Here is a 56,656-nt window from a genome sequence, read left to right on the forward strand (position 1 = left end):
TGAACCCAATTTCGGCTCAGGTTGGGTTGGTGTTTCCTTGGGTTGGGTTGGCTTGGGTTAACGTAGAGAAAAACCAACTGATTTGGGTGTGGGCTGGTTAGGGTTGAGGTTTTGGACGACCTGACCTTAACCCGCCTCGTCCTCTAATTTTATCACCATTTTTCAAGTCTTCGGGTTATGTTTTTTAATTTTTTTACCAATTTGGAAAATACATGTTAGACGGGTTGGTTTTAGAGGTGGGTTGGGTTAGGGTTGACGAGCCAGAGGCACAAGTTGGGTCGGGTTAGGGTTGATGTAAAGCTAACTTAGGTTGAGCTAGCCTCAATGTAACCCAACCTAATGTAACCCAACCTGGCCCCAGTTGCACCCCTTTACCTCATGATGGTATATTTGACTGATCCGTTAGGATCACACACCCACCAACCAAAGAGTAGATCTCTTCGTATATTCCATAAGCAAAAGTCTACCAAATATAATGGATGGTGTGTTGGGCATTAATATTTGGGCTGTGGCCCACCAATAACTGGGCTAAATGGACGGGGAAAGTTCAGGAAACCATATAAAACACTGGGTCTGAGTTCTACCAACAAAAAAACACGACATTCGCATCGTTATAAACTTATAATAATAATAATAATAGAATCCCCCACTCTTCTTGGAGCCTCTCTCCTAGTCAGTAGCGTCAAAAGGGTGAAAGCTCTGTATCAACCAAAAGTCACGTGGTCTGTACAATAAAAAGAAAAAAATTAAATGATTCAGAATTTACGGAAGTTTTCTGAATTTTTTGCTGAATGGCACGGAAAATTAGAAGGCGCTGGAAAAATGGAAAAGAAGACAAAGAAAAAAGGAAAAAAAAAAGAAGAAAGAATCAACAATGGAAAAAAAATGAAGGTGCTGAAAAAATTAAAAAGAAGAGATAGAAGAAAGGAAAAATAAAGAATCGACGTCCGAAAAAATGGAAAACATTGAAAAATGAATAAGAACTCGGGATCATTTTGGCCCAACTCGAGGCCATCTAGGTTTGACTCGGGATCATCTCGGTCTGACTATGGGTCATCGCTCATCTCGGATTGACTCGAGATCATCGTTCATCTTGGTCTGACTCGGAGTCATCCAATCTAGCTTGGGGTCATCACTCATCTCAAACTGACTCGGGATCATCAAGATCTGACACGGCGCTATCCTGATCTGACACGGTGACGTAACACACATCTCTATTGAAGATAAGGGTTACAAAAAAACCTAACAACCAAATACGTCGAGGTAGAGGATTTTAAATTGAGATAAAATCTTCTACGAGTCATAATGCAACACATTACTGTTGCATGTTAATCAAGTATCAAAGAGTAAGGACACATTGTGTCTCTGTTTTGTTAGTTGAGTATAAGTATGCCGTGGTTGTTTACGACTATAGTGTTGATAATGCAGTCCAATTTGCATAGGATAATAATCTAGTTATTTCAACCGTTAGATCATATCATTGGTTGGTAATGATACATGTTTCGGATAAAAACTTACATTTCTATATAAGGCTACGTGCAGGGCATGTTTGCACGACTATGAATATTTGTTTTCTGAAATAGAATTTTTCATACTTCTTGAAGAGAGTGCTATTTTGCACTTCGTACTACATCGATTCGTAGATTTCCCTTCGTGGATTCGAAGGCTTATTTGATCGGTATTGAGAGTAATCAATCCTGACTAGTTCTTCGCGCTTCCGGCTACGCCACATGGGGTCATCTCGGCCCGTCTCAAAATCTTCGCTCATCTTGGTCAAATTCGGGGTAATTCCAAGAACGACCTTGAGTCAGACTAAAATAACCCAAGTCAGAGCGAATTGAGCCTGAGTCTACCAAGATGACCCCGAGAAAGACCAAGATAACCCTAAGTCAGATCAAAATGACCCAAAGTTCCCTTCTTATCCATTTTTTCGGCATCAATTCTTCTATTTTCCCTCCTTCCTCTTTTTTTCCATTTTTTCGAGCATTTTCTATTTTTTGGCATTGATTTTTCTTTTTTCCTTCTTCTTCTTTTTTTCCATTTTTTCAGTATCTTTTATTTTTTTTTCCCGACAGCCTTCTATTTTTTCCCGTGTCGATTCTTCTTTTTCATTGTTCTTCGTCCTCTTTTTGTCCTCTTCCTCTTATTTTTCTTCGTCTTTCTCCTCTTCCGAGTTGCAAGATGGTTGTCGACGGTGGTGGATATGAAAAACCATAAAAAGAAGAAGGCATTTTTCTATGCTTTATATGCACTGAAGGTAAAAAGGTGTTTTAGACTGTACGGCGCAATAAGTGAGCGTAATCAAAACTCAGTTGCCATGGACAAACAATTTTAGAATTTTTATGCAATCTGTGAGATTTTTTTCCCTACAAAAATGGTCTTCCCACTCTGACTTGGTATCGACACCCATTTATTGTCATTTTTGTGCCTTTACCTTTTCTGTCGCTTTGCGACCGACTTAGTCTTAATAGCCCTACTTTGGACGTGCAATTTAATTTAATATAAGGTGCAATTTGTGTGTAAATTCACAATTTATTCTTTATTAAGGGCATGTTTTGCAAGCCATGAAAAAATTTCCCATAGAATATTTGTGGGTCCTATTGTAAAAGGAGAACTTTGAAGGAGCGGGGGTGGGGGCACCGGCGCAGAGGGCATAAGAAAACCTCGAAGGCCAATAAATAGCAGGGACACTTTAACATTAAACGCTAAGGGGTGCGAATTCATTCAATAGGGGGAGCGAATTTATCAACATCCGGAAGAAAAAAAAATACAGTACAAATTAGGCTTTCCCCCTGTTTTATAGGAGCTTTTCATGCTCCTCACTACCTTAGTCTCAAGTCTCTCACCCTTGCCTATCTTTCCCAATTTGCTCCATGGAATAATTTTTTTTGTTGTCAGACATGCTATAAATGTTATCCATATCCTTATCCGAAGTATATCCAAAGTGTAGTCTACTCAAAAAGAGTTTTTACAGGGTGCCCGTCTGTCAAGTCCCTTGTGGGTGGTACCACCCTTGATATTTGATCCATCAGCAACCTATCAAGGGCAGTACTTTTGACGGACCACCCATACGGGACTTCATGGTCGGGCACCATATAATTTCTCTTCTAAAAAAACCTTTCTCTTGGCTTTGGATTCTAAGAAAAACATTTCTAATGGAAAGTTTTTATTGAGAATTTATTTTCTTTCTCACAATTTAGAGGGAAATGATATGATTGCTGTTTCTTTAGTGGGGTATTATCATATATTGAAGGCACAACTGAGTAAAAATTGAGTGCAGTCGGTTTAACTTATCTGTTTTCATATGTAAACATAATGTTGGAAATTTTAGAAATAGTACTGCTATGGAGACGGAGTGTGGAACCGAGTAGGTAAAGAAGAACACGTGACTAATAGAGACAATCGAATTCTTTGTCAGTCTCTTCACGGGCTCCGTATCACTCTATTATTAAATTGAGGCCATCCCCATTTGCATATTTGCTTCCTTTCATTTCACACACACCATGTGCCGATGCTTGGCCTCCTTTCGGCCTTCTCTTATCACAACTTTGCATTTTTTATTCTTTATTCTTTTTCTCTCTTTTTAGTTTTTATGGAGGAAAAAATCTTGAGTGATTCTTTCCTCTTATGATTTGTGGGCCCACTTCTTCTATTTCCGTACAGTTTCATTTTCTATGCGCTTGCAAACGTTTTCATCGTTCGTTGTGGTGGGGCCTAAGAATTATTCGGCCTTCCCACCAAGTGGGCCCCATCTTAATTATCTAATCAGGAGGCCCCAAATGGGCGGTTCAGACATAAATGGCAGATTATGAACACAATTGACAGGACAGCCCATTAATTCGGCCATGAATTAGTTTGGAATGCAGGTTGGATGGACGGTCTACAACTCTCTATCGCTTTGGGCCCCACCAAATGAGCGGTATAGATTGTAGAACATGTTGGAATATGCCTTCTCTTTAGATTTTACTTAGTTCTTTCTCATTTCTTTTGTAGGAAATTTTAGCCCCACTTGGAAATTTTGGCCCCACTTGTTCCTGAGCGCGCCCCAGTTGTAGAAATTCAAAGCAAGTGGGCCCACTTTCTGTCACCGTTGGATCGTGACCAGATTCGTTCGATGACCGGGATCGGAATATCGATCATTTTCCGTGTATTCGAAGGAATCATGCTGTTGTGCTTTATGTGAGTCACGTTGTCACTTTAGTCCTTTCTATACGAGTATGAATTCATAGATGGGCCGTGTCCACCTGCTCAAATGGACTGTAACGCGGTCTACCCATCCAGTGGGCTCATCATGTTTGCTAAGGCCTCGGTGGTTTGGATTTTGAGATTTGATTCTGAGTCCAAAACTGATTATTGGAGTCAAAATTAAACACAATTTTGAGTCCAATAATCAGCTTTGGACTTAAAATTAGACACAGTTTTTTAGTCCAATAATCAGTTATGGACCCAAAATTAAACTGCAATCTGGAGTCTTTATCAGCTTTGGACTAAAAACTAAGTGTAATTTCGTGTCGAATCATCAGCTTTGGACTCAGAATTAAACGCAATTTTGAGTCCAATAATCAGTTTTGGACTCAAAATCAAATCACAAAATAAAAAATGAACATGGCCTAATTAGTGGCAAATGTCGCATCAGTTTAAAGCTCCTAACCATCTGATTAGTAGTTAAGAAGAAATCTAGGCAAACGGCTCACGTTCGAGCATGTTGATCTTCATGTCGCGTGTCCATATTGGATCCACCAGATCAATTGTCTGGTAATGGTCCACTTGTGCATTTACAAGGAGGTGACACTTGCCGCAATTCTAATTTTGGTTGTAAACTTTGAATCCTATATATAAATATGATTTGGAAATGATAAATGTGCCATTTTATTTACTAATTACTTATTAGGAAACTCAATTTGGCCATTTGGGTGGTCAGACCCATTTCTTAAAAAACCCTACCCAGAGCAAGCTAAGAAGCTCATTTATAAGCCAAGTGTGTGTGCGTGAGGTCCACTGCTTGGTAGAAAGTACAGTACTGGGGCCCACTTCTCAGGATGATCCAAACCATTCATTTGATGGGCCGCCACATAAATAGACCGTACGCTGTAAATCTTCTCCGCATGGCAATCCTAACCCTCCGGTTTGAAAAGGAACTACACCTAATATAAACCTGTATAGATCAAAGGGTTAGGATCATTCTATAGAGATGAGCCTATTTACGTTGTGGCCCATGAAATGAATGGTTTGGATCATCTTAAGAAGGGGGTTGGGATGATTTTAAGAAGGTAGAAAAAATACTGTACTTCTAAGCATACTCATCGTTTAAAATCTCTATAAAACAAAGTTCTTTATTGATGATACTTCTACTAGTTGCTTGATGGGAGCTCTTGCATATTGTGTAGGTATTGCCCCACGGTCCCCTCTTCCCGTACTCTTTCTCAGAGTAAATTGAGAAATGTTTTTCATGCCGATAAGGAGGTTTTCATCAACGTAGTTGAGGGGAGAGAAGGCCTGAGGTCTGAGGACACTAGTGTGTTTGGAAAGGCTATAACATGTGTTTGGAAAAGCTTGAGGATGAACTGACTGCAATGGCCAACGGCATGTTGGTATATTTTTTTCAAAAAGTACTAGAAAGAAAAAAATAATAATATAATAATTAACTTTGACTAAAACAAAATACATATAAGACAAAAATGTAAAAGGAAAGAATGCAAATGGTAAAAAAGGACATGTGGGTTTTTAGTCCAACTTTGCTTAGGACAAAAAATTGGGAATAGGATATAAAACAAACGTTCTGATCAAGTGCAAACAAACGTTCCCAGTTTCCTTTTCAAATCTAAGGTTCAAAATCTCTTACAGATACAGATAAAAGAAAAACGACATCTGATTAGAACGTTAGACCTTTGAACGAGAAAAGCTTTCAACAATGTGGAGTGTGGAGGAAGATTATCCACAGAACTTCCTTCAAGAAAGACCAAGTAGGAGTAAGGAAACAATTGTCCTATTTCCTTACCACCCACGTACTGATCCAAGTGGAATTTGAACGAAACTTGGCTCAGGTATGGGTCTGATAGCAAGGGGTGTGGAAATAGCATGGAATTGATATTTCCACACCCCCACACTCTTTACTCTTATAGGGTCTGAGGAACTTTCCTCATACCCCGACCCGAGCCAAGTTTTGTTCGTGGAATTTGGCCTACGAGATTCTAAGCTCCCCTCCATTGAGAAGCAAAAAAACCCAAGATACCCAATAGTGCCTCTTGTGGACCCCACCCACCTGAGCTTAGCCCTCATTCCTATAGGCCAACACTCACAAAAAAGCCAGAGAATATGCCCACCGACCATATTGATAACTACCCAATTAAGTCCCTGTCTGTTTCGGATTTTGAGAACCGATTGTGTGTCCAAAACTGATTGTTTGACTAAAAAAGGTATAAACCCATAAGAGGAATTTGAGTCCATTAATCAGTTTTGGACTCACAACCGTTTCTCAGAATCCAAAACAAACAGGGCCTTTACTTTGTTCTTGTTATATATACAATCTTTGCTCTTTGATTATCGCATTAGGTATCGAGTCGGGTTTTCTTCTGATTATCGCATTAGGTATCGAGTCGGGTTTTCTTAGCGCCTTCTCTAGCTCCTCAGAGGAGAGAAACCAATAATTGTCACTCCGATGTAAGCGTCTTTTAAGAAGGGTGGCAGCGATGTCGGTGGCGATGAATTATCAGATGTTAGTAAACGTTCGGTTAAGTGCCCTTCGATTTTTAATAGGCGGTGGAGAGGTCAAAGAGGGCGAAAAAGAGGAAGATGTCAAGGAAGAAGAAGAGGAGCTTGTGGACGTTGGCGGGCAAGAGCTGTTTACAAAGGCCGAGGATTTCATCAGAAACTTTTATATGCAGTTGAAGATACAGAGGGATGAGTGGTAGACGAAGATCCGTGGGCTCTATCAGAGAGCCTTTTGAGTCTTGAGGGGATGATTTGGTTTGATACATGTAGTGATTTCAATATCATTCGATTGATCAAGATTTGGGGATGATGAGATGTGTGCCTCATGTGCTCTGATGTTTTAGCAAGTGAAGAGATTTATGGTGGGCCCTACATCTATCTCATCACCATCTCATCTTTGATCGGATGCGATGGGATTTACACAACGATCATTCTCTTGTTCGTATATTATTGGCGAATTGTGTTCTAATCTAAGTTCAAGTTCCACTGTTAAAGAGAGTGGCTTGCAATTCTATCCACGCTTCTCCTTGGATATATTTATGTAGAAAGATTAATTTGTTGAGTTAATGAAGAAAAGATTTATTCATGTCTGTTCTTTTTATTTTCTTTCTCTAATGAAGTAAGTTTATTTGAAAAATGGAAAAATATTACACGAGCTCAAGGCTGAGGGCCTTTGGAATCAGCAGATTATTTTGTACCTATTAAAGCAAATCCGCTGCATGATGAATATCGAGCTTTTCTAAGGAAAATGATAAATGCGCCCCTTTTCATCACTTGGGACACCCAGCAGCAGTGTATCAATGACTGTAGAGGGGCTGATGTACTTCCCTTCAGAAGGATTCAACGGATTTGATTGCCACCTACACTGCAGTTGGGTGTCCCATGTGATGAAAAGGGGCGCATTTATCATTTCTCTTTTCTAATTAACAGGAATTAAATGAGGTCAAGGTAGATATGAATAGTGTTAATTTACCAACTTCTCCAAAAGTTTAAGTTGTTTGAGAAAGGCGTTATTTATCGTTTATACTTTAACACTCCCCCGCACGTGTAGCCCACTTGTCCAACACGTGGCACATGCGGTCCCACTTTGGACTGACCATCGCATGTGGGTTTTTGCTATCCGGGAGGTTTGAACTTGAGACGTTTGGCTCTGATACCATGTTAATTTACCAACTTCTCCAAAAGTTTAAGCTGTTGGAGAAAGGCGTTATTTATCTTTTATACTTTAACAAATAGTGTTAGACAGGGGACCACCCCTTTTCTTCCCCGAGCCAACCCAACTAGTGTATTTATGACTACTCCTTTTACGCTACAAGTCGGTGGCCGGGGGAAGAAATGGGGGCGGATATATCATTTCCCTTGTTTATTCGTGTCGTTGAACCAAACCACATTCCCGAGCTATCATTGTTTTTGGCAGCTGTTGTATGCACTTGTTAACCAGGTCTTGTTCATTTTTTTTATGGGCGTCTTTGTTTTTGTGTCTGTCTTTTGTTTTCTGGTTTTTCTATTCCTTTGTCCCATGAATGAGTGCATATATTATGGGAATTCTTAAAAGGGATTGGCTTATGTGCTCCTTTTGCAATGCCGGAATACATTATCATTGTTTGCTTATAAAATAATGGAGTTTGAGCTGGTTGGTGAAGCTTTTCATCCTGCTACTTCTTTTAAGGTTGAACTTGATGAAACATACCCTTTGATCACCTTGCAAATATTCTCATTGAAGGAAAAATGTTGATGAATGAACCTTAAACCAATTTTTTGAGCATGTATTGGGCAAAAATGTGGAGATGATTACTTCCTTGTGTACATCTCTTAGGTTCGGTACGGTGAGAATTTTCATGTTTTGGATATCTTTACATTATGCTTGTAGACCTTGTTGGCATTGAAAAGATTACAAGAAAAATTCTGCAATTGCAGCATCTTTAGCAAAGTAACAACCACTTTTACCATGCCCATTGTCAAACTTGAATGCTCCTCATAACCTTTGATGGAAGCTAGTAGGCCCTTTGCAACCATATATCACAATAAATTAAGGCAAAACCTAATTTTCTTTTGAATGAAGACAGACCCTAATTGTCCTTCTATTTCCAACCTTGTAACCTAATGCAGATATTTTAGGAAAATCTTAAAACTTATTCACAGTAGACAAAATCTATCTCTTATTCTTGTTTTGGCAAAATATATTCAAGAGATAAATCAGAGTATCTGTTTCAGTGCTGCACATGGAACATTATCCCAAATTTACTGGTTTATCTGTGCTAGCCTCTACCAAACAAATAGGGACATAGAAAGGAACCTGTATGAATTGATATTTGCTAAATGGGATTTTCTAGTGCCCATCGCAAAAGGCATTTCGCGGTTGTGTCTCCATTAACGAGGTGGCTGGTCTGACATGCGACAGACTAGCCGCGAAATGCCTTTTGCGATGGGCACTCGCAATTCTCTTGCTAGAGTATATATTATCATCCATGCATTGAAGATGGACCATGTACCCCTTCAAACTATTGTGAATACATGCCAATGTTACCAAGAAAACAGCTCTTCGAATAAGAGGCTTATTACTTGACCTGTTGACCATCTTAGTGAAAAGAAATGGCAAATATTGATGGCTTCCCTGCCCATGATTTTTTTTTTTTCATGTTAAATTAGTGTCTCCAAGTGGAGATGAGAGTGAAGCGGCTAAAAATATGATACAAAATCAGTAAACTAGTGCCTCCAAGTGACGAGAAGTAGCTGAAAATCAAGAAACAAAAAACTCAAATAGCCCCCTCTCAGGCTCATCTCAATCGCGCCCACTCAATTCTCTCTCCTCCTCCTACTGCCCTACCCCTTTTCTCTCACCACTTGGAGACATCGATTTGTCATGAATAAAAAATCCTGGCTACCAGACATGGCCTAAGAGAAGTCCCAAGTTCTGTTGGTTTTCGGATTGATAACAGCTCCAACTGGCCGTAGCAAGCACATAATAACTTGGTACTACCGATTTGTCCCCAGACCACCTCCATAACCCTTTCAAAATCCCTACTTGGCCGTGCTAGATCATGCTTACAAATGTGAAGCTCTCTTGGTCTAGAGTGTAGAGATCAGCCCACTATACAACCATGTCTCTTATCTATTCTGGGGCAGACATAGTGGAGATTTGAGGCTCCCTTGGTTAAGTTGTAGATGCTACTCGAGAAAGCAACATTTCGACTCCATACCAGAGGAGTTTTGGCTCTTGCTGGTACTTCCATTTTCACACCAACTATCACCATACGAGTAGATTAGGGACTCCAAATTTGGCAAGCAAAAGCACTAGAGGGCGACAGAAAAATACGATGATCGAACAATATTCACTATCTAATCAGTAATGGCCTGTAAACAGAGAGTTAAGAACAAGCAACATACACAACAAGGGCAAAAAATTGTACAAATCGAGCGGTTGGGGTCATTCAAAACCTCAATTTGGGATGGACGGCTCATCAGCATGCGGCCCACCTAATCAAAGCCACTTATCACTGCTGTGCCTCTTGTAGGTAAAGACAGCTCTTGGGCATGAGGAAAATGCATACTACTGAAAAGCTACCACACAGTAAGTACCATTAAAACTATATACATGTGATCAGACAGTAAACCGTTTCCAGTTGTTTACACTCATACTCCCAAGTTTTGTAATTCAGGAACCAAAAGAAAGGCTGCATTACCATATTTAATGCAATGTAGGCACTTGAGCATGATGACAGCAGCCCATTGATTTGCAACTTTCACTCTTGGTTGTTCATCGCCGTTAAGAGTCAAACTTGCCATCCGGCGTGTTAACTTGAACTGAACAAATGAATCTTTTTTCATGCTTTGGCCCCCATTCTTTTTCCTTTCTGCAAGTGTGACAGCAAAAATAAAAGGATCTCTGCATGTTTATGTAAAATAAACCGACAAAACTAGAGCACAAATACAGGCAACCAACATGTTTGATAAATCAAGTGAGCGAAAACAAAATAGAGAAATACAAGGGAAGATATGGAGAGACTGGAATGCAAAAAAAATGTTGAGAAAATGCAATTTGCTTTCAGCGTACACTAATATTAAACTGAGTAGTGAAGAGAGTAGGAAAACTACTTGTAGTTGTAACAAGAAAATGTAATCCAGCCATTAAAAAAATGTGATCCTGGAGACAATAAGATACGCGGTGGATCTGTAAAAAGGGGAACAAGGAAAAATCATTGGGGCAGTTTGATGACACATAGAGGAAAAATTGCAACTGGCCCACCTATTGTTGGGAAAGTTGCCTTGTTTCCCAAATCCCACCACCACTTTGCTATTTTAGCTAGAATTATGTGGTGTGGTGGAAAGGCAAAAGGAGAGAATTACCTAATATTATTAGGAAACAGGAAGGTGTGGAAATGAGAGATAAGTGTGAGGTTGCAGCTAGAGTTAGTCATGAGAGAGAAGGAAAGAGAGGAGAGAGAAATGGATAAAGCGAGAGAGAAGTGTCGGAGTGTAGGACTTTAAGTAAAGAAGATGAAGTGTTGGCAGAAAAAACTTTTTTTGATGAAATCAAATCTCTTATTCTGTAGTTGGAGAAATCTTCGTGTTAAGGGTGTTTTTTAAATATTTTTTGTAGGATGTTCGGATAGATGGATAAGGAGTTTTTCGGGAGTGTTGATCTTTGGTCTTATAATATTTGACACGTGGTTAATATTGGTGCTTTCAAGATTAATGGGACTTCGCTGGTAAAAAGGACTGATGATATAGAGAGCTGTTATTGGAGGCTCTAACGTAAAGTCTGCCAATGGCATGTTGAAGGAAGCAAGGAAATTATACTGTAGTTGAATTTGCTTTGTTAGGTTCTACCTTCCCCTTGTTCCGGGTATGCCCGTTCCAGTTTATTGATTTTTGTAATGCTTGACGGGACTCCTGGTCCCCAATGCGTTTCTAATATCAATGAAAAATGTCATCTTAAAAAAAAAGGTTTTTCTTCTTGGGTTACTCCTTGTGTACAGTCTTGGTTAGAGCGCAAGGAAAGGGTTGCGGGTTTGTGGGTTTGGGTTAATCTATTGTAATCTTTGTATATTGTTTTTCTAACTGTGGAAGCTCGTGTTCTCGCCCGTGGATGTAGGCATCTTGGCCAAACCATATAAAATCTCAGTATTCATCTTGTGGCCTGTATTCTTGTTACACTTTCCGTTTATATTTGTGCATGATAGGATCAGATTTGCCCGGTAGATTTTCTCAACACCAATAAGTTATACTTGAAACACTGCCGACAAAGGTGCTGATGAAGCATGGGGGAGTAGCAGCAATCAAGTTCACAGTTTCGGTTGATGACCTGCAGTGATACTCTGTTATGTGAAGGATTGAGGACCTAACTTTAATACCATGTACGGAACGTACATCGAAAAAATAAATCACAGGGCATTGTCCTTGGAGTGGTTAAGCATCTTCTGTGTACAGTTTGATAAAGGACAGCTTACAAAATAGCCATTAATGAATTGTTAAAGTCAAACAAAGAAGCACCATTCATGAACAAGATGCAAGCAATTGTTGGAAAATTTCAAATTGTATACATTCTCATCGAACATAATAAGCATCTAGCAAAGCAGTAAGACCATGGGCATTAGCAGATACTGTCATGGAAATCGGGGATTTGGTTGCCTTGATAGCCCCAAAATTTCAGCACATGCGTCTGTCCGCCAATGAAGATGCCGACAAATTGGCTAGTTTAGTTTTTTAGAGCTTGTTTAATATAAATACTTTATGTTGGGTTTGTAAGAAAAAAAACACTTCATTCATTTGCAATTTGATATTGAGAGCTTCTTGGAGAACTCATGGTGTGAAGCTTTGAGATAAATAGATTACCTTTTATTAGTCGCCATTTATCGTTTCTACCAATCTTCTCTCATCTTTTTTGGGTTTTTTTACATAAACTACGCTCTCGATAAATACAAATCTCCATTAACATCACCAAAAACTTCTCTTGCATTATTTTTCATATATCTTCTACCCAAAACTCCTAAAACACCCATTAAAAAAAATTTAACCTTAGAAACATTATTCAAACCCATCCATACCTTGTGCTCCTTCATTTTGTCCCAACACTAATTTTACAACCTCTCAAGATCCTTCGACAACTTTCTGCCATATGTCTGCACAACTCCAAACCTATCTTAACCCCATAGAAATATTTTACAAATCTAATCACCTATTTTACGACTGAAGCCCTTAATTTTCACCCACCCATTTCAACCATATTCCCTACCACAACAGTCTACACAATCCCGGCATAAATCTGACACTTCTCATATTGTGTCTACATACCTCGAAACCTGCCAAAAACTATCTTTGAGGTCCAGAATCTTCCTCATAGGCATATTGTATTGTTTTGAGACCTTGTGAGATTTTGCACATTCAAATTTAGTATGAGAGCAAAATATTAAGTCAACCTTCGATCTTCCTGCATCAGAAACCTTGGGGTGGCTTTGAAGAGAGGAATTCTAGATTTTTAAGATTGAAGGGAGAGAAAGATACATGGAAAAGGGGTGAATAAGTATTATGTTTGAAAAATGAGGGATCAAGAGAAGAGATGAAGTGAAGAGAAGGAGATGGCAGTCTTAACTAGACCTGATCCACTAAGATTGCAAACCTGATCCACTAAGAATGCAAAGAAAGACTTCATTGGTCCACTATAAATTATAAAGCAATTCCTAAGCGATAATCTGGCATCAGCATAATATGGGGCAAAAAGAATGAAGGTAAAAAACAAAAGTAAATAAAGGTAAAATAAAAATAAAAAAGGAGGAGAAACTACATATAACCTAGCCAAATACTCTCACTAAAGACCATAACTGACCTGTATAATGGCTTAGGCCACTGGTTCTTCTTGGCACATTCTTTTCCTTTCGGCAACTCAACCATCTCCATGTTTCTTCCAGGTGTTAAAAGTCTCTCCTGCATGCATCCTGACATTTCTAAAACCTGAATTTCTTACTTAAAATCCAAGAAACGGTGTCAGGACAGCACACAGCAGCTTGATCATAAACTTTCTTCTACACTGTTTTCAAGCTAAAACCTGGATTCTAAAATCAGCGTATCCAAACGGCCCCTTAGAGTAATGCCCTACCTACCAGCCAAAGAACAACCAGATTGTAGTTGCAATCAATAATGACAGCAGCAGCAATAGATTCCACAATATCCGCAAGAACTTTTGGCGCCTTAATCTCTCTGCTATAGAAAATATCCTCAGCTTCTCTCTCGATTGCAATCATGAATTCTTTAACCTAAAACCATTTAAAAGGGGGAGAAATAATCAAGGATAAGTATCACAAAATTCTCAAAACCAAAGAAGAGATTTCAGAGACCTCTCTATCAAGTGAAGGAACATCACGCCCGAGCTAGGCTGTCAGTGGTGGCATTAGCAGAATGGAGGGCGGAGAGATTAGAGACTTCAAGGTCAGGGTCAGAGTGAAATAAGTATTCGGCGAGCACGAATATGAGGGCTGCCTTGCCGAGAAACTGGAGGCGTTGATAAGAGTCAACATTGGGCAGAGAAGAGTGACTGAGAGTTTGTTGGACAAATTAGATGTTGTCCACTAGGGTTTGATATATGGCTTGATTGAATCCGGAAATTAGAAATGTAAATAAATCAGTACTTAGTTTTTGTAGAAAACGTTTCTGTAAAACAGATCGAGAAGAAGAAGGCTGAGTCGTGCCACTGGTCACTCTCCTTAAGAATCGTATCCGCCCCCTACCGGTGCAAACCGGGATCCGCGAACCGATGCTCCAAAATAAAACAGCCAAAGTTGGCTCCAGTCCACGTGCACTCGCTGACTGGTCCACTCAGAATCACCGTAGAACTGTGCTCAGATCAGAACGGAAGAAAGGAAGAAGACAAGCAGAAACTTTGATGTTTTCTGTAAAAACTATATACTCCAATGGTGTTGTTCTCTTCTTTTTATAGATGAGAATATGACTGTTGGAGGATAATTAATCACCATTAAAAGACAAAAACGTTTCTCTCCAATAGTCATATTTGTGACTGTTGAGATTTGAAACGGTTTTGCAATTAAGGGGTGTATCTTTATAAAAAACATGGGGTAAAAAGAAAAACCGTTTTTGGGCAATAAAAATAACCTTTTTTATTTAATACCCAAACCCAAACCCAAACCCGGACCACGGCCCGGCCCGGCGAGGCGAGGTGCGCACGCGCGCGTGTGTGATTTACATATGGGCTTGTGCTCTTCTAAAAGCCCAAGACCCAACAAATTCTAAAGCCCCTTGAAGGCTCAAGCCTTTCTCCAACTCTCCATCTTATATGGATGAGAAGAATTTTCTTCCAAAGCGATGTGGGACTATTAATTTGCCTTTGGTTTTGAAAACACACCACAAGCACATTCACCAAGATCTTGGGTTCAAGTCCCCACACATGCAAAAGTCTTTTGCTTTAAAAAAAGAGAGGGAAACATAATTTGAATCTTCCCTCCAAATTTTTTAAACAAAAAGAATAAGCATCTTTGACTTTTCAAATCTTTTATTATTATTTTTGTTCAAAAATTCTAACAATCCCCCACAAGATTCAAAATACAGTTGAAAATTGAAAACGGAAGTATCTGAGCACATTAGAAAATAGAGTGGATTCATACCGGTGTCTTTTAGACTTCAACCGATATTTAGGATAAACAGATTACGTTACCGAGTACGGGTAGAGTTAGACTCCTTCAACCTTTCCTCGTGGGTGTAACTGACTAACCTGTTATCCACACTCTACATTTGATTCCTTGGTGATTCATTCACAGTTTTGGAACATTTTGACCTTGTTCCCCTCTTGGTTCTCATGAATGTTCTAGAGAATTACTCGTTAAATTCTCATAGGAAGCGGCCTTACCTCCACATTCACTTAGGTCAGTCATCAAGTATGCACTGCAAGTAACATACCACCCAATACAGGTTATGATCTGATTAAGAGTCTATAACTCATCCTCTCTCATTTGCAGTGAACACTATCTTTCATCATTTTGCATCTAGGAGTAGGGGGTGATAGTGTTAACAAACCATCCAGTGACTTGTTAGTACCCATTGAACCAAATTCCAGGGATCTCCTTTCACATTGGTTGGGTGTCCATCACTAATGGTTCATGCCACGAGCTTTAACCCCATTCCTTGCGATGTCTCATAAACCACCTTGTTTATTTGTGGCTTTGTCAGAGAATCTGCCAGATTCCTCTCCGACCTTACAAAGTCGAGTGCTATTGTTCCCTCACTCAAGTATTGCTTTACCAAATTATGCCTCAGGCGTATATGCCTTCTTTTGCCATTATAGGTCTTACTTTTGGCCTTGGCTAAAGCAGCTTGACTATCACAGTGTAAAGACACTGAGGGAACCGGCCTTGGCCATAAAGGCACATCTGCCATAAAATTCCTGAGCCATTCGGCTTCAGCTCCTGCTAGTGCTAAGGCTATAAATTCCGCTTCCATAGTGGAACTTGTACTACAAGTTTGTTTAACCGATTTCCAAGAATTGCACCACCACCAAGGGTGAATACATATCCACTGGTAGACACTGAATCTCTTGAATCAAATTAAGGCTTGATGGATCCAGCTGCTAAAGGGTTTTGGATCATTTGGCGAGACTTATAATTGACCTTTCTGTCTTTTGAAAACGAGTGTGCCTTTATTTTCTGCCATTTTTCCAATATATAATGGTACTGATATTGGCACTACCATGTTTTAGTAATTGATCAAACAAAACCTTGTCTTTTCTATCATTTAAACAGCTGCAAAAGGTTATTACAGTTCCCATTTCCCAAGAAGCTCTCAAAGCCAATTAAAAAAACAAGCTGAGTTAGTGCAGTTATTTAAAACAGCAACCATTTTTGTAATAACGATATAAGATGGGAATCTCATTCTTAAGAAATTGAAGTGGGCTCATTCCATAGCATGATCCAAACCATTCATTTGTTGGGCTTTTATAACTAATATTTTATGGCTTACATATACATAAAAGTTAAGAGCTTAAATTTATTAGTTCAGTTCTTCTTCTCTACAATGTAAATTTCCAATAATTTTGAAGTTCTAACGAGATTCACAGACAATATGAAACCCCATACTTAATTCAAAAAATGTAAGAAATTTTAAATTCTTCTGGATTTCTTAAATTTTGAAAAAGGGTATAGAAATTCCCGAATTCTAGATGAAATTTTCAATTATTCTATGGAGTTTGCAACTTTGACTTCAAGAAATAGAAGAATCTCCCATTTTCCCTTTTTTTCCCTCTATTCTTTACTGTTCTCCCTCCCATCCTTTCCTTGTTCTCTCTGTATCTCTGTCATGGCACTCCCTCCGCAATCTGACTCTAATATTCCATGGAAAAAAACTTTCATGGCTCCTAAACATGGCCTTTACTGAAAATAACTCACCAACAAGTAAAGCATCTCTTCGCAAAAACCTTTACAAATAAATGACGCTGCAGCCGAGTATGATAAGTGTTGCATGTTTTCATTTCAGCCACGAGGAACTGTGAAGAAAAATTACAATTACCAAGTAATGGTGGAGCTGCACTAAACATTATGATGAAAAAAGGAAAAGAAAAATATAATGCTAAAATAAAATAATAAAGATAATGATAACTGTGCCTGTAACAAAGCTATAAGCGCACGTACGCCCACACTCGGACGGGATGAAATTAGATAATCAGAAATTATTTTTAAACAAACTAGGCTCTACATATGATCAAGCCCGCCGGCCTGAAGTGCCGCTACCCGATTTCCACGGGCCACATTATGTATGAGCTGTTCAAGCCTCCGCTTGGTTGTTACGTCCTCCTGCAAGTACATGTAACCAATGTCAAATACACAAAAAAGCTCGAGCTTTCAAGACTAGAAAAATCATGGAAAAATACATAAAAGTCAGGCATAAAAAAATATATATTATCTAGAAGATTTCATACAACCACCACAATTTAGCAACAGAGCAGAAGTTATGTTCGCCGCATCCTTCGGCCTTTCATTCATGGCAGACTCACAGATAGTTATTCAATGGGTTCAATCAAGTTGCCAAGAGAAAAAGGGAATGTGCTCGATCAAATTGTCAGAAGAAAAAGGAAATCTACATAATAGAACACCCACGCAACAAATCCACCAGTGAGGGCATGATTGAGAACGACATTGACTGTACAAAGTACAAAGCAATGTTTCAAAACTCGGAATCAGGCAAGAACTCAGTCAAGGTAACATGGAGTCAAATAGGGCCAGTCAATGATAGATGTCGTGAATTTGTCACCTACACAGGACATTGTTAAAGGAGCATTGATAAACTTGGTAACGCAAATCTCGGACTGGGACAAGATGTCAAGAACTTAGTCGAGATATTAAGGTAGCTGACTTGGGCAAGTCGGTGATTGACTTAGGGAGTTGTTAAACAGTGGTACTAACATAAACAAAAGTACAATCAACATTAAAAGGAACTCTAAGCCATGACACATTCCAATTAGTGAAAGGTTGAGATTATAGCAGTTCTTATTCTCAGCTGCCAGTGGACAACTAAACAAACTAATGCGAGGAATCTGATTTCGTGCTAAATCTCAAATGAAGCTGTAAGCGGTCTTTTCCATTTTCTCATTTTCTTAATAACCTTTACCCCGACCATAAATAATCCCTAGGGAATGAAACAAATTGTAGAAACTTGCAAAATATAATAAAAACATATCCCCCTTCAGTCATCACTTTAGGTCTGTTTAGCAGCATGCTTTTTAAAAAAAAATTATGTTTAGCAGCATGCTTTGAATCAAGTTGTGTGACTGGGGACGTAAAGAAAGATTTTCTGTTCGACAAATAAAACAATATGGTCACAAAAGAGCTTCAAGAAGAATTCATGCACAATTTACTCTTTTGGAAGCAGATCCCAAGTTTCTTTTTCTGAGCAACTAATCAGGGTTAAATTGATTAATACAAATGAATCTGTATTAACCTTGAAGAAATAGCATAATGTTGTGGTGCAAAGGAGAACAGCTTGAAAGAACTAATGCTAAAAGATACCAAAAAATATATTTTACTAAGGGAACTCACACGAAGGCAAGTACTGAATGTTGCATCTCTTAACATGTCAGGAAGGCAACTCTTCAAAGCTTCACAAGCCCTGCAATTTTGGAGACCAAAGATCATTGACATCTTATAAGACGGGGCCTATAACAATGAGGACAAGAAATGATGGAACAACTCGAGCCACAAACAATTGCATTAACTATTCATACATTACAAAAGACATGTTTGTATACTAACCGTTCATTATCAGTGAGTCTCAGATAACAACGAATAATAAGTTTTAAAAGTCGTGCAGAGGGTTGTTCAGCAAGTGATGCGACCATAGTCCCAAGAACACGACTTACGGCAAAAAAACGTTCTGCCTCAGCACAAATGTATCGCAGCCCAACATCATCCAAGAGAATTTTTTGAACAATAAAGGTGGCTACCTATATATTCAAGTAGGCCAAAGAATCCATGAGAGGCAATTCAAAGAACATTCATAAATTCAAGGTAAAAACTTCTTCAATGTCACAGTAACTAGCATTTGATGAAAGTACAGTGACAAACAAAGAATAATATGATGCCATCTAGAACTACAGTTGAAATAACAGGAATCAATAGTTAGGGAGAAAAGAACTTTCTTCACTAATTCTTAAAAGAAGAAAATTGAAACAAAATATATAAAAATTGGCATGTACCTACAGCTCAACCAACTAAAGAGACATAAAGCCCATCTAAGAGAATCTCCTTGTCATCGACCACTAGATTCACCAGATAATCGGTGGCATTTTCTTCATGTATATGTAGCACTGAACATTACTCCAAGATCTTTTCAATTAAAACTCGTAGGTGTCGACAGAATGCTGAACCCCATGCAAAGCATCTTAAGGTGTGCACCAAACAAGAGAGGCATGATAGCTTTGTGGATTTATGTTTTAGAAGTAAAATGGAAATCCCCATCCAAGTGAGAGATGAAAAAAGCACCTCCTGGAGATTCAGCAGGAAACAGAGCCAATTTACAGCAGTGTTCCTAGCATGTTGAAATTTTGGTTGTGTTTGAGAGAGTAACGCGTAACATAAGTGCCACCTTCACAGGAAAGACAATATGATAGCACTAAGTACAATGGCAGAAACTGAAACATTAAAATCTTTCATCTTGCAAGAACATTTAGGTTCTTTGACCATATCTTTTGGAAATGAGGATGTAATATGCATTTAAAAAGATAGTGGAATAAAGGTCCTTTGGGCCTTTGTGGGGCCTATTGCGATGGCGGATGCCACAGAAGCGGAGGTGCGTGCAGTATATCAAGGTTTAGAGCTTGTCGTAAAAAGCCGTCACGGTAATGTAGTGGTAGAAGGTGATTCAACAAATGTCATTCGATGGCTCAAAGGACCTCATAAACCCCCCTGGAGATTTGATAGGTTGTTTGATGAAATGTTTGATAGGGTGAGGTCCATGGAGGTCGTGTTTCATCATGTTTGGCGCTCTGCCAATCAGGTGGAGGATGGTTTAGCTAGAGAAGGAATATTCAAGGAATCTTTAGCTCTCTTCGATTCTCTTCCACCGTGATCATCTCTATTTGTAGCTTATTGAGTGATGTTGTATTCTCTTTCTCATTTTGTATTTTGACCATCTCGGTCTTCTCTGTTAATAAAATTGGCTACCATTTAAAAAAAAAGAATAGTGGAATAGTATTAGAAGATCAGATCAGTTCCAGAGGCCTGGATGTATACACCATGAAACCTGAAATATAAAACATATAAATTGCAGTGAATAATATTAATTTGGTTTGGATGTCTATCTTGTAGGGTAGCAAAGCAACCTATTGGAAAAAATCATCACAGTCCGCTTCTACATCAACAAATCAGTGAAAGTAATTTTTCACTAATCAGACTAAAACATGGTAGTGAAAGCATTGAGAATGAGAAGGACTAGCACACTTAAGGCTATGTAATATTCCTAAAATTCTACGGCAAGGCTATCCAAGATATCTGAGATAAGAAAGATTTAGAAAGGCATACTCATCCTCTCACTAGGGATGCAACTTGGGTCAGGTTCAACCCAATTTTGGCTCGAGTTGGGTTGAAATTTCCTCGGGTTGGGTTGGGTTGGGAAAAGCCAGCCTAATTTTATTTCAAGTTGGGATAGGGTTGAGGTCTTGGCAACCCGACCCAACCTCCGTCCTCTAATATTTATCTTGAATTTCATTGGGTTATTGTATTTTTCTGTCTGGCCCAAGGTGAACCCAAATCAACCCAACTCAACCCGATCTGATTTCGGGTTAGATGGGCTCGGTTAGCGTTGAGAATTTAGAGGCGGGTTGGGTTAGGGTTGACCATCCTCAACCCGAGGCTCAGGTTGGGTTGGGTTAAGGTTGAGGGAATGCTATCTTGGGTTGGGTTAAGGTTGGCCTCAACCTGATCCAACCCTACCCGAGTTGCACCCCTACCTCTCACTAAAAGAAATCCACTGAAAATCTATTGATTGCTAGCAATGGAAAGTTATTGAGGTTTTAACTTCATACCTAAAATTTGATTCGAGCTTCACTCATATACATCGCGAAGGAGACCTGTGAGCTAATTCTCTTTCTAATTTTGGTGTGTTATGTATATAATTTTTTTTTTTGGCACGAGATGCTCGAGTTGTCATTTGTGTTAGTATTTTTTTTCATTGAGCTTTTGTATTGCAGGTTGTAGGCCTTCCTTTTGTATATTTTTCCACTGATGCAACATTTGTTCAAAAGAATGAAAAATATAGGCAAACAAGGCTGGTCAGTATGAATCTAGCTGGCAATCAAGATGCAAACACTCAGTAAATGATGAATACAACAGTGGGGGCATAAAGGAGGATTTTAGGTTATCGAGACTGGCAAATATCATCAATGATATCATGGATTTGGCATGGGCTACATGTATCTTCTAGTTAGCTTTTGAAAGAAAGCAAAAAATGCGGCAGATATGCTTGTCATTTGCATGGTTTTAACCGAAATTTGGGATTTCGGTCAAGACCGAAACCAAAATCAACTGAAACCGAAATTTAGGCCAGTATCCCAAATTTCAGCCAAAATTTAAGGAAAATGCAATTTTTAAAATATTTTACAAGATTTCGGCCGAAATTACCTAAATTTCAGTCTCGGCTATGTCCGAAACTGAAACCGAAACCGAAATTTAAAACCTTTGTCATTTGCCAAAGAAATCCCTAAGCCTCCATTAATGGGTTACCTATGCCTCCAGTGTAGTGCCTTTTATTTTATTTATTTATTAATAAAATTGTTATAACATAAAATAAAAAGAAAGAGAGTCCAAATTAAAATTAGTGAAATAGCTCCATAACAAATGAATGACTGGGTATTTCTCCCATCATGCACAATCGAATCCGTCAATCGGCTTCCATCTTGTGATGATAATCTATAGATTTCATTTTATGAAGATAGTAACTGAAGGAAAATGGAAATATCAGCTCTTGCATAGAGCGAATCTCTGGATTTTGTTAATACCACTAAAACATAGAGTGCTAATGGCATAGATTCCATCAGAACAATGCGAAGCATATGGTACAGAAATCTCATATACACAAAGAGATCCAGAAAGTCTGGTCACTCACCGTTTTTGACGGTTCACTACCCATCTCCATGGTACGCAGGCACAAAGGAATTATTTCTGTCGACAGAAGAAAACTAATAACTTCTGTATTATCAACCTGCAAAAAATGGCGCTAAATATATTTTCCTGAATTTGGAAATAAAAGGAAGACACGTGATATCATTTTTTTAATGGTAAGAGGCACAATATCATTAACAATAGCAAAGAACTCATTTCAGAGCATGTTCCCCATGACGTTTGGCATTATCCCCACACTTTTTGAAAAGTGTACATGAGAGAGATTTCAGGAAAGTGGCCAGCATAAGACTTACTAAAAATACATTAGCATCTCTGAGAAGTTTAAAGACATCAGCAATGGAAAGTACTTGTAAGGTTTTTGGAAAATTTTAGTGGTTTCTTCCTTCGCTTCAAAGAATCTTAATAAAGAATTCAAAATCTCTAGAAGGCTGGTTCCGAGTTCAGTCAAAGCTTATGAAATCATGGAAATTTAAATTTTCCAAAACAATAAATTAAATGAGAGATGAAATATACAAATGAGCCAAAACAAGGGACAATCAATAACCAAGCTTTGGCATGATATGGGACGCTTTGCAGAGGCACAAAAGATAAAAATAATGAACAGAAACGGAATAATGACCGAACATAGTTAACTGGTGCAAAGCCAGGCATGTTTGTTGTAGAAGACGAGCTTCTAGAAGTTACAGGCATGTTTTGAAATATTCGACAATACGAGGCATACTATTATGTATCTCCTGATACGCCTCATTCAGGGAGGGTCAAGTAAGGTGCATTGTCCAAGATATTGTAGATTATCAGGAAATATGCCTGATATGCATAATACTTGATATTCCAAGTGTCGTGGCAATACATTACTAGAGGCTACATGTATCTCATTTGTGCATTTTTAGAGGTGAAATGGGGTTTCTAAAACCCTCATTGACGAAGGTTGGGAAGGCATATTGATGACGTCTGCAAGCGCGCGCGCGCGCACACACCAAAAAAAAAAAAAACCCTTTCAACCACGTCCATCTCTAGAGATAAACAATGGGATCACCAACCCAGAGGGGCTGGTTCTCGATCTCCGCACTGGATTAATAATGAGGCAATGGTCATTTGGAGAAGAGGAAGGCAAATACACGAGGGGGGTTGGCGCAAAAGAAGCTTCTCTCCTCCCCTTGGATGAGCTATGCACAGGAGACGAGCACCTAACACCATCTGTGCAAACCCACACAAACGCATTCCTATTCGAGAAGAGGCCGCATCCCGAAAGGTCGATCCAAAGAGGCCAAACAAGCCCACCCAAAACAACGAATGCCCAAAGCACGCAAGTCTAATGGGCAAAGACCCATCTGGCCCCAATACCGAAAAAAGAGAAAAAGGAAAAGGATGGTGGAATAGGGCCATCTAATGGACGGTTTGGATCATCCTATGGTGCGGGCCATACCGTACTTTTAAAGAAGTGAGGAGTGCCCTCATCAAAATGCAGTAGTGCTGATAACATTTCCCTTTATTTCTTTTGCTATTTTCCCTATTTTAAATACAGTGTGTGTTTTATGAATGTGCATTTATAACGATTGACAAAAGTAACTGATATGCAATTATTTAGTTGTTTTTACTTTTTATCACTATATTGATACAAAAATTTGGGCTAGTATTGTCTTTATTTTATATTTTGAATAGTGCATATGTTTTAATACATACCCTACATCACAAAATGCTGCCATGACCATGTTGATACAAAGACATTGCATAGGCACACAGATAAGATTGATGGAAACAGATCCTGTCTATGATGAAACTACTATGGAGAGGAAATGTAAGCTGGGGGCATTTCTCGCTTTAAAGAATATTAGGCAAGTAAAAGGAGGGAGATTCTGCCTTTTGAGAAGGTCATCAAATAAGCAAAAGTGCAGATGAGAAAGCATCTTGATGTTCGGAATAGTACTTCCAACAGAAAAGTGGCAGCATAAGCAGTAATTGATAGATAGTATGAATTCGAGATTTTGAGTATAATGATGATGATGGAGAAGATGTTAACAAGGTGCATTAAAACGAGTTTGGAATCGAAGGTAATCCATAAGCTACCATCAAGAAAAGGAACGATCACAGTAGTGTCAACCTTGAGGTTGCAGGTTCAATCCCAGCTTACCTTCCAAAAAAAGGAATATGACAGCCCTTATGCATGAGGATTGAGAAGTGAGAATTTGGGGTCAAGGTGGGTCCTATGGACATTTTTATGCAAAAAAATTAGACAATTGGACACATAATGTGAAATGGAAGCGAAAAAGGCAAAATCCTTTTATATTAAAGCATATCCCCCACAACAATTGATCACCATATTATCAGCCAGTGATAGATGCTATAGTAGAGGTGGACCTAGGACTAGGACTGCGTTAAAGGGCCAAGTGCTTTTGGTCTCTCGGATCCGCTCGGATGATAAAGCGAAAGAATGTCAGGATTACACTGTACCTACAATAATAGAGGTTGCACTATAATGTGTTACGGTTGAGCTAGTCCAAAATTAATGACAGCTGATAAATGTTTTGGTGTACTACAATCGAAGCACATGTCCTAAATGTGTCCAATAAAACTAATGATGCTTACTTACCCCTTCAATCTCATGAATAAAATCGTGGATGACATTAGGGAGGCTCGCGTAATTAGGTAATAAGAGGTAAGCTTCAAGGATGTTGGTAAGGAGTTAACAGAGACTACAAACACTTTTTTGGATTCCATGTGCTATACAATGTTCTCGATTTGATATTGAAGACCATTGGGAAGTTGAGCTCAACAAAAGTATAATAAAGTAAGACTAATCATAGTCTTCAGTTACAGTTACAACAACCATCGGTATCAAGGGGATGTCATGAAAAGTTGACAGATGGCAGAGAGCTTTGCAGACCGACATAACATTAGAAATACTGAAAATGCGTACATGGGATGTATTATGCAACAAGTAAGCTCAAGTTGTCACAACTGCTAAAATATTAAGAAAGTATTTAGTCTCTAATGAGACAGTATATGTCATTTACATAATCTAAGTGCAAAACAGTTCTATCAAATCAAATCACATTAGCCTTTTCTCTTATGAATTTTTTTTCACATTACCATCAAGTAAAAACACAACATGATATAATAAATTTTGCAAGTGCCAAGTACCATAACAAGTGCACCTATAACTCCTAAGCTGGTAAGCCTCAATCAAATGGCTGTGTCTTGCTTGTGGTGTTTAGAAACGGGTACACATATAAAGGGATATGAGCTGAAAGAAGACAAAATGCCAAGTATTATGTGAGCGCTAACTTTACACTGCTAAATTTCAACCATAGTAATGTGCATATGCATGTCAATGGAAGAATTAAATACCTCAAAGGAATATTTCCTTAAAGGGATCTGCTAAAGTTCATCGCAAAAGGCTTTTCGCGGCTGGTCTGTCGCACTTCAGACCAGCCACCTCGTGAATGGAGACACCAGCTTTTGTCTTCATTCACGACGTGGCTGGTCTGATTTGCGACTAACCAGCCGCGAAAAGCCTTCTGCAATGGACGCTAGCAATTCCCTTCCTTAAATGTTTATCATGATAAAATAAGAGTACAAATTAAAGTGTTCATCAACTAATGAAATTTCCACAATCATACATAAGGATATGTCTCTGAGACATAACCAATCCTCGGAATCAAAGGAGAAATGCTTCAAATTAATCATTCAAGCAAATCTCAAAACATGTATAGAATGGAAAAATCATGTCTTGTCAAACATATGCATAGACTTATAAGATCCTAAAAGCAGAAATTGACAAGTTGGAGCAATATCAAAAACTTCCAGACTCAACTCCGGCCAAGGAAAGAAAACCTACCAAAAACCATATGAAGTTACAATTGTTGGGAGCACGGGTGATGATTTGAAATTCAGAATGGAATGGTAAATTGTAATAGGGGTCCAATCGTATCATAAATCTTAAGATTCACACACACACACACACACACACACACACACACACACACACACACACACACACACATATTTACAAATAAATGTATGTATATGCACACACATATACATATATCAAAAAAATATAAAATAAAACCATATACAAATTAGAGAATAGTCATTATATATATATATATATATATATATATATATATATATATATATATATATATATATATATATAGAGAGAGAGAGAGAGAGAGAGAGAGAGAAAACATTTCCTACACACTTGTGTAGGTAAGTTACCTACACACTAGCTTAAAATATAGTGGGGGCCCACATTGTTTGGGTGATCCAAACCATTCATTTGAATGGTCCTCACAGAGATAGGGTGTCCACAAAAAATCAGATCCATAGGATCATCCCAACCCTACGATTTGTGGAGGTAAAATGGACGTGTATAAACCTTCACAAATTAGTCCATTTTTTGCCTCCATAGTTTGAATGGTTGGGATGATCCTATGGATCTGATTTTTTGAGGACACCCTATCTATGTGAGGACCATTCAAATGAATGGTTTGGATCACCCAAACAATGTGGGCCCCCACTGTATTTTAAGCTAGTGTGTAGGTAACTTACCTACACAAGTGTGTAGGAAATGTTTTCTCATATATATATATATATATATATATCAAAAAGGGAGATGATATTTTCACTCCCCCTGCATTACGCATGCGCCCCCCTTATAACCTGATTTGACGTGAACAGTAGGCAACTTTAACACTTTTTTACGTCAAATCACATAATAATGGGGGCGCATGCGTAATGCAGGGGGAGTGAAATATCATCGCCCTATCAAAAATATGAAATAACTATAAACAAATTAGAGAATAGAAAAATAGCCAATTATTCATTTCCATTCAATCCATTAATTTAAATATAACCTACCATGATTAGTTATTCAATTTCATGATATGGATTGTTTGCTAAAAAAAATATTTTATTTGTTTCTAATCACCTATTTCCGATCTAAACCGATACATATTAGACAATAATCTAGAAACTACCATGATTAGTTATTCAATTTCATGATATGAATTGTTTGCTAACAAACTTCTCACACACAAATCATCTATTTCTCATCTAAACACATGCATATTAAACAAAAAATTGATAAGTTGTCGGTGTTGTGCTCATTATAGTTATCTCCCTCCTCAATGTAAGTAATGCCCTTAAGTACATGCATTGTGCTTTGAATAGTTCAAACTCCTTCCCCTTCTGTGTCTTCTTCCTTCTCACGAGAGTGTTTTCGAAGGCTTCTTCTTCAATTGAAAATTTATACAAATTAGGATTCAATCATGGGATTCAAATGGAATTCATAAGATTTGATTTGAATCATAAGATTTGAATTGTAAATCGTAAGATTTTCAAAACTATCATAGGTATATATATTTAGTGTTGTTTAACTAGTAATGTATCGATTGCTCAAAGTTGACATATACCTACACTATGGCCAGATAAATTTTCATCCTCTTTTTATAATATCGTATGGCATACTATGAAAAGGCCTTGCACTTTGATTGCATAATAAATAATGTGATTTTCTCCAAAAAGTCCCTTGCTTGCACATTATACTTTAATTAGTCATTAAGAATTTTGGTTTTATCAGAAAGTTTATTTTTTTATAAAATAATTTCAACAAAGTGCTACATTCTAATAGTCTATAAGCTCTCATCTATGATTATGAAACACCCTGTGACCATATCCTCTCCATCAATTACACCAGCATGCCAACCCTCCTCTCCAAACATGGTGGAAACCTAGGGTTCGCAGGTAATTTTTCTGCGAACTTGGGAGCACAAAATAGGTTTGAGATCATTAAAGTAGCATCATGCATTCCCAAGAAAGAAATAAACAACAAGTAATGTTGAAAAACTGATGTATTCCCTCACCAATCGAGCTCCTTGCTTAAGGCCGAGTAGTCTATGGTAGAGTGACCCTAAAATCAGATGGCATGTATTTATCTTTCATCTTTTCTTTGATTTCAGTCCAACTCTCAATCTTGGCATTTACTCTTTTAGTTCTTCTGTTTTGAACTTGTTTCCACCAAACATTAATTAAGGTGCCATTGTTGTTACTATTAAGGGAACACAGTCTTAATTAGGTACCTTTATTGTTAGTAGGAAAACACTTTCAAGACTGTCAATGAAGACCACTTATGCTTATGTAGTTGTTCCTGAATATATGATAATAAAAATCTTTATCCTTTTGTTTATGGTTAAAGGTATGCATGCAAATGGGAAAAAAAATGAATAAGTTGTTACATGTGATGATACAGAAAAGAGATATAAATGAAGAATAGATTCAAATGCATATTTCTACAAAATAATAAAAGGGGATCAGATATTCTGATCCCTTAGTTTTCATATTGATACCTCTCTCTGTATTTTACACGCCAGCTTGGTGAGAATAGTAACATCCAATGAAAAAATTCAAAATAAAGAGGGGTGCCAATATCAAAACATGGGATGTAAATATCAGTATCCATGACAAAATGCTCCATAAATTAAGCATAAATCCATCAAATTGCAATTGAACCTTCAAGAATAAACTTCCTAGTACATATTACTGATCAAGATATTATTCCTTTATGAGACGGTCCAAGTGGGATGCCCTCATATATTAAATAAGGAAAAAAGGGTTTTTTTTTTTTTTTTTTTGAATGGTTAAATAAGGAAAAAAGGGTTGTGCAGAATTACCACCGAGGAAAAGGGTCCTCGAATCAGGGTGCGAAGCTACACACTGTACAAAAAATATATCAAAAGGGAATCATATCAGTTATGCTGATAAAACCGAGTCAGATCAATAAAAAAGATCTGGAACATCCACAAATGCACCCATACAACTCCTGGGAGCACATCCAACCACCAACAATGAAAAAAAGAGAAGAAGAATGCCATAGATCATGTCTTTATAAATAGATCGCATAAAAACGAGTAGAAGTCAAGATGAGAATAATATATATATATATATATATATATATATATATATATATATATATAGAGAGAGAGAGAGAGAGAGAGATAAATATAGATATGTGTGCGCGTATTTTCCCCAATGAACAAACTCAACAAGAAGCACCAAGTTCGATGTGGCAAGGAACAACAGGGTGGCTGGAAGAAAGGTGAAGGGACGCTGATTAAATAAACAGCTGAAGGTATAGGAAGTAAAAAGAATCCAGCTTTCGGACTATTAAATAACAAAAGGCAACAAATCCACAGAATTTTTTGCAAATAGGAGACTAGAATGAAATATCAACAAGCTTTTCTAACACGTAATGAACATAGTTGGTCACAGTTGTGGAGTAACAAAAAAAATGACAATATTATATTTTGGGTATTTGGGAGCAATAGGTCCCTATAGAAGACATCTTGTCATGGCTTCATACAAAACATGCAGCAGAGAGCATGGAAAGGTTGCTGGAAAATTCAAATCTATGTTGAGTTGCAAGAAACAGCTACGCCAACCAAGTATCACATATAAAAGTAATTTTAAGAAAAAATTATAAAAATACTATGCCTCATCTACTTTTAACATACTGGAGCAAAGTTAACTTTTTGAAGGCGCATTTAAGAAGAACAAATTCTTTTCCTTTCAAACCGACTCTTCTCCCTTCTTCATGAATAGTGGCCTACTGGCATAGCATGTATAAAAAAGGAAACACCCAAAGAGCGGACCTAGGACCCAGAAGAAGGTAAAAAACAAACAAGAAAGAAAGAAAAAGAGATACGATCCCCAAGAGCTGGGGGCGTCATCCGATAAAAACAAGAGCCGTGCAAAGAGCCCTCTCTCTTGCGAGTCGCCTGCTCACTTTTTGGCCGACCACCAAACATGATGAAAAGACACCTCTTGCATTGCTACACACTCCATCACCTCATCAATCAGATCCAGGAATCTCCATGGCACTCTGTCCAGATGGCACAACCACTTAATAACATTCTTGGAGTCTCTCCGATGATCAGCAACTTGAACTCCACATCAGTATAGACTCTAATCCCAGCACGAAAAGGCGTCAACTTCATCTAGCTAGAGCTAGTAATCCTTGTTGGACTTGATAAAGCCACTCCAGCAACCCCCATGTGATTCCGAATCAACCCCCCACTCCCGCTGGCCCAAGCTTCCCTAAGCTTGAACCATCAAAGTTCATCTTAAGGGATCCCAGTGGAAGGGGGCACCATGTAGTCAATGGCCACTCAGCCAAATCAGACAGATCTCTATAGCAGTCCAGGATCTCCCAAGATTGGACAATTGGCACTCCCTCAAAGCCCTTCTTCAACTGTGATTAAGTGGGCATCAAACCATAGGAGCGGGTTAATAGAGAATGCTCATCTCGTAGATGAAATTAATAATTTAAATAGAGATCTCTTCAGTTCAGATTATAGGAGAAGATAAGGATATTGCCGATATATCAGCAAGGGATGGTGTAAATAGATCTTCCTCATAGGTGGAGTAATTTCTGTCGGGCTGCAATCTCTTATTTGTCATTATAAATTTCTGTTGTGATCACAAAAAGAAAGAAGAAAAAGAGAAATAGCATTTACTACATACCATGAGTATGATAATCATTTTGTCATTTACTACATATCATGAGTATGATAATCATTTTGATCTGTTACGCTTAGCATACTAGCAATAGGTTCAACCTGATTATTTCCGTCAGACGGATAAACATTCACTATAAGGGTAAAATTAACAATTCCAAAGACAAAATAAATAGAGATATCTTCAAACTGAACCAATATTATGTGACAAATAATTTACCCGAAGAAGAGTAAGTGCATTGCCAACTCGGTTTGATGCACCTGGAGTAAGCATTGGTGGTGAAAGAACAGGGTAAATTGAAACTATCTCCTACAAGTGGTCACAGGATTGCTCATTAGTTGTTAAAAATATAAACCAATAGTAAAAATACAAGTTGTACATGCTCCTAGTGAATATATTGCAAACAAAACCATTGTTTATTTGCTAGTCCAGTTCATACAGAATAAGTAACACATACAAAGAGCTGAAACACGGAAATACTTCTCATGAAAAACTAGGGGATTGATTGGGTATAAGAAATGGAATATTTATGCGGAGTTTCTGACAGAACCTCAGAAAAGAACAATTTTGACCCAACTATGTAAATAATCATGTAGTTGGAAATAAGCATTTCAAATTGCAAAATATAATTCTTTACCGATGCATTTATCTTATCAAGCCACGTTAAAAAGAAGCAAAAAAGTATAGAAACAAAGTACAATGTATTTTCGTTCTTCAACAGAATCATTTTCAAAGTGATGGTTCTGCTTCAAAATATTTAAGCATTTGGTGAAAAAATTTAACATTCTTGGAGCTGCATGGAAAGAGGTAAGAGTTCTCCTAAAAAACTATCAAGTTAATTCATGCACAATGAGAATGATGTTGGACAGGGAAGAAAAAAAGAAACAATGCAAATTATGAATGACAAGACAGGAGCTATTTCAAAAAAAAAAAATGAATGACAAGACAGGTGTATATAGATAAATGACAAACAAATAACATCACAAGTTAAAAAAGATATGCGCAATTTAAAAACAAGAACTCTGAGGTGCATGTTATAGATAAAACCTAAACACTTTGAATGCAATGTTTTAAAGGACTGGTAGAAAATATACTAAAAATTAGAGAGAGAGAAAAGTTTGAAAGAGGAGTTTCAACAAAAAGCCATTCAAATAGAAAAAGTAATTAGTTTCTTTTAACAAAAAATTATAAGTGGCACACCTTGTGAACATCATCCATAATAGTGCCAAAAGAACGCCACAGCATTGGTGCTAGATCTTGAAATATCTCCCTTTTCTGCAAGAAACTGAAGGTGAGTTCCCAATTCTACCATACAAATCTAAAATGACAACATATTGTAGCATCATGTTAGGTACCTTACCGATACGCCAAAAGCTCCAGAGCTGATGGAACGTGTTAGGCAAGGCCCTTTAAACCTGTCCCATACCAGGTTGGGTCCCACGAAAGGTTACCCCTTCTGCGGCGGCCCACTCTGTGGCAACTTCACTCTGGCGGCTTTCACTCTGGCTTTTCACCAGGTAGCCCTCTCCAGGTAGTCCTCTCCACAAGTCGCCCCTTCCGTGACTCGAACACGGGACGTGATGGCTGCTATAATACCAAATGTTAGGTACCTTACCAGTACGCCAAAAGCTCCAGAGCTGATGGAAGCTGATGGAATGCGTTAGGCAAGGCCCTTTAAACCTGTCCCATACCATGTTGGTCCCACCCAGTCCCATACTAGGCGGGCCCCCATTCAGGACCGTAACACATCAATATTAAAATGAAAAACAAAGGTATGGGACACATCAATATTATGTTGGGTCCCACCCAGTCCCATACTAGGCGGCCCCCAACCTAGATTTGTTGAAGATGGACCGAATAAGTTCAAATCCAGATCATCTAATAGTCGATAAATACTAAGGAATCAAACAACAAGAAAAATAAATAAAAAATCATACACTGAATGAAAGAAGAGAAAGGTGCAAAAAAATTGACCTTGGAGAGATCGAGCACGGCATTTTCTCTCATATCGGGATTACTGAGATCAAGAACAAGCTGCTCTGCGGAGGCAAGATTTGCCATCGTTCGAGCGCATACAGTGATCTCCGCTACTCTTCTTCTGCAGTAACGATAATAATAAGAGACTTTTTATAGAATGATGCTCGGCGGTGTGCCAAGGAACCACCCGTAAGCTCTCAACCCATGGTGAAAAAATAATCTACGCTTTTAGACCTAAGTTTGAATGTGCAATATAATTGGAATTTTATTTTATTTTATTTTTTGTGTTACAATAGTGTGTCAAGTTCAGTACAAGTTGCACCTATAATCATCTTATTAGGACCAATGGTCCGTGCCCACCCATTTTAATGTGGGCCTATCTATAGATAGAAGGACCAGTCTTCTCTCCAGCTTAATAGGGAAAAATCTTTTCGTTACATGTCTATCTTATAACAAATGAATGATTTAGATGAAATCTTCCCTAGGATCACCCTACGCCTCTGATCTCAGAAGTTTTTACACCGTCCTATTCTAGAATGGTTTAGCTAGGAACATAAGTAAGAATATGACCTTGGATATGATAGAACAAAAGAAAATGATCCGTGTAGACGAACCCAAATAGTGTCAAGATTAGACTTAGTTAATTTGAACTGGGTGGATCCTTTCACCTTCTTTATGAAAATTTTCTAAGTCTCTGTACACTCGCGTTCCTACAAGACCAAATCCCAGGAAAACACCCCCTTTTTTTCCGAGAAAGCTAAAATTTGCATGTTTACTTGTCTTACTTGTCTTCACCGGATTTTGAAGGAGCCAAGGTGGAAAATGTCACATCTGACACAGAAATTGGGAAAAACGATGTGGAAATGAGTCTTTTCTCACAAGTGTGAGATTCCTTTTCCTTTTATTTGGTGGGATTTGCTTTCCCAGCAAAACTGGTGAAAAAAAGGCGGGCAAGTAGTTTCTTGGGAAACCTTTTCCTGCACAGTTCCTACGCGAGTGAATTGGCGTGTGAAACATTTTCCTACATAGTTTTCCTGAATTTCTTTTCCTAATGCCACGTTAGATTCTCGGAAAAACAAGTGAACAGACCTTTATTTTAGCCAACCCCAACTAGCTTGGGACTAGGGGTGTAAACGAGCCGAGCCGAGCCGAGCTTGGCCAAGCTCGGCTCGGCTCGTTAAGTTCAAAAGCTTGGCTCGGGCTCGAACCAGGCTCAGGCTCGGCTCGGCTCGCGAGCCGCTCGTGAGCTTTAACGAGCCGGTTATAAAGTTTCGCCTCTGTGACTAGCAAAAGCAAATTTCAAAAAAAATAATGATTACAAATAAAAAGTAAAATAAGCTGATTTTATAAAGTTTTGCAAAAAAACTAATGATTACAGGCAAAAAGTAAACAGCTGGTTTTATAAAGTTTGAAATGGAAAATTACGAATAAAATGTACTAAGTTATGACAATTAATAAAAAATTACCAAAAAAATTTCAAAGTTATGACAATTACGGTTTTCGATTTTTCACAGCAGTTATTTTTGCGTTGACATTACATACTAACATCATACCATCATTACGTATTTCAGTATTTATTTTTTCCCAGGAGCTTTAACGAGCCTGGCCTAACTCGGGCTCGGCCTCGTTAAGGATTCGAGCCGAGCTCGAGCGAGCTTCCGAGCCCGAGCCAAAATTGACACCCCTACTTGGGACAAAGGCTTTATTTGAGCTGTGGAGATCACCCAATAGAGTGGGCCCCACTCTCTTCTTTTTTTTGCCGTACGTGTCACCCGAATTGCCGTACATGTCACCCTAATAAATAAAATCAGTGACATAAGATTGCCACGTAACTAGATAAAAAACGAGAGAGAGAGAGAGAGAGCAGAACGTATGGCCGCTCCGGCCATGGAAGGCGTAGCGGTGACCGCTCTTCGGTCGGTTCTGTACAGAGTCCATCGGGCTGCAGAGAGGTCCGGCAGGAATTGGGATGGAATCAGGGTTGTGGGCGTGAGCAAGACGAAGCCCATTTCCCTCATCCAACAAGTTTATGACGCTGGACACCGCTGTTTCGGAGAGAATTACGTCCAAGAGTTCATCGATAAAGCCCCTCAGGTACAAATTATTTCCCTTCTCCTCCCTCTCTTTTACCCATTATTCAAATATGTATGTGTAAAATCCCCAATCTCTTTCATTCAGCTTCCTGGAGATATTGAATGGCATTTCGTTGGGCACTTGCAGACCAACAAAGCCAAAACCCTTCTTGGTATGTTCTCATCATGATCAATTTTTTCTTGTTATTTTATGAACTGGGTACTGGATTGATTGACGCATAGCCTAGAAATCTAATGGATCATCAGGTCCCCAGGAGCAATCAAAGGAATTTTTTTAGGAAAGGAATAGTAAGAGAACCTACTTCTAATATATTGAACAAAATCAGATACATTTTTTCTACTGGATCTTGAATTTCTTGACAAAATACTTTTGTCATTCCTCTCAGTTTGCGCGTGTGTGTGTGTGTGTGTGTGTGTGTGTGTGTGAAACTTAAGGACTATTGGGATTCTTGAAGTCAATTGTGTTTTGTATAGTAGACATATGGAGTTCCTTTCTATTAGTAGTTTTAGAATCTAATTCTGTTGGAAAATTCTTCAATGCGGAGAGCAGAGGCTGTTAGAGTGACCTCAACAATCCATTTTTTTTATCGGTAAGTCCCTGTTCGTTTCAGATTATGACAACCGATGGTGAGCCCCCAATCCGATTATTGGACTCAAATTACATTAATATTCAGTCCAATAATCAGTTTGGGGCCTCACCATCGGTTATCATAATCTCAAATGAACAGGGCCTAAGCTGGGGTTAGGTAGAACCCCAAAAAATTTATTACATTCAATAGCGCAAAACACCACCCCAATACACCATAACTAAAGAAAGAGAGGAAACAAAGGGTCTCAAACAATCCAAATTCTTCGAACTAACCCTAGGAACAATAACTAGGGGAAAGGAGGAAAACAATGGGTTCCCAAAGATCCAATTTATGATGTGGATGTATCTCAATACTCAATGGGTGAGAGTTGAGTTACATAATGGGCTAGCTTGATGGGTGCATATTGGGATCTTTGTGAGCGTCTTCGGTAGGGAGTGCCTTTGTATTTCTTCTTTGGAACCTTCTCTCGTGGCTCACTTTCGGAGTCGTTGCGGTCAGTTAACAATCCATGAATTTAGGTATTATGATGACTTGCACGTTGTGATCTTCTTAAGATACCATGGGGTTCGGGTCTTGCTAGACTGACATTATTCATACACATTTACGAGTCATCTACCTGATATTTGGTGAATGCGGGCATAGAAAATCATAGTCGACTCGGCATGACCCGCTCGAGTACTCGGTTGACGCGGTCATAACTCAGGGGAGTCGAAGGAGTTTTATTGACTTTACCGGGCAAAAAACAGACTCAGACAATACCATTAAAAAAATCGGACTCAAACAAACAAGAACGCAGCCAAGGTAAATGGGATTCGACTCGGGGGAGTCCATGATGATGCGGGGAGTTTTGAAACTATGCACCCCATTTGTGTAGTAGTAGTTGGGAGTTTTACTATTAATTCACCTAGTTAACTCTGGTTTTAACTTCACCAAGATAATCCTATACTTATTTCTTTAAAGTCAATAAAGAACCCTCCATGTCAATCATTGATTCACCCTAGTCAACCTGTTTTTGCCTTGTCAATTTCTTTACTGAGTACATGTTTCTAGATACTGTTATTTACCCATTGAAGTACATGTATGGGAATCTTCTTATGTATTACAACATTGGATATGTCATTTGTCCTCGGAATATGTCATAAATCATCTCCAAGTAACTTTCTGTTGCCTCTAGAAGTATGTGGTGTGTGTATGCATGCATACTATATGTGTGAAAACATGGGGTGTAACACTACAAAGCATATCTGTAGTTATCTATTCATTACCATTAAATTGCGTACATGTATTGCATCACATATATAAATGAAAAACTTGGGTATTAATGAAACCTCTTAAAATGTTTACACACACACACACACACACACACACACACACACACTCTCTCTCTCTCTCTCTCTCTCTCTCTCTCTCTCTCTCATACAAAATTAATCAGGAGCCGGCATGTGCCTCTTTACATCTGATAATGAATTTCATCATTATCATTTAATGTTGGGCCTTGAGTGCACACTTTGATTTGGTGGATGACCATAAGCTAAATCTATTGCCCAGTGGTTCAACCCTGATTGGATAATACCGCCCCTTCATCATCAAGGGAATTTTAATGTTTTGCCAAGAGAAGCTAAAATGTCGACTTATGTAGAAACGTATCTTACTGATGTGTGTCCGTTGGGCATTTAAATATGACCATGTATGGCATCTAATGGTTTCCACTAAATCAACTATACCAATATTGTTTAGGATTAGTTGAATGATACTAGAATGTTGATCAATAAGGGATCTTATGGGTTCCGCCAAGAGAAGGTAAACTGTTGATTTTTCTTTTTATGCATGGATTTTATGGATGCGGCATCCATGTGGCATGAGACTAGGGCCATGACAAATGATTTCAAGTTTTATTAAAGCACATTATTGAGACTAGGGCCACGACAAATGATTTCAAGTTTTATTAAAGCACATTATTTTTTAATGAATCGTGTTCACGCATAGCACGTACTATTACAAAGTTAAAACTAAGTAGATAGATATTTATCTTCTTGTTGCCTTTTGTTATTCATTATCTTCCCATTATGTGGTCCATTTTTGTTCTATCTTTCCTACTCATATTTTTACTTGAGAGGATTTCAGTATGATGAATATTTGTGCTTGTTTTCCTATGCAGCTGCTGTCCCAAATCTTGATATGGTCGAAAGTGTGGACAATGCAAAGGTAAAATTTCATGTAATGAAATATCTGCCCATATAGCAATCTTTAAAATATCTCATGCTATCATTTATATTTTTTAGTATGAACTTACTGTTCTAATTGAAGTCGTAACTAGGTACAGTTCATGGTCTTTATGCATATAATATATTTCAACAACGGACATTGCAAAAGTAAATCCATTCCACACTTTCCACAGGGGGTTATGTAGTAGAGTAACCTGTAGTCAATCCATTTTCATCTCACACTGGTAATTCTGAATGGGCATTCTTAATTTGGCCTGTAACCTCTTTTTACCTAGTCTCTTTGGTAGCATGATTTTATCCTGGTATATCTGTTGTTATCTATGCATAGCTTGCTGGTTTCCAACCTGTGATTGCTATTCATTGACTATCTGGGCATGCTTGAGTCATTAGTCATTACCCACCTTCCGTTATTAATAAAAAGGAGCATCTCCTAAAATGAAAATCCCACTGGCATTTTGACATGGTGCCCATTTTTTATCTTCCATTTGTCATCACTTACCATGGTAATTTTCCATTCCTTGTGTGCTGTACAGATTGCAAATCATCTTGATCGTGCAGTTGCAAGCATTGGAAGAAAACCTCTGAAGGTTTTGGTCCAAGTTAATACCAGCGGGGAAGAATGTGAGTAGAAAAATAAAATAAATAAATAAATAATAAACTGCACAAAAAAGATAAAAAATAATTGAATAACTTTATTCATTTTAGATAGATCCACAGAGATGTTCAGTTGATATTAAAGCAATAATAAGCATAGAATTTATTGCAAAGGCAGGTAGTTGGCGCGGAGTTTAAGTTTGTCCGCTCCCATTGGTGAAAGTTATGGGATCTTCGAGAAATTATGTGGGGTCCCCTGTTTGCTGGCATTGTTACCAGTGAAAGCACCAATAGGAGTGGTGGACGCCTAATCTTTTCCACCCATTTCTCTATTTGCTCTTAACTCTTTCCTTTCTTATATTTCAATCTCATTTAGCTTCTTTTTTTTTTGCGCCCCTTACCTTGTTACTTGCTTTATTTCAACAAGTTTACTTTCTCAGTCTGGTTTATCAACGGAGCACAAGTTTCCCCTAATTTGTGGACAGAGTAATGATTAAACTATTTTCGACATAATTTTTCATATGAACTAGAGTGAGGCTCTTAGGTGTTCCTGTTTGAGTGAGTTGATTTAATAGCTCCTATAACATTGTAATTAAATTAGAGTTGTTACCTTACATCCGTACCATGCCACAGATGTGCAGATTGATCAATTAATAAACCTATGTCCTTCCATTGCAGCAAAAGCTGGTGTTGAGCCCTCAGGTTGTGTAGAACTGGCTAAGCATGTTAAGCTGGGTTGTCCAAATCTCGTGTTTTCTGGCCTAATGACAATAGGGATGCCTGACTACTCATCAACTCCGGAGAATTTCAAGGTGATCAATCTGGAACTGCTATATGTTATTGTTGTTTGTTAACCGATATTTCTATTTTCTAACGGATCGTGTGTGTTGGAATGAAACAGACATTGTCTAACTGTAGGATGGAGGTCTGCAAGGCGCTTGGAATTGCAGAAGACCAGTGTGAGCTATCAATGGGCATGTCTGGTGACTTTGAGAAAGCAGTAAGGAATATAATTACAAGTTCGAATTTAGCAGTAAGGCTGTACAAGTAGCACCAATTGATGTCTAGTGGCATGGGTTTCTGCAGATTGAAATGGGCAGTACAAATGTCAGAGTCGGTTCGACCATATTTGGAGCGAGGGAGTACCCCAAGAAAGAGTAAAGCTCGTCATCTTCATCTTAGTGCATCTTGGTGCGCACCCCTCTACTTATGTGATCATGCAGAATCTTGCAGATCAATGTTAATATTTTTTTTTTCTCACCCCTTCATAGCTTATGACCTTACTAGAGAGAATGATTTCTCCAATGCTCGTGCCTTTGAATCCTAATATCCTGTGATTATTTATGTAGTGCATTTGTTTCTTAGCATGCTGAATAATGCATGCAGTGCAAGAGCAGGTGGTAAGCTACAAGTGCTTGACATTTCTTGAACCAATTGATGAACTATATATAGTGTCTAAAGGCAAACTTTCTAAAATTTGATTATTACAACCATAGTATGAATGCTTGGATTAACTTCTGAAATAATGACTGGTGATTTTGGGCAGAAATCAGCACTGGCTTGGCCAGTTAGTGTTTTATTAAGCTTCAAGTCCCCATCTGTGGAACTAGAAGTTAAGTATTTGACCTAGTGTTGATGCCCCCTAAAGCATCTAGAATGCTGGTTAGGATCCTTCATGTTGGCCCCATTGCTTGCACCAGTGAGAGCGGATTATTCGCCAATTAGAATATAGTTCAAATGCTTCTTTCTAATTGCCAAAATATCTCAGAGCCATGCTTTTGCTTCTTTTGCGGCATAATATACAGTAAACTATGTGTATTAAGATGAGGATGGTCAGACCATACCTAAGCCATCCATCATGTTGGATGTTGAGTGGTGGGGCCCACTGTGCAAAACACTTACAATGTATTTTATTTTCTTTCTGGTAAGCCAGATTTAACAAAAGGGATTGCCACTTAATTAACCTAATTTATGTGGTAAGTTTAGAAATAGGGACATAATACCTGCCCTCTGTTGTTTTGATATTGCAAGACTTCCTGTCTGGTCTAGTGGTCTGTATTTGCCATCCTGGCCTTGGCGTCCTGCTAGGGCGTCTTCCAGAATTTAACCCAGGTGAACATCTCCAAACCCAGATCTATGAAACGTAATCCGGAAACAATGACTATTCATGAACTAGAGAATTGTAATAAATCAAATTCAATTATTTAGAGTAATTCTAACTATGGCAAGAATGGGTGTATTTGAGGGAACAATCTTTGGACTCAAGATCCAAGACGAACCGAACGATCCTCAGTCTAAGATGTAGAATCAGAGATGGGAAACATATAGATTAGACCCTGTTTCGTTTTGGATTTTGAGTTCAAAGCCGATTGCTGGAATCAAAATCAAATGCAATTTTGAATGTATAATTATCAGTTTTGGACTCAAAATCCCTTGGGCCGTGTTCAGCAATTATTCTCATTATCCGGCTGGAAGAGCGGATGAAACGGACTGGAGAATGAGAAACGCTGGAATCAGATCCTGGCTTAAATATGGGTGAAAACTCGTTCTCCCAAACTGTTTTGCAGGGATATGGAGAAATGGGCAAAAATGCATCTAGTTTACCAAACCAGATCTTCCTGGTTCTCTTAGTTTTTTCTCATCCTCCTCAAGGCAAAAATGAGAGAACGTGATGCAGAAAATACGCTAATAAGTGGCATATTTGCCAATTAGGATCTCTAGGCATTTATTTTCCATGTTATTTAGTTTCCTCAATTTCTCTTCACGGTGCTGCATCATAAGGCCCGTAAAGAATAGTTGCAGAACACGCCCTTGCAACACTCGCAAGGGACGCCCCCTCAACTTCCATCTCATAGTCACCCACTCTTCACTCAAAAGGTTTCTAGACTGGTAGCTTACAACTACCCATTGCAGATTAGATAATTATGACAGTTCCTCCTTTTGGGGCTCTGTCTCTCAGCAGCGACCCGTGTTCAAAGATCCACAGATCAACTGATACGGTTTTTTTTTTTTTTTTTTGAATGACATAGATCCACAGATCAACTGATACTGGCATTCTCTTTTCATCTCAATTGAGTGTATCCCCTGATGATCTTAAGAAACCAAGCAGAAACTTTCAGGGGATGGAAAGTGATGTCGATTACCAAAATACAGACAGCAAATACCCTCATCAGTAAGTAAAGGATGTTTTATGAAACTATAACTTTTTACATGGAACATTTTTATTTCAAAAATAAAAATTTTTCTTGCTTTAAAGCAAAATTGTAAAGGGCGTGGGTTCCACCACGTCTAGCCAAACCCAGTCATGAGAACATGTTTTAAGTACTTGAATCATGATAACAACAAAATTAGCCATTCAATAAGTTTGAAACTTCAACCTCATTTATATCATTTGTACTTTACTGATCCCTGCAATCTTCTTGATTCCTGCCTTCAGCATCACTTCCCTCAACTCAGCAGCATCCTCCCATCTTCCTACGCCTGCATACATATTCGACAACACCACATACCGCCCAGAATGTCTCGGTTGCAACATAAGCAACCTTCTCCCTACTTCGTCCCCCAATTCGACATCTCCATGAACCTTACAAGCGCCCAAAAGAGCCCCCAAAACAGAACCTTCTGCCTTCACCGGCATTCTCATAATAAATTCGGACGCCTCCCGTAGAAGCCCTGCCCTACCCAGCAGATCAACCACACACCCATAGTGTTCCATCCTCGGAACAATGGCGAAATCTTGCTTCATCGACTCGAACCACCTCAACCCCAATTCAACCAGCCCAGCACGAGCGCACGCTGTCAGCACCCCAACATATGTGAGCTCATTTGGCCGCAGTCCTTCGGCCCTCATTTTGTCAAATGTCTCTAAGGCCTCTGTTTCCCTACCATTAGAAGCCAAAGCTGAGATCATAGCATTCCATGTGCATACCTCTCTCTCGGGCATTCCGTTGAACAGTTTACGAATGCACCTTAAACAACCACTTTTGCCATACATATCAATCAATGCTGTTCCAATAAAAGCTGTTAGGTGAATCTCGTTCCTTATTATATAAGCATGGATCTGTTTTCCTTGATGTAAGGCTCCCCCTTCATCAGAATTCGCACATGCAGATAGGACGCTAACCAATGTAGCTTCATTGGGTTTCTCATTGTTTGTCATCATGTTCTCAAACAATTGAATTGCTTCACGAAAACGCTGATTGGTTGCGAACCCATTGATCATACTAGTCCAAGATACCACATCCCTTTTGGTCATCTGCGTGAATAGTACAAGAGCAGAGTCTGCATTGCCGTTCTTGCAGAGGGCGTCAAGCATCGAATTGCAAGAAACTAAGTCCGGTTGGGGAATTTCATCAAACGCTAGGCACGCATTGGGTAGCTCCTCGAGTTGCGCATACAATTTAACAAAGCAGCTTTTAATGAATTGGTCAGTTGACAATCCGCGCCTGACGACTTGGGCGTGGATGGATCTTGCTGTAGAGGTAGATGATAGGGAGGCAGCTTTGATGAGGGAAGGGAAGGTGTGGTTGTTGGGTGGGGCTTGGTAGGTGAGCATTTGGGTGAAAAGGAGTATGGCCTGTAGTGGGTTTCCAATATGGAGATGGGCTCTAATGAGTGTGTTGTAAAAGAAGGTGCTTCTTATATTTGGATTTGAATTTGAATTGGGACGTTGGTGGTGGTCGAAGAGGAGGCCTGTTGTGATCAAAAGGGTTTGGATGCGATTTAAATGGTGGGTGTGTTTGCAGCAGTGTTGGAGAAGTTGTAGCAAGTAATGAGGAGTGTATAACATGCCCCTGCCCTTTCTGTTGCCTTGATATTTTCATAACCCCACACCCCTCCTCAATAGATTTACACATAGATCTTGAGGGCTTTGTAAAATGAATTCATTATTCTCTGCTGCTCGTCATCTTCCAGGATATCCAAAGCCAGGCCTATCAAATGGATGGTTCAGATCATTCAAAGGTTGGAGACCCCACTATGTTGTAGTGGATGCGGTCCTGCCATAGCGAAACATTCATCCCATTATTAAATTAAAGATGATACTATGAGATGCACTTAATCTTAAGAGTTTTCATTAGGTGTAGTGATTGAGCCTCACTACATGATTATAGCATCACCTGAATCATTCATTGAATGGGCCCTGAGTGTTCAATCCATAGCTTTAAATCGATCAATTAAAATAAATAGAGTGGCAATCCAAATTCTTCCCGTATTAAATGTTTTGGATTTATCTTGTCGAGGGATTCTTGGATTATGGTATCTCAGTGGTCAGGCTCACCAATAAACAATCCAGATTATGTTGACCATATCTGCCAGGCCTTATTAGTGTCTGAAAATACAAAAGCGGGCCAAAATGCAGCCAGCATAAATCCTAGTTAACTTGAATTGTATTTTTTTTTTTTTTTTTTTGGGAAATTTACAGATAGACCCTGTGTGGTTTGGCCATTTTCCGCTTTAAACCCTGTGGTTTGGAAGTTACCAAAGACACTCCTCAACTTTCTTACATTTTTAAGTAGACCCCTCCGTTGACGGTCCGTTAGTTTAACTTGGCGGAATGACTAAAACTAACCATGGTTAATATTTTGAAAATAGAAATACCATTTATCACTGGTTTTAAGCCATTTGCAAAAAGATTAGGGTTATGCCATTTTCCATCGTCGCCGCCACCACGTCCACCGCCGTCACTTCCACCATAGACAATGAAACCCCACCCCATGGCTACATCAAACCCACATTTCAAGAAGAAAAAAAAACATTGATGAAAACAAAACAAAATTCCATAAAATATTAGGGTTTATGTGCAAATCATAATAATGATGTGAATGAAGACAAATAAAACTCCTAAATCGAGGGTATATGTTGATAAATAAACAAGGGTTTGAATCAAACCCTAATTTTCAGTTTTAAAGTATGATAACCCTAATTTTAGTTGGAGAAGACGAGGGCATAACAATCATTTTCCCTTTTCCGTCCACTCTGTCACTTAAAAAAAAAAACTCACGAAAAGTTGAGGGGGGGTCGTTTATAACTTCCAAACAACAGTGTTTAAAGCGGAAAATGGCCAAACTACAGGAGGTGTATATGTAATTTTCCCTTCTTTTTTAATTTTTTAATTTTTTTTCATTCCATTGTTAGGGAAATCAGAATAGAAATGCCGATTCCGATTCCAATTCCTGATTCAAGCAATCCAAATGTAGCCAATTGGTTTTAGATCTCATGCTGCTAAAACCAATGGCTTAAAGACATATCTTAAAGGACGTTATTTTCATTATTGATGTATAGATGATCGGATTACCGTACACGTGGCAGTGCTTCGACCCGTACGATGAATGTTTGATGATCGTTCAAAAGTCTGTCGTTTCCTAAAAAAAAAACCCACAAGAAACATCTGGAACGTTCTAGCGTTCTCCTAAACAGTATACTGGCATAAATGGCGTTGCTCTTAGCATCTAAAACCCTCTCCCTCGTACGGCATCGCACATTTCCCTCTCCAATCTCTAAATTTCGGACTCCAATTCGTTCCATGGCGGATTCTGCCTCTTCTCACTTCCAGAAAGTCCAGATTCGCAGAGGCGATGATACTGTGAGTCTTTTGATTATACATTCAAAGCATTTTCTCTCTTACTTTTGATTAATAAAACGAATCTGATGTTCTCTCATCTTTTTCTTCTTCTTTTTATGGTTTTCGTTAGATATTTGATGCGTACGTGGCAGGCAAAGACGATGCTCCTGGAATAGTGGTTTTGCAGGAGTGGTGGGGGGTCGATTTTGAGGTCAAGAACCATGCTTTCGACATTGCCAAATTTGATTCTGGTTATAAAACCCTCATTCCAGAGTAATAACATCCCCCCCCCTTTTTTTTGTTGTTGTTGTTTTGCTTTGCTTCCAATACAATGTTTTGGTGTGCAGGGTTTTAAATTGCCACCACGGAAATCAAAATATTTCGGTTTCATAGAAATTTCGGCCAAAATCATGTTAAATTAGGTTAAAAATTTTGGTATTTTTAAAATTTCCATTGAAATGTCTAAAATTTTGGCAATTTCCATGGAAATCTATAACATTTAGGTGGGGATTTTGTAGGTAAGGGTGATTTCGGCAATTTCGATTGAATTTCAGCGAAATCCTGTAAAAATCCTGTTCATGGTGTATTTCGTTTCGGGCTAGGGCCGAAATTCTGGATTTCGGCCAAAATTTAAAACCATGGTAATATGGTTTTCTCATAGAATATAAAAGATCAGATCTAGAAAATTGCGTAACTACCTAAAACTAATTAGAAATTCAAAATATATGACTAAAAATAACAAAAAACTAAGTAGCTTAATCTACTACAATGTTCTAAAAAGCGCTGGACGGCTAACTGACCTCCCAGTGCCCAGGCCGCCTAAGCGGCGCCTAGGCATTTCGAGGCGTTTTTTTTTTTATATATATTAATATATTTTCATAATTTCTTACATTTTTTATATAAAATACAAATACTTGAATACATAACAATCTAAACCATTTTATGCATAAGCACTAAACATTAAATAATAACAAAAAGTCAAAAACGCCCAGGCCCTGGGCGGCCGCCTAATAACACCCAGGCGGTGAGACCGCTTTTTAAACGCCCAGAGCCCTGGGCGGTGCGTTTTTTCTGTGCCCAGCGCCTAGGCGGCGGCTGCCTTTTAGAACAGAACAATCCAATGGTCAGGTGTCTTTTCATATCTGATCTTATATATTCTAACATATTTATTTTGATTTTGGTGTCCAAGAAGCAGGAATGTATTTTGAAATTGCCATCTAAAAATTGTTTACTTCTCTTTGCAAATTTAGCCATTAGGGTTCAATTTTGCGAATATAGGTTGTGATTGTTTTTGTTTTCCAGTTTGTATCGTGGGAAGGTTGGTTTGGATGTAGCTGAAGCACAGCATTTAATGGATGGTTTAGATTGGAAAGGTGCCATTGAGGATATACGTGCTTCTGTCAGCTGGCTCAAAGCTAATGGTTCAAAGAAGGTGTGTATTACTTCCTTTTTTTTTGTCTAATAATCTTGTTGGCGACGATCCATTTGTAGAATTTATTTTCGGGGGGGGGGGGGGGGTTGGGGGTGGGGGTGGGGAGGGGAGGTATTACTTCCTTTTTTTTGTCTAATAATCTTGTTGGCGACGATCCATTTGTAGAATTTTTTTTTTTTTTTTGGGGGGGGGGGGTGGGGGTCGGGAGGGGAGGAATGGAATTGGTGTGTTCTGGCTTCCAGAATTTGATTTTGAATCCATAACTAAATAAAGAAAGTTTCATTTTCTCTATGAATTGCTGAGATCTAGACTGTCTCATGACTGCAGTTTAGCTCTGAATAGAACAATAAAAGATCAATACTGGTAGATGAGAGGTTGGTATTTGCTTTTGAACTACTCTAAATGTCTTGGGACTCGAAGCTCAATTATTCTACATAAGCACGGGTATGTTTGTAGTAAACTGCAAAGCTTGAGAAATCATCCAGACGTAACATATGACTGTTGGAAATTATTGGAATATGACAGTTTCAAATTATTGGAAAATCACCCTAGATTGTAGTGATCTCTTTGGATACTGCCAAAATCAATCCATGTTTGCAAGTTAGATTATTTTAAGTTAATTTTATTTGAAAATAGGACGTTAATGCCTAATTGGAAACCATTAAGCATATAATTTAAAGATAGATATCACCCCTTATAGGTACCTTCATCCCATGTTTTTGCCTTATTTAACTCCCTCCTCTTTATCATTGTCTCCTCCGATCACTTATAACATGCTGGGGCGGGCAATGGAAGGGAATTCAAGTAATGCCTCTACATGTGGTCATTGATTAGCTATCATAGTTGAATAGATTATGTCGATGTGGTGATTGGGCTGGAGGTGTCGTTTAATCATGTAATGCAAGAGACAAACAATATAGCAGATTCTTTAGCCAAAGAAGTACTAAGATTGATCTATATATCACACACCAAGCTTTGTCCTTGATGTAATTGCTTTGTATCTGTTTATACGCTTTAAAGTTGTCATTTCCCATGTATTAAAGGAAAATCTTTCTTAAACAAATGCATAAAAGGGAAATGAAACACCTGTGCTGGAAGTGGATCAGGAATATCCAAAAAGCCCAAAATCTTACAGAAGATGAATTTAAACTTCGTTTCAAATGAAGTGATGCTTTTAATTGAATTCATTTGAATTGATCTGCCTAAGGCTTCTACTTTCATTTGTGTTTCAATAGGTAGGTGTGACAGGATATTGCATGGGTGGTGCTCTGTCCATTGCAAGTGCTGTTCTGGTCCCTGAAGTTGATGCTGTTGTTGCTTTCTATGGAGTCCCCTCGTCAGAGCTTGCAGATCCCTCAATGGTTAAGGCACCAGTGCAGGCTCATTTTGGGGAGCTTGATAACTTTGTCGGCTTTTCAGACATCATGGTATCTTTGCTCGACATTTTCAGCTTACATTAATAAAGTATATTTAGCTTTTTGTAAAATAACTATTCTCAATTGAGGAAAGGGTTTCTGTGCTCGCGCTCGAGCACAAAAACGGGAGAACCCCGGGGGGGTGGGGGGGTGAGAGGGTTGCACATTTTTGGGTGGGATCCAAAGCATTCATTTGATGGGCCCTTTCATGGATAGGGTGTCCACCAAAAATCAGCTCCATTGGATCACCTTAGGGTGTCTATTTGTGGGCCCAAAAAATGGGAAGATAGTGGACAAATAATATCTGTCCATTTTTGGCCCCACAAATGGACACCCTATGGTGATCCAATGGAGCTGATTTTTGGTAGGCTCCCCATCCGTGATGGGGACTTTCAAATGAATGCTTAGGATCACCCCCCCCCCCCCCCCCCACCAACACACACACACACACAATGGGCCCCACGCTTGTTTCTGTGCTCGAGGGCAGAAACCCTTTCCTCTTCTCAATTTTGAATTATTTATATTTCCTTAATTTGCTTGTTTAGAAGATACTTAACATTAAACTCAATTTGGTCAAACTGAAAAACAACCTGGATTTTTCATTTTGAAATTTTGGATGTGTGAACACATTTGTATTTAAATAAAATATGTTTACGTTTTGTAAAATAAATATTCTCAATTTTGAATTATTTATGCTTCCTTGACTGCCTTGTTTAGAAGATACGGTGGCTTGCTTGTACTTGCCTTTTCATTCTTTGATTCCTTGCTTGACTCTATTTGATTTTCGAGGTCATCTTTTCCTTCTCCCTTATACTCCAAAAATATAAGAATGTTCAGAATTATTTATTTTTCCCTAGCTGGCTTGTTTAGAAGATACTTATACTCCTTGTAACACTAGCGTAACTCCGACTTTTTAATGTCATTTCCTGGGGAACTTTTTTTTTAACTTCTTTAGAGTGAACTTATTGTCATATGGTGTGAATAGAGGTAGATGAAATTGATCGTGTCAAGGGTGAATTTGGCAGCAATTTTGATTCTTCCGTGCACAAAATGGAAAAAAGTATCATTAATTTAAGAAACATATAAAATTATTAGTTGTCAAATAAACATATTACCTCCGTAAGAGTTCAAAAAGTGGATAAGGGTACATACTTCTGGAGTCTGGACTACATCAAATAAATTATAAATATGTGTCTATCCCTTCTATAAGAATTGTGAAAATTTCTCAGGTTTTATTTCACCCATTCAAGCACAAGGTGCAAACATCAAGTCAATTCTAAAAAATTTACGTGTCTGACCTGAAGATCAAAAGGAAGATCTTCATTATACAATCTTGTTGAAAAATAATTAATCTTCGGACACCATTTGACAAGGCATTTATAGTTCCAACGGTGTGGCCAAGATTCTACACTAATTTAGAGAGAGTTTATTGATAAGGAAAGATGAAGGAATATATTTTGTAGAGAAATATATAAGTTTTCATTTATTACTTGCTCATAAACTTCATGAGTCTAAGATATTACTTCAATTTTTTGAGCAAATGATGCGGGAATTGATCACGATACTTCAATTTTTTTGAGCAAATGATTTGGGGATTGATCAGTTTTTCTTCATCTAATGCTGATTATTTTGTTGAACCTGGTTAAAGTTGCAGATGTTTGATTTTTAAATGAATCACCAAAAATGTCTCAAAAGAGTCACCCAAACTGTATCTTAATGGCTATGCTATGAATAAACAAAACATATGATGGCAAGATCAGTGTACGGAAATGTGCTACGGATAAGGTCGGGTTTTTTTATACCCTTCATCATCTTCCGTCCCATATCTTCTGGATTGTTTGCTCAAAACTATTTCTCAAATGGGATGAAAGTGTGATTTTTCCATGATTTATGCAAAGCAAATGATTTGTGCGGAGACTAGACAGTGGAAGCACTAATATAGGCAGGGAGACCAAGTTGCTAGAACAAGAACTGAAAGAGAAACTAGTTGAGCAATGGCAGAGGTAGCCCAATTCCCTGAAATGGAGAACAAGGATAAAAATAAACAATGAATCATATGGGGGGTACTTCGCATGTGAGTGGGAGGGAGATATCCTATATAAAGGAGTAATGATCAACAATTGAAAGCTTAGATATTTGTTTGTTGTAATGAGATATAGGAGGACATCAGCTTCCCTTTATATTAATTTTGAAAGCACTTGCTTGCACAGTCGCTAGGCAATTTGTTAGGCACTATCTTTCATGATCTCGTTGTTGTGTCTAGACGATAGTTGCTAGAATGGGAAGTGAGTGCGAGACGCGAAAGTGAAAAGCGAGGGACTTAGGAAAGAGAAAATCGTGAAAAGTTCTAAAGAGCACAAAGAACAAATGTGTGAAAAGCATCATTGAAAGTCAACATGAAGGATGTACAAGCCTAAGCATCATTGGAAGCGAACAAGAAGTACATAGAAAGAGAATGATTGTAGTATGTTAGGGAGGCAGGTCTACTATAGGTAAGGATTACAGGTAAAAAAGAAGACTTAGTGACTAATTAGGATTACGAGTGTTAAGAATTTACAGCTTCACATGTTTTATTCACATATATTTAATGTTAATGTTTTGTAAAAAGATCCACATAATTGTCATTTGAAACTTAAAGGTGAGTTTTCAAGTTTTAAATGCACTCTTTTAAAAAAAAATAAAAAAATGAGATCCTTCAGCAAAACATATTCTTCGAGGAAGAAATTATCACCCAAATAGGAACTGCACTCTTAGTTAATAGGAAACACTGGAATTGTTTGGGAAGCGCTCTTCCCCTAAATTTGGAAAGCGACAAGAACTTAGCTTCTAAAGTGAGTTTCTGGGGAAGCAAGCTTCCCATCCAACTAGGAAGTTTCCAGTAACTATGGTCTAGACTCCAGAATGTTGTGTGCATGGTCGAGTCTTAGGTTTTGACAACTTGATGAAAAAAAAAAAATGTATGAAAAGAGGCCTGTTGACTACGGAAATTAGCTTACCACATGGCTAAAATGTCTGGAATTAAGACATTTGTTACTGATCTAACAAGGATACCCTGATTTTACCCCCAAACTTGTGGTAACTCGTGACTTAATAAGTCATGGATAGCAGTGGCAGTGGCCTATATGTCCTCCTTTTCAATTTTAGCCAGGACTCAGAAGTGCTTTTGTAGATTCTGCTCATACGCTGACCAGTTTCTCAGTTCCATTCTAACTACAAAACATTTTTTATAACTTTCATTGGCCATTAATAATTGTGTATTTTTTATCTGTTGTTATTTTAGGTCCTATATTCTAAAATTCCTATCATGTGTGTTGTATCCTTTGCTTGAGCTGAGATGGTTCAAGGTGAGTGAGAAATCTTGACTGCCGCATGGATTTTACCCTGTTTAGGGTGGTGTATCAAACTGTTGACTCATTGATGCCCTCTTGCAGCTCCTGAATTCTATACATATTTTATTGATTGAAAGCATTTGTTCATTTTGTGTATATTATGGTGATGGAAAGTGGGCCCAATGTAAGTGGGGTGTTTGCTTTCCTTGATTGATAGATCTTTGATTAGATGGTAGTACAATCACCGATGCTGAATTCTCTCTATGGCAGTTTCACGCAGGGTCATTTTCCTTTGAGTATATATTTTTTGAAAAGACAAGAATCTTTTTTAACATCATCAAATAGAAAAAAAAAGAATCTTTATCAACACCAAAAACATAGCACTTACAGCTGGGGGAGAGTTTACCCAATGTATAATACAGATCCGGATGCTCCCCATTTTGCCAAGAGATCAGCCATCGCATTGGCACTCCCAGGGATAAAGGGGAGTGAAAAAGTGTTGTGATTACGGTCACATAAATCTCTAATTTCCTGGATGATGTCGGAGAACCTCAATTACCCCAACTTATCGTTTCTAGCTCATTATATTACATTGTATGAGTCACTCTAAACCTCTATCTGAGAGTCATTGCAGTGAGTAGCAGCCAGCCATAGACCCATAGATAAAGCTATCGCCTCAGCCTCATTTGAGTTTTTCCTGGTGATATGACCAGATAATGCAAATACCATATCGCGAAGATGATTTCTGATTATCACCCCACCAGACCCAGTTTGTCCAGAGACTCACCATTAAGTTTTAGTTTGAACAAGTTGGGGTGAAAGGTGTCCATCTCTAATGATCACATCCCAGATTCGGTAGATATCTTGGGAGGAATAGTTATAAAATTCCTGTTGGCCCATTGAATGATTAGGCATCTAACTTTCCTAGTAGTCCATAGGAGGGATTTTTCCTTACCATCAAACAACCTTCGGTTCCTTTCAAGCCAATGTAACCCCACCACCACGAAGGGGGTCATACTTTGAAGGATGTACCCCTTCTCGCTAAGGTGACAGTAGTTCACTCTAACAGCGACAGGGAGAGTAATGCCCATATGATCTTAAACCGCCCATGGATCCTGCTCCAAACTTCCCTTGCTGCCCTGCAGTAGATGAATATCTGTTTGCAGGTTTCTTCATCCATCTCTCATAATATGCATCTGTTTACTACAGTGCACCTCTTCCTCTTAAGGATGTCAATATGGTTGATCTTCTTGTAAGTTGCTGTACACCAGAAACTATATGGACCTTGGGCGGGGGACTTGCTACCCACACACTTTGGACTAACTATGCAGCTGATTGGGACAAGGTTATTAAAGTAATTTTCCATTATGTAAGGAGTAAGAAAGTGATAAAAGAGCTCTCCCAATGGTGGGAAGGCTCACGACTTTTCCCCATTTTTTTCTTCCTTTCCTCTTTTTTCTTGCTTTCATCATAATATGGTACTAGTGCAATCTGACTCCTAGGAGATTAGATCCAAGCACTCCATGGGAAGTACCTCTAGACCCTCAACATTTTTTGGTTTATTTCCTATTTGGTTTGAAAAAGAAGGTTTTTTCTTATATCTGTATGACTGGAACCATCAGGTGTATGACTAGAAAGAACCTTCTAAACCTCTCCAAACATTGGCTCATCTAATAATGCCCTTATTTCACTGGGTGGTTGTCTTTCCTGACTTCTCCGGCATTTCAGAGTCATTTATTTGGCGCTCTTGGACTGTGGTCCAATTGAGTAGGTCAGTGGTGGATAAATCTTCCCCTAAGTGGTCTTCTACTCCTAGGTCTTTAAGTTGGACTTTGATGGTTCTAGCATAGGAATCCCGGTCTCTATATGTATTGGACGCCTTCTCCGCAATGTCGAGAATGAAGTCCGGTGGGCCTTCTCTGGTCCAATTGGGGATAAATCTTCTAATGATGAGTGGATCAGGCTCTTTGGCTGGAATTCGGCTCATGTACCTGGACATCCTTGATTTTCTTATTGTTGAAGGTGACTCTTTCAACATGATTCGCTGGTTGAGGAAGGGGGCGAGCTACCCTTTGGAGATTTGCCAGCACCATTGAGGAAAGGATTGGATAGGGTTGGGGGGTAATCCATGTCATTTCAATACATTTGATGCTCGGCTAATTGTGTTACTGATCATTTAGCCCAATTTGGTTGGGTCAATAAAGTTGCTTCTGAAACCTTTGATCATCACCCTCCTCAATGTGGTCTTTTATTTGCCTTTTTTCCCCCTTTGGTTTAGCTTTGTTTCTGACCAGTTCGGTCATTGAGATTGACCTTTTTCTAATTAAAAAAAAGAAAGAATAAGAAACAACAAACGGATCTCTTAACCCCAGACATTACAATTTATTTTTTCATTCATTATTGGCTCTATGAGACAATATCTGAGCCTCTTCTGTAAGACCCCGGACCAGTTCAGTAAAACAAGAACAGAGAAACAACAGACTCAAATGATGGGGAAGCTAGAGCACTACAAACATGACTCTGGATTTTCACACCAAATCTTGACAGTCCCATTCAGAGGCAAAAGTGCAATCAATTAATCCATGGTGTCTTGCACTGATCTTCCTAGAGATTATAATTGATGCTCTCTGATGAATCCTCAATTAAACCATTGCCCAAGATTGGCAAATGACGAAGTGGACCGTTTGGCAAGGGAACACGTTGATAGAAGCGATTGAGTAAGTAGCAATCTTTTCCTTCTGGCTTAATTCTAAGCCATGTTGTTATATGACATCTCATCCTCCCTTTTTGTACTATTCTGTTTATTTCTTTACTAGAAGTTACCATGCTACCCCCCTGTGCCAAAAAAAAAAAAAAAAAACCAGAGAAACCCACATGTGGAGCTAAGGAAACTCAATATCCAATTAGCTTCTGATGAGTACTTACTGGACTTTGTGGTCTATAATAGAATGTGGAGCCAAACAAACTCGTGTAATCCTTATTTGTTTTGATAGAAATACTTCCTTCACTTGTGGTCTATAGTACCACGAAGAGATATCTCTGTTCAATATTTATTTGTTGTGCATTGATATATTTGGGGAAGAATGAAGTTGCTAGGAGTTAAACCACCAACATTTTTGGTTATTTATAGTTATTATTTCTTCTCTTTTTTTCAGGCTGCTAAATCTCTGGAGGAAAAACTGAAATCCTCAGGCGTTCCTTATGAGGTGCACATCTACCCTGGCGTCGGGCATGCCTTTATGAACAGATCTCCTGATGGTGTCAAGAGAAGGAAGGAAATGGGAATAAACGATGAGGACCAGGACGTTGTTGATTTGGCATGGTCTCGCTTCCGTTCTTGGATGACTCTCTACTTATCTCCATGACCATCGTATTCCCTTTCTATCTGAACTGTCTTAGATTAATTATCATCTAGTTAAAGAGCAGCTTTCAATAAAAATTTATGCCTGGTTGAAATTTGTGAGGTTTGGAGTTGAAATAAAGATATTAGTAATGATGGTTGCTGTTCATTTTAGTAGAGCAGGTGAAAGAAAAAAAAGGGCATTCTTGTATCTGAATGGACTCTGTTGGGATTTGGTGTGTTGAGCACCTGAAAATCTGAAACTTCTCCCATTTCCAAACATTGTGTGATCTAATCATGAACACATGGAGTGCTTTGTTATTTTATGAATGAATGTGGTCGAGTAGTGTACTTTCTGCTTTGACACCGTCAATGGGCTGTATTATACAGTGGGATAGAATAAATAATGTATGCCAATGTATTGCAAATCCATCTTTTGGACATTGTTGAGCAAAACTAGAAGTGAGACAATTTTAATGCAATTTTGTGAGACAATCAGTTTTAGACTCTAAATCGGTTATAAAAATCCAGAACAAGCAAGGCCTAAGCTTGGCTATATGCAAAGGGCATGCAAAGGGCGTCTCGGAACGATTTTTGGACGTCATATTTTCTATCTCTTGCATGGCACATTTGGAAGTATAGGAGTGCGCTAACTAGGGGTGCAACTCGGGTTGAGGCCAACCCTAACCCAACCCGAGTTAGCATTCCCTCAACCCTAACCTGACCCAACCCGAGCATCGGGTTGAGGATGGTCAACCCTAACCCAACCCGCCTCCAAATCGGGTCGGGTTGAGTCGGGTTGGGATCGGGTCATCTACGACCAAACAAAAAAAATGCAAGAAAGAAAAACATAATCCTGAGAAAATCATGATAAAATTAGAAGACGGAGGTCGGGTTCGGGTCGGGTTGCCAAGGCCTCAACCCTAACCCAACCCAAAATTAAATAGGGTTGGCTTTTCCCAACCTAACCCAAGAAAATGCAAACCCAACACCTGCCAAAATCGGGTTGAACCCGTCGGGTTTGGGTTGAGCCATACCCAAGTTGCACACCTACCTAACCTATTATAACTAGGGCTGCAACTCGGGTCGGGCGGGTCGGGTTTTGGAGAACCCAACCCTACCTGAGAAATATCTCGGGTCGGGTCGGGTTTTTTTCTTCGGAAAACCCACGATTCCCAAACCTGGCCCTACCCATGATAAATCTCGGGTCGGGTCGGGTTTTTTCACGTTGACACAATTTTTTAAGGAAAATTCTTGTTTGGCAAGGCAACTCAACTCATAGAAGCAGAAATTACACTCACATTACACTTGAATCAAACAATGATGTAATTACACTCACATTATACTTGAATCAAACAATGCTGTAATGAAACAATGTTGTAATTACAATCAAACAATGCTGAATCAAACACTTGAATCAACTCAACTTATAGAAGCAGAAATTACACTCACATACAATAACAGTGGGTGCGTGGGTTTTCACTTTTAACTTTTAACTAACAATAGAAAAAAATGTACATACTATAACTTATGTAACTCGGGTCGGATCGGGTCGGGCCCCTTCAAACCCGGCTCGACCCGAGATTCATGCGGGCTTTTGAATGCTCAACCCGGCTCGACCCGAAACCCATGAAACCTGAACCCAACCCAAGCTATTTTCGGGTCGGGTCGGGTAAAACCCGGCTCGAGTTGCAGCCCTAATTATAACCACCAACACTGAACATTAAAAATTAAAATTTGGCTTCCACATTGACCTGTGAAGAATCTTCCTATTGAACTGTTGAAACCATACCAGCCAAAAACACAAGGGCCACTCTATCAACTGCATGAAATGGCAGATGGCTGCTACAAACTTAATTTCTATAGAATGCCGGAACCCTGACCAGTGAACTCTCAAGAATGTATTTTGGTGCTTTCTTAGCAGTGCAGATGGTTAATTATGAATATATCTTCAAGGAGGGGAACAAATTGATGTAAAGACCGGCCAATGAAAGTTTTTGATGTAGGTTCCTCATGGGTTTTGTTAAAAGCATCGTCATGGATGATATGTGCAAGACTTCAGACCAGTTTATTTACTATTTGAAGTATTGACTATTTTTTCTTACCAAATATTAAAAAAAAGCTTATAAGATGGATGTCTTAGCTCATCAAAATAGGTATAAGTAATTCATATTAGTGGCTCCTATGTGTTTACAAGGGAATTTTTTTTTTTTTTTGATGATTAAGCTGGGGGTTAGGCAAGTCCCCCACCAGATATATT

At 38.6% G+C, this 56,656-nt stretch overlaps 3 protein-coding genes, 1 long non-coding RNA gene and 1 pseudogene across 5 annotated transcripts; 2 read left to right on the forward strand and 3 right to left on the reverse strand.

Annotated features, from left to right (window-relative positions):
• Positions 1–10,265: 10,265 nt before the first annotated feature.
• Positions 10,266–14,245, reverse strand: LOC143889222 (uncharacterized). The gene is made up of 3 exons (XR_013254793.1): positions 14,046–14,245; positions 13,538–13,964; positions 10,266–10,565 (listed from the first exon to the last, which is right to left on the reverse strand). It is a non-coding gene; the product is annotated as an uncharacterized LOC143889222 (long non-coding RNA).
• A 2,912-nt stretch (positions 14,246–17,157) lies between these two features.
• LOC143889223 (uncharacterized) lies at positions 17,158–33,104 on the reverse strand (annotated as a pseudogene). Its single transcript, XR_013254794.1, has 9 exons — positions 32,814–33,104; positions 32,040–32,114; positions 31,059–31,148; positions 28,997–29,039; positions 25,467–25,569; positions 22,309–22,404; positions 18,960–19,150; positions 18,747–18,816; positions 17,158–17,504 (listed from the first exon to the last, which is right to left on the reverse strand). The product of XR_013254794.1 is annotated as an uncharacterized LOC143889223 (transcript).
• Positions 33,105–34,633: 1,529 nt separating this feature from the next.
• On the forward strand, positions 34,634–39,581 carry LOC143890221 (uncharacterized). Its single transcript, XM_077394814.1, has 7 exons — positions 34,634–34,910; positions 34,995–35,061; positions 37,658–37,704; positions 38,258–38,345; positions 38,997–39,130; positions 39,220–39,318; positions 39,405–39,581. The coding sequence occupies exons 1-7, from the start codon at positions 34,689–34,691 to the stop codon at positions 39,477–39,479; spliced, it is 732 nt and encodes a 243-aa protein (XP_077250929.1). The 5' UTR covers positions 34,634–34,688; the 3' UTR covers positions 39,480–39,581.
• Positions 39,582–41,512: 1,931 nt separating this feature from the next.
• Positions 41,513–43,418, reverse strand: LOC143889224 (Tetratricopeptide repeat (TPR)-like superfamily protein). Its single transcript, XM_077393404.1, has one exon. It carries the CDS (start codon positions 43,105–43,107, stop codon positions 41,701–41,703), a length of 1,407 nt encoding a protein of 468 aa, XP_077249519.1. The 5' UTR covers positions 43,108–43,418; the 3' UTR covers positions 41,513–41,700.
• A 1,274-nt stretch (positions 43,419–44,692) lies between these two features.
• LOC143890222 (alpha/beta-Hydrolases superfamily protein) lies at positions 44,693–54,760 on the forward strand. The gene is made up of 5 exons (XM_077394815.1): positions 44,693–44,901; positions 45,011–45,153; positions 46,183–46,312; positions 47,548–47,739; positions 54,212–54,760. Exons 1-5 carry the CDS (start codon positions 44,749–44,751, stop codon positions 54,419–54,421), a joined length of 828 nt encoding a protein of 275 aa, XP_077250930.1. The 5' UTR covers positions 44,693–44,748; the 3' UTR covers positions 54,422–54,760.
• Positions 54,761–56,656: the final 1,896 nt, after the last annotated feature.

The sequence above is a fragment of the Tasmannia lanceolata genome, unplaced genomic scaffold (genome assembly GCF_043159265.1).
Source record: "Tasmannia lanceolata isolate RefF3 unplaced genomic scaffold, GAP_Taslan_0.1 ptg000013l, whole genome shotgun sequence".
Lineage (NCBI taxonomy): Eukaryota > Viridiplantae > Streptophyta > Magnoliopsida > Canellales > Winteraceae > Tasmannia > Tasmannia lanceolata.

Bases quoted from the DNA above. Each gene is read 5' to 3' on its own strand.
- LOC143889224 (XM_077393404.1), bottom strand. From the start codon at position 43,107: ATGTTATACACTCCTCATTACTTGCTACAACTTCTCCAACACTGCTGC.
- LOC143890222 (XM_077394815.1), top strand. From the start codon at position 44,749: ATGGCGTTGCTCTTAGCATCTAAAACCCTCTCCCTCGTACGGCATCGC. The intron at 46,313-47,547 runs GTGTGTATTACT...GTGTTTCAATAG, and splicing joins AAGCTAATGGTTCAAAGAAG to GTAGGTGTGACAGGATATTG. The intron at 47,740-54,211 runs GTATCTTTGCTC...TCTTTTTTTCAG, and splicing joins TCGGCTTTTCAGACATCATG to GCTGCTAAATCTCTGGAGGA.
- LOC143890221 (XM_077394814.1), top strand. From the start codon at position 34,689: ATGGCCGCTCCGGCCATGGAAGGCGTAGCGGTGACCGCTCTTCGGTCG. The intron at 34,911-34,994 runs GTACAAATTATT...TCTTTCATTCAG, and splicing joins TCATCGATAAAGCCCCTCAG to CTTCCTGGAGATATTGAATG. The intron at 35,062-37,657 runs GTATGTTCTCAT...TTTCCTATGCAG, and splicing joins CAAAGCCAAAACCCTTCTTG to CTGCTGTCCCAAATCTTGAT.